Below are 72,089 nucleotides of genomic sequence, written 5' to 3' on the forward strand. Positions count from 1 at the left end.
ACAAGAGGTAGTATTGAATATTTCGTCTATTTTATAGACAACTATTCAAGATACAAATAAATTTACTTAATGTACCGCAAGACTAAGTACTTTGATTAGTTCAAAGAGTACTAGGCTGATGTGGAGAAACGACAAAGTAAAAAAAAAGACACTATGGTGAAATCATAGTGGCAAGTACCTCTTGGGAGAATTTAGGAGTCACTTATCAGAAGTAGGGATTCAATCCAAACTAACTGCACCTGGTACACCTTTACAGAATGGTGTAGTAGAAAGAAGGTATAGGACTCTTATGGAAATAAGTAGATTGATGATGAGTTATTTTACCAAATTCATTTTAAGGATATACTCTGGAAACGGAAGTGAACATAGTACCTTCCAAAGTCAGAACTCTCTACTCATATAAAATTCCTGAATAGGCGTAAGCTTATTTTGAAGCATATTTGGATTCGGGTAGTCCAACACATATGCTGAAGAGAGACAATGATAAGTTGGACAGGAATTCACTTGTTTGTGGGTTATCCTAGAGAAATGAAAGTAGGTTTATAGTCTTAAAAATCAGAAGGTCATTATTAGCATCAATGACCGATTTTTAGAAAAGGACTATGTAATAAACCATGTGCCCAGCACATGAAAATTTGTTCTTAAGGAAATAATAAAAGGCATGTCTAATCTAGTACCAACTGTACAAGATGAGATACCACAAGGAAACTACAACACGTATCACAAATGATACACAATTGCAAAAAGTGCCTTATCATAGTGGGAGGGTTGTTAGGCAACCTAAAAAGATTCATGTTTTGGGAGAGTTTTTGGACTCGATCCCTGGAGGACATGAACCTGATCTCCGGACATATGACGAAACACTCCAAGATAAAGATGCAACATCTTGGCAAAGAGTAATGAATAACAGAATTAGAATATATGTATTCTAATAAAATCTGGAAGCTTGTAGAACCACCAAATGGTGTAAAAGCCTTTGGGTGTAAAAAGGTCTATAATAGGAAAAGAGGGATAGAAAGGAAGGTAGTAACTTTCAAAGCAAGGCTTGATGAAAAAGAAAACATTTCACTGGTAGCCATGCTTAAGTCTATCCGGATTCTTTTATCTATTTGGAAAGTGGATGTCAAGACAACATTCCTTAATGGAAGTCTTGAACAAAAGCATCCATATAAAGCAACCAGAAGGGTTCATTGCAAAGGGCTAAGAGCATCTTATGTGCAAGCTCAATCAGTCTATGGACTGATACAAAGCTTCAAGGTCTTGGAACATCCAGTTTATCAAAGTAATCCAGACCTTTGGATTCATTTAGTAACTGGATAAGTCTTGTGTATACAAAAGGTGTGATGGAAGCGTGGTGGTATTTCTTGTACTATACTTAGATAACATTTTTGGTAGTTGGAAACAATATCAAAATGTTGTCAGAAGTAAGGATATGGTTGTCCAAACAATTCGATATAAAGGACTTGGGAGACTGTATATATTCTTGAGATCAAAGTAATAAGGGATCGCAAGAAAAGAATATTTTACTTATTCCAAGCTTCATACATCGGAAAAATCCTTGCTCGTTTTAAGCATGCAAAACTCCAAGAAAGGTTTCTTATTTTTTTTTAGGATGGAGTAACTTTATCTAAAGATATGTCTCTGTAGACATCAAAGGAGATAAAGGAAATAAAGGCAGTTCTTTATGCTTCGGCTATCGGAAGCCTAATATATGCTATGCACGAGATCAAAAATCTGTTTTGCCAAGGGCATAGTTAGCAGATATCAAAGTAACCCTGGACAAGGACAGTGGACTGCAGTAAAGCATATATTGAAGTACCTTAGAGACACTAGAGATTATATGCTAGCTTACAAGGCAGTTAATTTAGGTCCTAGTGGGTTGCATGGATTTTGGCTTCCAATCGGATAGGGATAATAATAAGTCAACCTCGGGGTTTTGTGTTTACTTTAGGAGGTAAAGTCATAACTATGGAAGAGTGATAAGCATAGGTGTTTTTCTGGACTCCACCATAGAAGCTTAGTATATGGCAAGCCTCTAAGGTAGCCATAAAAGATGAATGACTCAATAACCTCAAGATAGACTTAGATATGATTTCTGGTTTGTCCAAAGATTGTTACAATTTATTGTAATAATGTTGGTGCAGTAGCAAACTCGAAGAAACCATAAGTCTATAAGGCAAGTAAACACAATAGAGCGCAAGTACCACCCAATATGAGAAATTGTATAAACGAGGAGAAGTTGTTGCTGCCTTGATTGCATCAGGTGATGACCTATAGATCCTTTCACTAAGGTCCTTAAGGAAAGAGCTTTTGATGGGCATGTTGAAGGGTTGGGAATCATATGAATGGTAGTAGATATAGCAGCTTAGTCTTTTAGTATAAGTGGGAGATTGTTAGAGTGTATACTAAAAGCCTAGCTTTTGGTATAAACATTTATCTAGAAATAAGAATCACATTGGTCAAATGTCTACATTTATGATAAATGTAGTTGCTTAATTAATTTATATTGTAGATAACATGGTGTGTGGTGTCACATACAGAAGATCATGTTATCGGTTCCTTATAAATTATAAACAGTAGCTCACGACCAAGATGGAAAGGAACAAACCATTGGAAGGTCGTAGTGTAATTAGGTATTAGTTTATCTTAACTATATAATTACACTAGTACACTTAGAGTGTATTGAGTAGGACCATTGGAGGTCGTTCCTTTTATACTGACTTTATAAAGGAACAAAGACCTCAGTTATTATGGAAGTGTGTGCTCTTAATCCTAATATAATAACAAGCACATATATTTGATATTTATTTCTTTAATTTATCAATGGGTGAGATTTAGTTCGATAAATCAATAAGCCCGATAAGTTGGGAAATGATATCACTTATAGTGTGTGTTGTTGATTATAGAAGGAAGCGTGTCCTAGTAATCTAGGTTGAGAATGTCCCCAAGAGGAGCTCATAAGGATTGTCATGTTAAACCCTGCAGGTGGACTTAGTCCGACATGACGATGAAGTTGAGTGGTACTACTCTTGGAGCTAGATATTAATTAAGCGAGTTGTTAGTAACTTACTTAATTAGTGGACATTTGTTATCTTAAACACAGGGAGACTAACACACTCATAATAAGAAGGAGCCCAAAATGTAATTTGGGATTGGTGCGGTAGTTCAATAATAGTCCTTTAGTGGAATGAATTATTATTGATGAAATTAAGTTGTGTGTTCGGGGCGAACACGGGATGCTTAATTTCATCGGGAGACCAAAACCAATTCCTCTTCTCGGTCCCTATCGTAGCCTCTAGTATATAGAGATTTATACCCACCGCATACCCACCTTCTTACCCATCCAATGGGGCCCCAAGCTAGCTTGGAACCCAAGCTAGGGCCGGCCAAGACCAAGTGGATGAGTAGGTGGTCGCCAAAGCTTGGGTCCCAAGCTTGGGTGGTCGACCACTAGAATATTAAAAGGATTTTATTAAAATTATTTCTTATGTGGATATCATGATTTTAAAGAGAGTTTAAAAATTAAAATTTCCTTTTATAGTTTTCTACAAAGATTAAGAGAAGAGATTAATCTCTTTCCTTATTTGTAGTTTAAAAGGATGGTTTTAATTTTGGTAAAACTTTCCTTATTTGTAAATCATCTACATGTTTAAAGAGAGTTTAAAATTTGAAATCTTTCCTTATTTGTTGATTAAAGGAGGATTTTAAATTTTAAGAAAACTTTCCTTTTAACCATGTTCATGATTTAAAGAAAGATTAAAATTAATAATTCTCTTTTATTAGTTTCTACAAAAGATTGAGAAAAGATTTGATATCTTTCCTTATTTGTAGATTAAAAGAGATTTTAATTTTTAGAGATAACTTTCTTTTTATCCACATGTTTAAAAGAAAGATTTTAATTTATTAAATTTCCTTTTTATAAACCAATCATGAAGGGATTAAATTATTGGAGAAATTTTATAAATTTCTGGAGACAAATTAGGAAGTTTTAATTAATTAAAATTCTCCTTGTTTGTAGCTTGGTGTGGCCGGCCATTGCAAAATTGAAAAGAAAAATTATTTTTAATTAAATAAATTTTCCTTTTCAATGGCAAAAGAATTAAGGAAGTTTTTATTAAATTTTCCTTATTTGCCAAGACCAAGGATTATAAAAGAGGGGGTAGAGGAGGCTTCAAGGTGAACAACTCTATTATTTTTCTCCCTCTTTTCTTCCTTGGGTGTTGCCGGCCCTTTCTTTCCTCTCCTCTCCTTTGTGTGGTCGAAACCTTCTCATGGTGGAGATAGCTTTGGTGGCCGAAACTAAGAAGGAGAAGAAGGAGAGAAAAGAAACCTCTTTTCTAGCATCCCTTGGAGCATGGTGGTTGTGGCCGAACCTCTTCATCCTAGGAGAAGTTTTGATGGCCGAAGCTTGTAAGGAAGAAGAAGGTGCTAGGTGGTTCTCATCTCGGAAGATCGTTGCCCACACAACGTCCGAGGTTAGAAGAGGAATACGGTAGAAGATCAAGAGGTTTTTCTAAAAGGTATAACTAGTATTTTTTCTTTCCGCATCATACTAGTTATTTTTGGAAATAATACTAAATACAAGAGGCATACGATTCTAGAGTTTCAAATTTGTTTTCGATATAGTGTTCTTTTGTTTTTCTTTTCCTTGTGATTTGATTTTTCTTATCGGTTAACCTAAAGTTATTTTAGGAAATTAAATATTAGCTTTCCATAAAAAGTTTTGTCTAGTCGGTGGTGGTTGCTCCCATATCCAAGAAGGTCATGTGCCTCGCCACGTCAGTACTGGGAACCAATTATGGAAATTAATATTTAATGGAATTAATAACTTAAGGTGACTTGGGTCGAACGTGTTAAGTTCCGCAGGAGATCCAAGTCAAAACCTAAAAGAACAAATAGATTAAGTTTTGGATCAAACGTGTTAAGTTCCGCAAGCGATCCAAAATTTAATTTAAAAGAACACATGGTAGCTAGGAAAAGGTTCAGACCTTTGTACAAAATTTTTGTACAGTGGAACCTCTAGGTTTTCCGAGTAGCAACCAACAGACATATCGATAGCAACAAATGATTGTCAGTCCAACCCTTCAGAAGAGGAAGATAGTGATGGGCTACTCGGTCAAGACGATTGTGAGGAAGAGGCAATGATCGAAGTGCCTGAAGCATTTCAGTTTACTGTAGGAGCCAACTATCCTGTTTCAGCAAATTGGATCAGATTAGTGGGTAACATAGTTGGAATGGTAGTTGGTACAGAATTTGATACAACATTGGAGTTTCAAGAGAAGGAAGATGTAATTAATGTAGTTAAACAGTATTCCTTGAATTGTAGTCGAGAATATGAAGTTGCTCAGTCAAGTTCATGTGTTTGGTCAGTCGTATGTATGAACACTAAATATGGGTGTAGTTGGCATTTACGTGCAGCAAGGCTAAAGAAACTTGGTGGAGGATGGGGCATAACACGATATAAAGGTCCACACACATGTGTTGCGAGGGCTATATCGCTTGATCATAGACAATTGGACTCAAACTTTATATGCAACTGCATATTGGAAGGGGTGAAGAAAGATCCATCCAAGTCAGTTGGAAGTATTATCGTTGAAATTCACAATTGGTTGCATTTCAAACCCTCCTATAGGAAAGCATGGGAGGCTAAACAGAAGGCTATTGCCAGAATTTGGGGTGATTGGGATGAATCATACCAACTTCTACCACATTTCTTTGCAACTCTGCAACAGACAAATCCTGGAAGTGTTGTATGGTGGGCATTCGATTATCACACTCATGTCAGGCATTGTGCAGTTGAATTCAACAAAAAAATTTTGCGTCGACTATTTTGGTCATTCAAACCAACTATCGACAGTATCTAGTTCACAAAGCCAGTGATCCAAATTGATGGAACTTTCCTTTATAGTAAGTATAAACATTCACTCCTAATTGCAACAGCCATTGATGGAGATAACTCTGTGATTCCACTGGCTTATGCGTTGGTAGAGTCCGAGAATGTGGACAGTTGGGGATGGTCCATGGCGCTCCTTCGAACGCATGTAGTAAGGTGTGATGGTATATGTGTCATTTCTGATAGACATATTGGAATTATACAGATAATGAATAACCAATATCTCGGTTGGGATGAAACTCATGCAAAACATCGCTATTACCTCCGTCATGTGGCCAACAATTTTAACACACGCTTCAAAAATGTTGGACTCAAGAATTTACTCATAAAGGCTGATACGGTTACAAAACTTCGCAATGCTATTAATATTTATGCATACATGTTTTATATACAACATCTAACCGATGTCACATTATAGGGAGGACGTGTCAAGTAAGAAAGTGTGAGCGAGTTTTGAAGCGGGTAAAAGAGAGGAATGATGAGGCATGGAACTGGATTACATCGCTCCCAATAGAAAAATGGTCAATGTCCCATGATGGGGGTCACAGATATGGGCATGCGAATACAAATGTAGCTGAGTGTGTCAATTCAGTTTTGAAAGATGCACGTCGTTTACCTGTTGCTACCCTTATCGAGCATACATTTTATAACATGGTCAAGTACTTTGATAACAGAAGAAATGTGTACTCTGATCAGATGGCCAATGACAAAGTGTACACTTCGCAGTGTCTCAAATTGCTTGATAGACATTTGAAAGTTGCATACACCCATCAGGTAACCTCTTTCAATCGTGAAGATGGAGTTTTTGAAGTGAAGACTGGATACTCACGTGAAATGCGAAAAGGAGGTAATAAGCAAATGGTACATCTTCGCCTTCAACATTGTAGTTGTGGAAAATTTTAGGGGACGAAGATACCTTGTTCGCATGCAATAGTAGCATGTATGGCAATTGGAAGAGATTATTTTATCTATATAGATGCTGTGTATTTATTGTCAACTGTGATCAAATGCTATAGAAGTAGTTTTCATCCCTTAGGTAATGAGGCCTATTGGTCAATTATGGAAGGTGATGATGGTCGATGCCTAATACCTGACCCAGACACGAAGAGAAAAAAGGGTAAGCCAGCGGGAAGAAGGAGAAATGAGATGGACGTTGGACCATCCACAAGCGGAGTGCAACATTGTCGACGGTGTGGGCAATATGGACATAATAGAAAAACTTGTCCACATGTTTAATTCTTTTTATTCGTGTGTAACTTCAAATATTTTATAACTTTGTAAGATATGTGTTTTTTAATTAACTTTGTAAGACATTATTGATATTATGTATGACGTACTTATATTGACAAAGATTATGTGCGTAAGTATGATATAATATTTGATATACATATATTCATTTGTATCTGTGTATAGATATGGACCGCAGGCCTGGACGTGCCGATTACCTTAGACATCTAGGTCCAGTTGATGGCGAGTTATTACATCTACAGACATCGTATAGATCCGAAACAGTATGGGATAATGTGGTACTAAAATAAATTGTGTCGTTAATTTCTTTGTCATTGTATTTGTGCATATATGTTATGGTTATGATAAAATTAATTTGTTGTACAATGTTTCTTCAGCTTAGAGCAAGTCGTGGTGAGTCATATGACGCCAGTTACCTTGAACCTTTGCTTGTGAAGCGAACCAGTCTACATCAAAATGAGTATAATATTCAAAATGATCGTTTTATTTATTGGATTAACGTAGCGGGATTCTTAGGGGTTTTCCAAGTTGGATATCGTTGTATTGATGGAGTACTTATTACTGCTCTTCTTGAGAGATAGAGGCCGGAAACACATTTATTTCGCATGCTCGAAGGAGAGATGACAGTAACTTTGCAAGATGTTGCAGTTCTGTTGGGTCTACCTATTCATGGGTCAACGATATCTGGTAGAGCGAATGTTGACATATATGACTATTGTTTAAGGTTCCTTGATCAAGTTCTACACCCCTCTAATATGAAGCCGAGACGTCTTTCAATTAGGTGGCTGGCTAAAACCTTCGATCAACGAAACTTCCCACCAATGCAACCGACGAAACTATACAATGTTATGTTCGTGCCACTATATTGTGAATAATAGGTGGTGATCTAATGGGCTCTAAAACAGAGGGTTATGTGCACAACATGTTCTTTCAATTTGTTGAGGATTTACATCGCATGCAAGAGTATAGTTGGGGTAGCGCATGCCTTGTATAATTATACCGCAATTTGTGTAATGTCGTTGACCCATATATTAGTCAGATATCGGGTCCCTTATTACTTCTGTAGCTATGGGCATGGAAGTGATTCACTCAATGTTGTCCTATTATTAGGGGTGGGATAGAACACACACCCATGCTTCCGCTCGGGACTAGGTGCAATAGTTATTTGTTAATATTATTTCAGATTAAAGTATTATATGCTCATTCACTTGATAAAATTATGATTTCAGGTGGGCAGGTAAGAAAGAAGCGCGACAATCATCGCGATTCACTTTGCAGGGATGGAGATATGAATTCGACGTTCATACACACCACCAAGTAAGATCTTTGTTATTTTAACTTTTGTCGTTTACAATGTTAGCTATATTAATGTAAAGACTAATTGTTATGACCTTATGTAGATCTCTTGGGAGCCATATGCTCAATTTATTCACCAGTTAGATCCAATTTGTCTATCCGAGCAGGACATTTGGACGGCTCGAGTACCCTTGATATGCTTCAATGTCGTCGAATGGTATTATCCAAATAGGGTACGACGACAATTCGGCTGGCTCCAGTTTATCCCTGTTCCTCCTTTTCGTCATTGTGGTTATCATTCAACCAGTCAAAAGGGAAAGTATGAGGTTGATTGGAGAGTTGAATGGGCAAAAGAGATTAACATCTGGAATAACCGCCAACAATTTATGGTTCACAGTAATACCAGTTTATTGACCCAACACTATCATAGTCAATATGGAGACTGGTACAGGCGAGTAACGCGAAGATTTATGACAATCGAGGGGGCCACTCATGTAGGAAGTGTAAGATATCACCAAATTTTGTAATTGTTTCATAAATTAATATTCAATTGCACTTTAATAACCATTATATTTTTTTTTTCTTCTTCTACTAGATTGATACTCACGAGAGAGCATGGATCTCATCATGCTCAGATAATGCTCCGATCGGACGACAACATAACTGGATGACTGGGGCTATTCTTGGAGCTTTTGGAGAGCAGCGAAGATACACGGACTACCCAAGTGAATATATCATTCAGGATGATATACATATTCCTGATTATGGGTTCACTCCTACCGCTAATGCACCATCAGGTAGAGGTCCGAGAACTTGTCAACCAAGGCAAAGGTATGTCGATCCTTCTCGTATGAGCTGTGATACTATTTCTGAACCGCCAGTCTGGAGAGATCTATCAATGCAAGTTGGCTCATCTTCATTCACACAAGCCCGAACAAGTTTTGGTGGTTATCCCACATCAGGTGGGTTTGGCCACTACTCCGATACCCAATCATCTTCAGAGTCATTTCCGAGTCCATCATCGTTGCCAACCGATAGAGATTTTAGCCACCCGACCACTTTAGATTTTTCTATGTTTGAATCAGGCTCTCATTTTCAGGGTAGTTTGGGACCTGATTATTTTACTCCTTCTACAAATATTTTTGCTCCATTTCAAATGGAACACATGTCCACAATATCTAACCTCCAATCAGTAGATATATCTAGTATGTGTTCCCATTTATCTGAAGCTAATGATGATGATCCACAAGAGGACAATCATGGGGATGACGAAGAGGCGGGAAATGATGTACATAACGACGCTATAGTCCAACAATCACATGAGCGGAATACGGGTGGTAGAATTCCTTTTCTCAGACGATTCCTTCCACACAGAAATCGCCGACGTCCGAGATGTGGTGTCGATTGAATATAATTTGTAGCTTATTTGATAAATGTTTTTATATTTAGACATGGCAATTTTTCTACCAATAATATAAATGTCGATTTTCCTTATATTTAAATGTGATAATCTTAAATATATTTGCTAAATCTCAGAATATCTTTTATTTTCAGTTTATTGAAATTATTTTCTAATATAACTTATAATATATTTAATAAATATAAATATAATTTATTATTATTATTTAAACATATGTTAATAAAACAAATTAGCTTTGTAAAAGAAATTATAAAAAATTATTACGAATTTGAATTATTTTTAAAAAATAAAACTTATGTCATACAGAAAACAATTTGTCATACGCGGATGTTCACTGTCTCATTTGGCAAGAGAATACGTGGAGAAAACAATTTATCATACAGAAAACAATTTGGCAAAAGAAAGCAGTGACCGAGCTTTGTTAAAAAATAAAACTTAAGCAAATAAAAATAAAATAATTGATAAAAAAATTTTAAAAAAAAGTTATCGGGATTTAAATCCCGATTATTAGAAGGTTCCGGGTTTTAAATCCCGGAATATACGAAAATAAATAAAAAATAATAAATACCGGGATTTAAATCCCGGATATGAATTCATCTCACCTAAATTTGTAAAAAGTTTTAATTTTACTTATTTTTGTAATAACTGTACTATTTATACCTATTTTAAAAATTTTCCCTATTCTTTAAACTGGAAAAAGTACACTTTCAGCCTTCTAGGCTTCTATTCTTTAAACTTGTCACTGATCAATACTCAACTTTTTTATTGTCTTCTCTATTATACCTTTGATCGGTGTCTTGAACTCTTAAATTTAGAGAACACGACACACACTAATTCATTCAAAATAAGGTCCAGGAGGAGACCATCATCTTGAAGAGAATGATGATCAATCACCTCTGATGCGCATTATCTCACTGACAACCTTCAAACAAATTATCTACTTTGTCCAGATTGATATGAACAAGTATTACGTGTCAAAGTGCCATTGTATCATCATTTGTGCTGACCTTCTCAACCTGAGTACGCCTTCGACAAATCTGCTAAAATGGCAATGTCTCTAGGCCACTAAGAACACAATGACTGGCATCTTAAAGATTAATACGAGCCAAGAAGACTTCCACCGACAGCCATTATTAACATCAAGCAGGCATACAGTAGTTAATACTGCCAGCATACGAAATATTTTGCCGTGAACATGATAAAAAAAAGTCTCAGAGTAATTACAATGTGTACATCACAATCTTGTACTGAAGGAAAACATACAAGTTTCAACGTGCAAAACATGACTGCAATCACCTCCTATGATGCAAGAATTTGCTAGCTTGGGAGGCACGCATGATGGACTTTGGGCTAGAACTACTCATTAAGTGCTCCCTCTTTGCTCGCCGCTTGTTTTGCCTCGCATATATTGCTTGTTTAGGAACCAACGTCGCACGCCCCTCTAAAAAATCAGCTATAGACAATTCAGATGTCTCATTGGAAACAGTCAGCTTCGGTGCACTACCTCTAGCAGTGCCTGAAACATCCCAGGTTTTGGGATCAATGGCATCAATGATAGAATAGTCCAGAGCTACAAAGTCCAGAGCTTCATTTGGAACTTCTGGGAAGCCAAAGGGTGGGTTTACAATGATTTGGGGGCATTCAGCAGCCATTATTGCCTTTGAAACCTCATCTATGTTTGGCTGATAGCGAAATAAAAAATGAATTGTTAGCAGACAATATTTTGAGTTGTAAATATAACTCTTACACTTTTGTGAGTGAAGAGTTAGACCCAACTTTAACAAAAAAATGTCTTGGTGAGCAGCGGTTAAACAATGATTTGCATCATTGTAGCTTGAGCTAAAATGAAAATAAAAAGATTGTACCACAGCCTTAAAATCAAGACAAGCTTAATGACAAATAATTGATTTTGGGTAGACGTCCTATAAGCTGGTTTCTTTCTTCATCACAAGAAATATCAAGATACAGAAGTCAATTTTTGCCAGAAAGTAGTCCAACATGCATTCGAGATTCCAATGTAGACGGAATGAAACATAAATAAAGCAGAATATAATATTAGTGCATGCCTTACCCATACGAGCCAGCGTAGTGATGGGGCACCACTTCCGATGTCAGCATTTTCAAGCTCCTCCCATGATTCTTCCTCCACATTGTTCAATTTAGGTTTCAAGATACCAACACATCTAAAGGCAGTAGAATCACTGCTGGGAGACCCCCTGCATTAACATGAAAAGTTTAGTTCGAGACCCAATTAACCATGTTGGATATTGAGCAGAAAGCAATGAAGAAGCAAAACAAGGATTCAATGAGCAAATGATTTCTTGCAGAAATTCTTGGCATATCAACTATGGATGAAGAGCTTGATGCACATTCTTGAATGTCAGAATAAGTATTTCTGAATCATTGCCACAGTATGGGGGCACAGAGATAGTTTAGTCAAGAATAGGATGAGCTGATATTTACCCTAACAAGTTAAAAGAAATTCAAGATGAAGTAATAATGACTGTGAGAGTCAAGATAAGATGAACTTCCTTGGTCACTAACATATTGATTCACTGAAGTATTAGCTCTAACTCAACAATCCATAAAATATCTGAAGTGCAAAATAAAAACTTTAATGATCTCATTTGTACATTGCTTTATGCAATAAAGTACAAGTAGTTTAATCATACTAGCTGACCAACTGGACCAAATGTCAATGTGCTGATCTTGATTTTACATCTGCATTTATCTCAGTATTCAAGTATGCTTCAAAATTTAGATGGGCAGAGTAACTGTTATGTCATCTACTCTTGGTTCTACCCCAATAATTGAGTATGCCTCAAAATTTAGATGGGCAGAACTAATCTTTCAGGAAAAAAATGGATATAGAACAGCAAGGTTTTACCTTGTATATAAAAAACTACACATAAACATCATCCAGCTCCATGAAAAATTAACTAACAGACAAGATTAGCTATTTGCAGAGAAAAAAACTGCAAAAATATAGCAAAAAATCATCATACCCCCATCTCAAGATTTCCAAAGATTGGCTGTGACAAATGAGGCCTGACACACCGGTAGCAGTTATCTTGTCGCAATGACTGCAAGGAAAATAGCTCATTAAAAAATAACGCGTACCCATAACCGACACAAACTTTTACAAAAAGCTACGACTCGGTGATTTTTTTTGGTGGGAGTGTTGGTTCACGAGTTGCAAACACAGCCTTCCCACTCGGGCATCTCCAACGATCTGCAGAAGTCCGACGAACTCAGCAGATTCTCTACGAATTACAATGGCTTTCCTTCTCAAGCATGGCATGGATTTTGTTATTTCCTTCAACAGAGGATCTCTCCACTTTAACCTATCTTCCTCTTCTTCATTCGTGAAGGTCTCTACTCTCCCCACTTCTCTCTCCTTGTGCATGAAGAATCTCCGTGTCATGTCTGCCATTGTGGTTTAGTGGTAGGGCAACAAGATTTCTTTTTCCATTCCCTGAGGATTCCCTCTCATATCAGTTACCATTTTGATTTTAGGCAAAGATCTCTGTGGGCTTTCAGTGGCGTATGGAATCTGACAGTCAGACCCATTGAAGTAGGATTCATCCTTTCTGTAGTTAATTCAGAATGGGGTTCGGTTTGGTTAGGGAGAAATCTGATTGTAGGATCCCTTGTCATTGTACAAGCCTACTTTATGTTTTTATAAACGTTGTGTGCTCTTGGGTGAGTGATGTGCGTATATTATATATATACACCTGTTTTGCATGTTTTGACGTGCATTCACATATTTTATGCATGCTTTATCTATGCACTTTCATAGTCTGTCTTACTTTCAGCATAAATATTTTTCTTTGTTCGGAAATCTGCTCTTGTGTATTTTCTGTCAAGTCGAATTTGGAGAAGAAATGATGTTCGTGGTCGATCTAGGCAACAAGCAAAGGAAGACGACACTAGTCATGTGAGTCACACGACCATGCTAAAGGTGTAAAATACCATAACAAAAAAAATAAAAAATAATAAGGTTTAATGGACGAATAATCTTACCAAAATTTTTAGAAATTTTTAGAAATTTTCTGGGATTTAATTGGAGCTCGTATGATATATTTTAAGGGGTAGAGTTATTAGGCTAAGAGAAAGCCTGTTTGGAATACCCATTTAGTTAGGAGTTGATTAACTAGATTAACATATAGTTGGTTAATTAAAACCTAGGTTATAAATACTTAAACCTAAATTTCTCTTCTTATTATCACCGAATCCCTTCTCTTCTCGATTCCTCTCGTCCTCCAACTCGCCGCCGACCCTCCTTCCCCTCTCGCGACCTTGATCTGTCGCCGATCACCGGTCATCGCCACCCGACGCCGAGTGTTAGCCAGCCAGTGTCGAGCTTTTCTTCCTCTCGCGTTACTGCAACGCCCGATTTGCCACCATCGCACCTTCCTTCACTCGATCGTCGCGGAAGCAATTGCTGCCGAGTGTTGCCATCACCGGGAGGGAGGAGTCGACGAAGGGAATTAGCGCAAACTCTCCCTCTCGCTCGCTGATCTGAGCAGGGTAGAGGTGGTTGCCATTAGGGAGCTCCATCACCTTCTCTCCACTGGATTCATTTTCCTATTCCTTAACGGCGTGGATCTGCTGTCGATTCTTCGAGTAGGACAGATTGACCATCCTTCTTCTCCGATTACCATCAAGCCATGCCCTAATGCCGTCGCCATTCTCCTCTGCCCGGTTCACCACCAACAGCAACATTTGAGTTTCCATTAGAGAGAAAGCTACATATCTAGATTAAGGTAAGACATATTAGTCTCATCTTTGTATTGGGAAGTTTCGATTTGTTGCTTGCAGTCATCTTCACATGTTGATCCAGGCTCCTTGTTAATTGACCGCATTGATCGGAAGGTTTGCCGACACTCCAGGAAGCAGAACAAATACCATAGCCACCATTGCAACAGTAGACTTCGGCAACGTGAAGATTTCTATGGTGTTACATTGTCACAGGACATCCCTCCAATCATGAACTATCAGCAAACATCATTGGATTGTGGTTGAGTATGGAGAATTTTTTTTTTGGATCAATAGTGCTGATTTGTAGTTAATGGAAATGGCTTGAGTTAAACCTAGTTGGAGTAATGAATTTGATTAGTTATTAGATCTGGTGGTTAGTAATTGATGATGATGTAAATGTGTATGATAGATCCAATTAGGGTTAGCTAATTGGTTTATGTATAACCTAGCTTGTATATGTTGATACAGGACTTTGGTTAGAGACGGGCATGTTAACGTGAGAGTTACCTAACACGGCCTACATTTAAGGCGAGTACCTTTGACTTATCTCTTTTGATATTGTTATTCTGATATGCATAATAGATTATAGCTAGTAGTAATGGTTATGTTTATATCTGCCTTGGTATGTCACTACTTGATATCCGTAGTATGCCCGTATTGTTATCTGTTATGCATTTATGCTTATGCCTCTTGATTCTTGCCATGCGTACTTATGTTCATAGAAATAGCGACATACAACGCATTACCGGGTACAGGTCTAGCTACTAGATATACTTGGCATGTGTACCTAGATTTATTACCTGACATGCATACCTAAATTTATTACTTGGCATGTGTACCTAGATTTATGATACCTAGCTCTTGGTTATCGACTCGGTTTTCCTTTTAATACATATTATTTGGATGTTGATATTTTCAGGAGTTACATGTTTTAATGCCATGCACCATTTTGCATGATTGCATGCTGAGCGATTGTCGGCTCCTTTGTAGCTGAGCACATCGCCAGTTACATAATCTGCACACACAACCACTCATGGGTAGTGGTGACGTAGCATGGTAGCGGACAGGGATCCCTCCTCTTGACTGACACAGGGAGATGAGAGCTTCAGCTCCCCCATTTAGTTGGGGTAGGAGGATAGGTGGACTCCGACAGCATCCTGTCCACTCGGTCACTCAGAAGTAGTCATGGCAGAGTGTACAGTTGTCATAGCCCTACCCACTCGACCTCACCATCACGTGTGAGGTGGCTGACTGACATCAGGAGTGACCATGTCATTTGCATCATATGCATGGATTGCATTTATTACTTGTGATTGCTGCATTTTAGATGCTGCATTTTGGTGGTTGCATATGATTGATATGCATACAAGAGACATTATGTATTTGGTCAGATGATCCAGCACCTATTGGTATGGTTCACACCCTTATGTTCGGATAGGAGGTCCTGGTGAGTACAGTTTCTTCTGTTGTTCAGTTTTGCATTACCTGTTATTGTTCAGGAGACTGTACTACATGATTATTACTGATAGTTATATCTTACTATGCATGTCTGATCGATACCCACTGAATTCTTATGTATTTGGTCAGAGACGACCCTACACCTGTTGGTATGGTTCACACCCTTATGTTCGGATAGGAGGTCCTCGTGAGTACAGTTTCTTCTGTTGTTCAGTTTTGCATTACCTGTTATTGTTCAGGATACTGTACTGTATGATTATTACTGATAATTATATTTTACTATACATGTCTGATCGATACCCGCTAAGTTCTTGAACTCACCCCGTTGATTTATTCCTATTTTAGGTTGAAGTCGTCAGGAGGTTCCAGTTGCTAGTCCCCATTCTATGTCAAGATGATTTTCTATTTTCGGACTTTGGTTCCTTGTTATGTGATCTACATACTTGTGATGTGTAGTTCTTGCACTCGTGCCTTTTATATCGAGTTTTTGGTACGCTGGCCATGTTTTTCCGTTGCGATGATTTTTCGTTATGGGTTGTGTTTATCTCTTTATTAGTGGAGTAGGTTTTATATTAAACTGCATGGAATGTTTACTTATTTTATCATATATGTTCCGGCCGTGATGGTCGAGTATTGAGAGGCCCTGAGGCTATGTATTTCAGGATTCAGATTGTCACCGGTACAGGGGAGATACTGTCAGATTTTCGTCTGGCAGGGACTCCTCTGGGGCGTGACAAAAGGAGAAGGGAGGAAAATGACCTTGGGCGTGTGGAGCAGGCAGGCTGTGTAGCATTTCCAGAGAAGGAGAATGACACGGTCGGGTAGATCCACACGACCGTGTCACCTCAACAAGCATGACCAGAACAAGGCTGTGTAGATCTACACGGCCCAAGCAACATCTCTATATGGTCGTGCAACATTTCCAGAGAAGAGGCAAGGCCAGGCCGTGTGTGCCACACGATCGTGCAAGGGATCCAGAGGCCAAGATTGGCACGGTCGTGTGAGCCACACGGTTGTGTAAGCAAACCAGAGAAAGAACAGTACACGGTCGTATGAAGGCCACACGATCGTGTGACCTTGGCCGAGAGCAAAACAGTCGGGGCCACGTGTGCCACACGGCCGTGGCACGGGCCGTGTGGTGCTCGTGCCCTGCCCTATATAAAGAGCTTCTTCCTCTTTCAAGGGGGAGGAGGCTCTCCTTTTTGGGGAGATCAAGTTTGGGGTCATTCTTCACCTTCTTCAGCCTTGATCCAGCATTCCTAAGCCATTTCCATCTCCGATCCAACTTCAGAAGCTAGGGATTGGTTCCGAAGATCACTCCTCGTCACTAGATAAGTATTTCTAATCTCTTCTCTTAATTGGGATTGAAATGTTTGTGAATTCTTTGTCTTCGAATCTCTATCTTTATATTATGGAGTAGATTCATTGTTCTAAGACTAAGGGAGTATTTGTGGTGTGATTTGATGTAAGAATCTCATGGATATGCCAATTTCCTATCTGATGTTGTTATGTTTTGTATCTATTTGATCTTGTGTGGATTATTATGTTTGAATTTAATTACCATGCTCGATTGGATGTTTGTGATACTTGTGGATCTTGTAGAGGGATCCCCTAAATCATATGATCGAGGGGCGCTAGTGACAAGCTGCCCCGCTAACGTGCATCTAGGGGATCACCTTGAAAGGTGAAGCTAGTCTCTACCAGGAGGTGGAATAGTTGAGTGCATTTATCCCCTATGCCTTTATGTGGATTGAATGGTGATGTGTTTCTATGTCGTATGACCGAGGGGCGTTGGTGACAAGTTGCCCCGCTAACGGACTTCATAGGGATCATGACTATTAAATTACTAGAGGTATAGATAAAAATTCCTTGCCAATTGACTTCTGCAGGAGAAAACCGACAACTTCCTGCAAATGTATGGCAATTGAGGATAAAAATGGGTAGATCACCTTACATTGATAAATATCACAATGAAACCGAACTCCTAGAACTCTCATAAAACCCAAGTTCTTACATTTGCTTTTCTATTTTTATTTCTAGTTGCTACTTAGTACATTCGCTTCTTTTGTCGATTGTTTAGCTAATTCGTTGTGAGACATCTCTAGTACTTATAACCAGTCCTGTGGGATCGATATCTTTTTATTACTGACGATGAAACCGTGTACTTGCGATTGCGTAACAAGTTTTTGGCGTCGTTGTCGGGGACTGCGTCTATAACGTTAGAGATAATCATTTGAGTTAGACTAGACTTTTCTTTTCTTTTCGATTACATAGCTGTAACTAGTGTTGGAAATTCTATTTTCTCAATCTTATCTTTTATTTCTGATTACTTTTCCTATAATTTGACTTGTAATTCAAATTCTGCATTTCATATTTTCAGCATTTCAGTTTAGTTTGTTTTTCAAATAAAAGAAATTCTAAGAAAAAACTTGAGATGTTATTCTTGTATGCGTAGATCTAACTTTGCAGGAAATTACCTCTTGATCCAGAGATTGATAGAACTTTTCATAGAAGGAAGATTTTGCAAAGAAATCAAGAAGAACAAGAACACTCAAATATGATATTCAGATCATTGAAAGATTATGGAGCTCCAAAGTCTGTCCAAGACTTAGGGCCCATTGTTCAGCCAGAGATTCAAGCAAGAAATTTTATGCTTAGAGCATCTTTTATCTAAAAAATTCAGCAAGATCAGTTTGGGGGGTTAGAGTTGGAGAATCTTTATTCACATTTCATGGAATTTCACAGATATTGTAATACACTGAGATATGAAGGGGTTCCATCTGATGCTATTCGTCTATTGGTTTTCCCTTTTAATCTTAAGAATGCTGCAAAGAAATGGTTTAATGCCTTGCAACCGAGAAATATCAAAACTTGGGCTGAGTTAGAACAGAGATTTTTGAACAAATATTTTTCTCCACAAAAAATCATACATTTGAGAAATCAGATTCTGAATTTTAAGCAACTTGTCGGAGAGGAATTACATCAAGCTTGGGAAAGATATTCATCTCTTCTGTATCCATGTCCACATCATGGAATTGAGAAATGATTGATTGTACATTTATTCTACATTGGACTTTTTTTCCAAAATAAGGGTCAGTTAGATGTGGCATCTGGAGGATCTTTCATGAAGAGAAGTTGGGATGAAGCATATGAAATAATCTGCAGGATAACATTAAATTTTAATGATTGGTCAAGGCAAAATCTAATGACTCTCACATGTAGCGCATTCGAAGATAAAGAAAAAGAAAGCGAGGAGGAAAATAAACAAAAACTTGCAAACGGTAAAATTCAGAAGGAGGTTGAAGAAGGCATCACCGTGAATAAAAAAGATCTTCAAGATTTATTCCCTTGGTGTTGTGAGTCTCTATCAAAAATGTTTGGAGAAGGAATATCTTCAACTAAACCTATTGAAAGGGAGGAATGCCAAATGTTTCTTATGAAGAAGATAACCTTGATTATGAAGAAGATGAAGAGATGATATCGGAAACCGAGGAGAATTTAGAGAAAGGATATCCAAAAGAAGAAATAAAGTTGCTGGAGCAGGATCCAACTTTATCAGAAATTAAGCCACCTCAACTAGAGTTAAAATCATTGCCACCCAACCTCAAATATGCATTCCTTGTACCGAATTCCACTTTCCCGGTGATAATCAATGCAACCTTAACTGAGTTGGAAACACAAAAATTGATTAATGAGTTAAGATTGCATAGAAAAGCAATTGGGTACACTATTGATGATATTAAGGGAATTAGTCCTTCTCTTTGCATGCATAGAATCTTACATGAAGGACACAAAAATTCAATTGAACATCAAAGGAGATTGAACCCAAATTTGAAAGAGGTAGCAAAGAAAGAAGTGCTTAAACTTCTTGATGCTAGGATCATTTATCCTATTTCAAATAGTGAATGGGTGAGTCCAGTGCATGTGGTTCCAAAAAAAAAGAGGAATGACTGTAATCAGAAATGAGAACAATAAGTTGGTTTCAACACGAACGGTCACAGGGTGGCGGATGTGTATTGATTACAGAAAGTTGAATAAAGAAACTAGGAATGATCATTTTCCTTTACCATTTATTGATGAGATGCTTGAAAGATTAGCAAAACACTCATATTTCTGTTATTTGGATGGCTATTCGGGATTCTTCCAAATTCCAATTCATCCACAAGATCAAGAGAAGACTACTTTCACATGTCGCTACAGAACTTTCGCTTATCGTCGTATGCCATTTGGACTTTGTAACGCCCCAGCTATGTTTCAAAGATGCATGATGGTAATTTTTTCAGATCTAATAGAGAAAATCATGGAGGTATTCATGGATGATTTCTCAGTTTATGGAAATGACTTCGACATTTGTTTACTAAATCTTTCTACAGTTCTTCAACGGTACGAAGATGTAAACTAAGTATTAAATTGGAAGAAATGTCACTTCATGGTTAAAGAAGGGGTTGTCTTGGGACATAAGATATCAGAGCAAGGGATCGAGGTGGATCAGGCCAAGGTAGAAGTAATAGAGAAGTTACCCCCGCCAATTAATGTAAAAGGAGTAAGGAGCTTCTTGGGGCATGTTGGGTTCTACAGGCGTTTTATCAAGGATTTTTCAAAAATCTCTAAGCCTTTAACTAACTTGCTGAATAAAGATGTTGAATTCTGTTTTGATGATGATTACATGGAGGCTTTCAAAAAGATTAAAAGTGCCCTTACTTCAGCTCTCGTAATCCAAGCCCCAGATTGGGATTCTCCCTTTGAAGGTATGTGTGATGCAGTGACTTTACAGTAGGAGCAGTTTTAGGGCAAAGGAAGAACAAGATTTTACATGCAATCCACTATGCAAGTTAGACACTAGATGCAACCCAAGTAATTATTCCACTACCGAAAAAGAATTCCTAGCAGTAGTCTTTGCAATTGATAAGTTCAGATCTTATTTAGTGAACTCAAAAGTGATAGTATATACTGATCATGCTACCATCCGATATTCATTGGGCAAGAAAGATGCAAAACCTCGGCTTATCAGGTGGATCTTACTTCTTCAGGAATTTGACTTAGAGATCAGAGACAAGAAAGGGGCAGAGAATGTAGTGGTTGATCATTTATCTCGTGTATGGCAAAATGGAGAAAAGGTGCAAAATATAATGTACCTATTGATGATTTTTTTTTTGATGAACACCTTTTGGCACTAGCATGCGTAAAGACACCTTGGTATGCAGATTTTGTTAATTATCTGGCAAGTGGAGTTCTACCCCAAAATTTCTCTAGACAACAAAATAAAAAATTTCTTTCAGACGTCAAGAACTATATTTGGGATGAACCACTTCTTTACAAGAAATGCAGTGATGTAATATATCGAAGATGTGTACCTGAGGAAGAAGTTAAGGACATTTTGTTCCATTGTCATTCTTCATCATACGATGGCCATTTAGGATGTTTAAAAACAACTGTAAAGATCTTACAAGCAGGATTTTATTGGCCAAATTTATTCAAGGATACATGAGAATTTGTGCAATCTTGTGATCAATGTCAAAGGACCGAAAATATCACCAAGAGAAATGAAATGCCACTAAACTATATTCTTGAAGTAGAATTGTTTGAAATATGGGGGATAGATTTTAGGGGATCATTTCCTTCCTTATGTGGCAATAACTTTATTCTAGTGGCGGTGGATTATGTATCAAAATGGGTGGAGGTCATAACTTCTCCTACAAGTGATGCAAAAACAGTCATGAAATTGTTTAAAAAGATAATCTTTCCACGATTTGACATACCTAAGGCAGTCATTAGTGATGGAGGGTCGCATTTTATAGAAAAACAGTTTGAAAACTTACTAAAGAAATATGGAGTAAGTCACAAAGTGACAACTGTTAGAATGTATACTAAAAGCCTAGTTTTTTTGTAAACATTTATTTTGAAATAAATAATCACATTGGTCAAATGTCTACATTTATATGCTAAGTGTAGTTGTTCAATTAATTTATATTGTAGATAACATGGTGTGTGATGTCATAAGATCATGTTATCAGTTCCTTATAAGTTATAAATAGTAGCTCACTACTAAAATGGATAGGAACAAACCATTGGAATAGTCGTAGTGTAATTTGGTATTAGTTTATCTTGACTATAAAATTACACTAGTACACTCTGAGTGTATTGAGTAGGACCATTTGAGGTAGTTTCTTTTTATACTAACTGAATAAAAGAACAATACCTCTGTTATTATGGAAGTGTGTGCTCTTAATTCTGATATAATAACAAGCACATATATTTAGTATTTATTTCTTTAATTTATCAGTGGGTGAGATTTAGTTCGATAAATCAATAGGCCCGATAAGTTGAGAAATAATATTATTTATAGTGTGTGTTGATAATTATAGAAGGAAACTATGTCCTAAGCAATCTAGGTTGATGATGTCCCCAAAAGGAGCTCATAAGGACTGTCATGTAAATCCTGCAGGTGGACTTAGTCCGACATGACAATAAAGTTGAGTGGTACTACTCTTGGAGTTAGATACTAATTAAGTGAGTTGTCAGTAACTCATTTAATTAGTGGGCATTCGATATCTTAAACACAGGGAGATTAACACACTTATGATAAGAAGGAGCTCATATAGTAATATGGGATTGGTGCGGTAGTTCAATAATAACTCTTTAGTGGAATGAGTTATTATTGATGAACTCAAATTGAGTGTTCGGGACGAACACGGGAAGCTCAAGTTCATCGGGAGATCAAAACCAATTTCTGCTCTCGGTCCGTCATCGCCTCTTATTTATAAAGTCTTATATACACCCAAACCCAACTTCTTACCCACCTTAAGATGGTCGGCCAAGCCAACCTTGGAGCCCAAGCTAGGGCTGGCCAAACCAAGGCTAGATGGGTTCAAGTGGTGGCCGGCCCTAGCTTGGAGCCCAAGCTTAGGTGGCCGACCACAATAAATTAAAAGGGGATTTTAATTTTTTAAAATTTTTCCTTATGTGGAAGTCATGGTTTTAAAAGAGAATTTAAAATTTAAATCTTTCCTCTTATAGCCTTCTATAAAAGATTAAAAGAAAGATTTGATATCTTTCCTTATTTGTAGTTGAAAAGGAAGATTTTAATTTTGGAGAAAATTTTCCTTTTTTGTAACCATCCACATGTTTTAAAAGAGAGATTTTAATTTATAAAAGTTTCCTTTTATAACCAACCATGAAGGGAATTTAAAAGAGAAATTTTTATTTTAAAAATTTTCGGAAACAAATAAGAAAGTTTTAATTTTATGTTTAAAATTTGCATTGTTTAGTGCACATGATGTGGCCGACCATTGAAAGATTAAAAGGAAGTTTTAATTAAATTTTCCTTTTTAGTCATTGACAAGGAAAATAAGGAAGTTTTAAACTTTCCTTATTTGTCATGACCAAGGATTATAAAAGAGAGGGAGGAGTTGCCCCATGGGATAACACATATATTATTCCTCTCCTTTCTTCCTTGGTGGTGGCCGACCCTCTTCTTTCCCTATTCTTCTTCCTTGGTGGCCGGCGGCATCTCATCTCTAGGAGTTGTTGGTGGCTGGATGTTGTTAGAGGAAGAAGGAAAGATAGGAGACATTGTTTCTTAACATCCCTTGGACCTTGTTTGGTGGCCGAAGTTCTTCATCTCTAGGAGATTGTTGGTGGCCGAAACTTGCAAGGAGGAGGCTTGGGTGGATTCTCATCTTGGTAGATTGTCGCTCACACGACGTCCGAGATAAGAAGAGGAATACGACAGAAGATCGTGAGGCCTATAAGCTACAAAAGGTATAACTAGTTTTGTTTCTGCATCATAACTAGTTCATCTTTTGTATGGATTTTGATTCTAGATTTCGGATTTATGATTCGATTTTGTGTTTCTTTTGTTTTTCGATCTTGTGATTCAATTGTTCTTAATGGTTAAACCTAGGGTTACTATAAGGAGATTAAATATTGAATTTCGTTGAAAGGCTTTGTCTAGGAAGTGGTGGATGATCCCATACCCAAGAAGGCCTAGTGTCTCGCCATATTTAACCTAGAAGCCGATCTCTGAAATAAATATTTAATCAAATTTATAACATGGGTGGATTTGGATTAATAATGTTAAGCATCGTTTGCGATCCAAGTCTAAACCTCTAAGAACAGATAAGTTGAATTTGGAATCAATAATGTTAAGTTCTGTTTGCGATTCCAAATTTAATTTCTAAAGAACACAATAGGTTGTTAAGAAAGGTTCGGGACTTGTACAAAATTTTTGTATAAGGGAACCGGTACGATATTTCGAGTAGCAACCAACTGTAACACCATACCATCCACCAACTAATGGACAAGTTGAGATCTCTAATCGTGAAATTAAAGCCATATTAAAGAAAACGGTCTCTACTTCACGCAAAGATTAGTCATTGAAGTTAGATAATGTTTTATGGCCATATCGAATTGCTACAAAAACTCCCATTGGTATGACTCCATTCCGGCTAGTTTATAGGAAGTCATGTCATCTTCCGGTTGAATTGGAGTATAAAGCTTACTGGGCAATTACAAAACTTAATATGGATCTCAAGGCAGCAGGAGAAAAAAGAAAGATCCAGCTAAATGTGTTGGTACAGCGGGCCGACAAGAGGGGAGGGATGAATTGCTTGAAACAAAAAAAATACCCTCCTCGTTCTTTCAACTCTTAAGGTGTAACAATAATAAATAAAAATAAAAGAACAGAATTAAAGAAGAGACTCAGGGATTGACTTGGTTACAACCTAGGTGGTTGTTAATCCAAGGCGATTGAAAAGCCCAGTCAGAATCTCCTTCTCTGAAGGCGGAGAAGCCTTTTACACAATAAAAGCTTAAGTAGTTGCTAAGAAGTTAGTACAAGGGTTAATTATTAATTTCCTAACTCCATGGCCCTTTTTATAGAGCCGGAAACTCTATCTTTGGCTTGAGGGCGCCTCCCATAAACATGGAGGGCGCCTCCAGTGTGACATTTGGATAAAGTTTTATCCAAATGTGAAACAGTCACTTTGACTGGGTTGAGGGCGCCCTCAACGCCATGGAGGGTGAAGGGCACCTTCAACGCCATGGAGGACGCCCTCAATGTGGAGGGCGCCCTCAATGCTGCAGCGTATAAATAGCTCCAGCTTTTTTCACTCCTTTTCTTCTTCCGAAGCTCCGATCACTTGGGTGATTGCGGCCAACCGAAATAGAGCTTACCCGAACTCAATTTCCGACCTTCTCCACGAGCAAGTTTTCGCTTCGGCTTCTCGTCCCTCGAATGTCGCGTACGTTCTTCTCGTCCACCGGTGTACTCTTCCGCAGTTCTTTCGTCCCTCGGATGCACCGAACCTGTCGGCTCCCTTCCCGTGTCGTCCTTCTCAACAGCTGCGTCTTCCGCTCGACTTCCTGTGCTCCTAAGCTCCTGCACACTTAGACACAGGGATCAAAACCAAACAAGACCTAACTTAACTTGGTTGATCACATAAAAACAACCATGGGGTCCAACAATCTCCCCATTTTTGATGTGCATCAACCCAAGTTCAAGTTAGGGTAAATACAAACAAATAGTAAATGCAAAATAAAGTTAAGCACGAATTTGCAATATGAAACATTGCAACAATTAAATTTAAATTGATTTATAAAAAGAAAAAAAATTTAACTCCCCCTAAACTTGTACATATCTCTCCCCCTTTGATCACAACAAAAAAACAGGGTACACATATAAAAAAAACAAGGTACAGATTAAAAAAAAAAAATCGAAAAAGAAAAATTTTCAAGTTGCAAATTTTCAAATTTTCCAAGTTAGACAAAATTTGAAAAAATTTCCAAGTTAGAAATTTCCAAAAAAAACTTGAAACGCTTAAATAGTTGACAAGAATTTAAAAGCATTATCTTAATTGCTTGTCAGTTTGTCAATTAAACATTTAATTCGATAATTGGCTTCCAAGCTGTGGCGAGATACTAGGCCTTCTTGGTTATTGGATCATCAACCACTTCTAGACAAAGCCTTTTAAGGAATTGAAACATTTAATTTCTTCTGAAAGCCTTGATTAACATAAGGTTTTAATCTAGATGAAATTTTGGAACCCAATAGAGGTTCCTTCCTACTGGGTTAGTTAGATATCTAGGGGGTACATATCCTTAAGGTATTCTTCTAAGTTGTCTTTGATGTGTTTTAATGTACCAATTTAATTTTCCATAAATCTTAAGGTTAGACTTTTGAAAAATGTTTGGGTTTTTGATTACATGTATCTGATTTCAAATTTTCAATTTACAATTTTAACTTTTCATTTTTTGAGTTCAAATTATCTAACATTCTATTTAATTCAACAATCTGTTTTTCTGATTTTACTAAGTCTCTTGTAAGAACTTTGATAAAACGAAAAGACCGTTTAGGGGTTAGAGCACGTATCTCACCTACCTCTATTTCTGATGCCCCCCCTTCATCGTAGCTTTCTTCTTCTGATCCTCCCCCTTCATCTATGCTCATCTCTGAGTTAGTTTCTTCTTCCGATTGATGGTTGATCATTAGCGCTAGTCCTGAGAAGAATGTTACCTCGGAATCAGAGGATAACAAATCATCCCAAGTGGCCTTCATGGTCTTATATTTGGAGGAAGTTGATTTTTTGTGCTTGGCCTTTTCCTTCAATTTTGGGCAGTCATCCTTGATGTGCCTTTCTTCGTTGCAGTTGTAGCATCGGACAGTTCTTTTATTTCGATGATGCCTTTTTTAATGCGATTTAAACTTATTAGACTTAATAAATTTATTGAACATTTTTACCAGTAAAGTCGTTTCGCCTTCATCGATGGATGTCTCGGACTCTTGATCTTCCGTCCTTGTCTTTAGGGCTACGTTGAGGTTAGTCTTTTCTATGTTTTTTGAATCTGTAAATCGAGATTCATGAAGTTTGAAGATAGAAAATAGATTTTCTAGCGTACTTACCTCAAAGTCTTTAGAGATGTAGTGTGCATCTACTAAGGACGCCCATTCTGAAGTTCTTGGGAAGGCGTTGAGCACATACCGAATCAAATCTCGGTTTGTTACCGATTCTCCAAGATTGTTTAGTTGAGTTATCAGCTCCTTGATTCATGCTTGGAGTTGCGCTACCTTTTCTCCATTGTTCATCCGGAGATTTGTTAGCTGAGTTCGGAGGATGTCCCGCCTTGCTAACTTCGCTTCTAAAGTACCTTCGTGGAGCTCCAGGAACTTCTCCCAGAGATCTTTGGCGGAGTCGTAGCTGTCGATTCGGTTGACCTCCTGGGGCGGAAGGACGCTGAGCAGATGGAATTCTGCTTTTCCGTTCGCCACGAAATCGGCTTGCTCTTTCTTCGTCCACTAATATTTTTCTTTCTCGGCTCCTTTCTGATTCGTAGATGCTACAAAACCATATTTCATTGTTAATAGAATATCGAAATTCGTTTTAAAAAATATCTCCATTCGATGTTTCCATGTAGCGAAGTCTCCGTCGAATTTTGGGGGGGTGAATACTTGCACCGGCCAATGTCTTGATCTTTGTTGCTTCAGACAGCGGTTAGTCCTTCTGAGGCTGTTGGGCTCTAATACCACTTGTTGGTGCAACGGGCCGGCAAGAGGGGAGGGGTGAATTGTCTAAAAGAAATACCCTCCTCGTTCTTTCAACTCCTAAGGTGCAATAATAATAAATAAAAATAAAAGAACAGAATTAAAGAAGAGACTCAGGGATTGACTTGGTTACAACATAGGTGATTATTAATCCAAAGCGATTGAAAAGCTCAGTCAGAATCTCCTTCTTTGAAGGCGGAGAAGCCTTTTACACAATAAAAGCTTAAGCAGTTGCTATGAAGTTAATACAAGAGTTGATTATTAATTTCCGACCTCCAGAGCCTTTTTATAGGGTCTTTAAACTCTATCTTCGGCTTGAAGGCGCCTCCCATAAGCATGGAGGGCGCCTCCAGCGTGACATTTGGATAAAATTTTATCCAAATGCGAAACGGTCACTTTGACTGGGTAGCCCTCAACGCCATGGAAGGCACCCTCAATGTGGAGGGCACCCTTAACGCTATAAAAGGCACCCTCAATGCTGCAGCGTATAAATAGCTCCAGCTTCTTTTCGTTCCTTTTCTTTTTCCGAAGCTCCGATCGCTTGGGTGATTGCGGCCAACCGAAATAGGGCTCACCCGAACCCAATTTCCAATCTTCTCGAGCAGGCTTTCGCTCCGGCTTCTCGTCCCTCAAATGTCACATACGTTCTTCTCGTCCATCGGTGTACTCTTCCGCGGCTCTTTTGTCCCTCGGACACACCGAACCCGTCGGCTCCTTTCCCGTGTCGTCCTTCTCGCCAGCTGCATCTTCCGCTCGACTTTCTGTGCTCCTAAGGAGCACACTTAGACATAGGGATCAAAACCAAACAGGATCTAACTTAACTTGGTTGATCACATCAAAATAACCACAGGATCCAACAAAATGAACTAGATGAATTAAGGATGGATGCTTACGAACATGTCAGATCTTATAAGGAAAGGACAAAGAAATGACATGATCAACATATACTACGCATGGATTTCAAAGAAGGAGACTTAGTCTTATTGTTTAATTTAAGGTTAAAACTTTTTTCAGGAAAGCTAAAATCACGATGGACAAGTCCGTTCAAAGTTAAAAAGGTTTATCCTTTCGGAGTAGTGGACATTTGAAATGAAGAGCTCGGAATTATTAAAGTGAATGGCCAACGTTTAAAAGGATATGTACATGGTATGCAGTTAAAAGAAAAACAAAAATTATACTTTGCTGAACCTCGTCCCCCAGAATGATCTCCAACCGATCGAGCTAATGACCTTAAACAAGCGTTTCTTGGGAGGCAACCCAAGGGTTCTTTTATTAGATTCAATTTGAGTTTTTCTTTTTTATTAGTTAGTGTTTTAATCCGATGTTATTTTTGTTTTTAGGTTGAACGTAGGTTCCATGAGCTGGTCATGATTATTTCATGGGCGTAGAGGCATTGGAGAAGTCGGAAAGGAGGAAGTGTAACAATTTTTTGGTCCTGATAGAGTCCGGCCATGTACAATACACGACCGTGTCGCACTTACAGGGAGGGAAGAGTAGTAAACCATGTGACTCACACTGCCCGTGTAAGTTCACCCGAGAAGAAGAAGGTCAAGGTCGTGCGATTTCGCACAGCCGTGTGAAAATTCCAAAGGAGAAGAAAGAGTTGGCTGTGTGTGCTACACGAGCGTGCAAGGCTAACAGTGAAAGAAAAAGTCTAGGTCGTGTGACTCACACTACCCGTGTGAGTTCACCCGAGGAAGAAAAGTTTTTGGTCGTGCCAATTGACACAGCCGTGCAGAAAAACCCAAGGATGAGGTAGAACAGGCCGTGTCTTGGACACGACCGTGTGAAGGAAGAAAGGACTTGGCACGGCACGACCCAACCCAGGTTTTAAAGGTTAGGGCATGGGGTGTGAGAGCCACACGGCGGCGTCCGCCACATGCTTCCTATTTCTCTCCTTTTCCTATCCCTTTCTCTTCTCCAAAGACCCTAAATCACCCCCTTCCAATCTCTTCACCCATTTCCCTTAAAGCCAAACCTCTCTAACTCCTACAATGTCAAGGCTAATCAAGGAAATTCCATCAACAAGAAGAGGAAAAGAAAAGATGTTTGCTTCAAAAGGAAGGAATTCATGTTTCAAAGGTATCTCTAACAACTTTGACATCATTTTTTCTAGTGATGAACAAAAACATCGTTATCTTTCCTTATGTAAACATTCCATCTTGAGTACTAAGTTTAGATTATGCAACCTTAGAGGCTTTAAGTTTTAGAGGTGATATTGATTGGCTTTTTGAAAGAATAGGTTGGGAAAAATTGATGAACATGAAATATCCAACTTACTCTAAAATTGTTTTGGAAATTTTAAATTCTATCACGGTTGACAATGTGCAAGGTGGGGAAAAACTCAAATTCCGATTATTGAATGATGATTATGAATGGACATTAAATGATTTTGCTACTTGTTATGATTTTCCTAAGGATGGTGCATGTATGATTCTACCTGAATTTGAAAATTCACACTTTTGGCAATTAATCTCTGGGCAATCTCACTTTAACCCTCACACATCCAAAGCCTCTAATATCATTAATCCCGTCTTTAGATACATTCATTTAGTTATGAAAAACACTATCTTTGGACGGGAGGACAAGGAAGGAATAGTAAAACTTACTGATTTATATTGTCTATGGGCAATGGCTGAAAATGTTTCAATAAACTCTGATTATTTCTTCCTTAAGCATTTAGTGAAATTAGGGAAGGCAGAATCTACCACGCCTATTATCTTAGGTGGGTTGTTAACTCAAATGACGCTAGTGTTAGGATGTGATCTAGATGGTTTAGAGATGGTTGAGGAAACTTATGGATTGGATTTGAATTCATGTTTAGCAATCCAGATGGTAAGACGCGAGGAACATGGATATAGCCTCCTTGTCAAAAATAATTTTCTTTTGCGATTGCCAAATCCTGATTTAACTGTTGTTCGTATTAAGGAGAATTGGTGTTTAACCTTAGCAAATCAACATTCTAGAGCCCTATCAAATAAAGTTACAAGAGATGTTCATCCAATTAATCGTGATATTTTGAAATTCAACTTCCATGAACTTCATTCTGTTTTAAACAACATTCATAATGATTTGGATTTAACTAATAAATTACTTACGAAGGAAGATTGCATGAAGGATGAACAATTTAAGAAAATGCAAAAGTGTTTCAAAAGCGAAAAAGAGTTATGTATCACAATTTCTGAATTAATAAACTTTCATAGAGCTCAAATGCAGTTTAATGAAGATTTTCGAGGCTTTATGAGATATTTGCAAGATGATTCAGTCAAATTGTTTGAATATCATAAATTTTTTAGGGACGAGGTACGATGGTTCATTGATCTTTTCCCTTTCCCCTTCTCGAATTCCCCGAACTCCCTCCCCTACCACCAATATTGATTTCATCGGGACGATAAAAAGTTTAAGTCTGGGTGTATGCAACCTGAAATTTTCTATAAATTTTTTTCTTTGTTTGCATTTAGTTTCTTTTTGCTTATGTTTTGCATTTTTCTTTGCTTTGCTTGCTATATTTGTTTTTTTTATTGTCATTTGACTGTCTTTTGAAGCATTTTGGCATACTGAGAACCAGGGTTTGAAATGTCATTCCGTGCCGTCCGGCACGGACGGTTTTTACCATTCAGACGGGCGGTCAAAACTGGCACGGGAGGCGTCCCCGTCTCGGTGGCGCCGAAGGAGACGCGGGACATCTCCGTCGGCGTCGGAGGGGACGCCTCCGGCGATGCCTTCGACACCTAAGGCGTCGTGCGCGACGCCTTCTATAGCGCCGAAGGCTTCGTGTGCGACGCCTTCTGCGATGCCGAAAGGATCCAGTAGGGTCGCCGGACGCTTCCGGCGACCCTTACGGTGCCGCTAGACGCCCCCCGCGGGATTGCTTGCGATCATCGCGGGAGCGATCTCGTGTACGCAAGTACGTGATTTTTTTTCTTTTTTAATAATTAGTTATTTTATTTAATTAATTTAAACAATTCCCAAGGAGGATGTGTGATATTTCGAAGAGACTTTTATAAACCCTAATTAAATTATCCTAATAAAATATTTAAAAATATATTTAAAATTAAAATAAATTAAATAAATTTTATTAATTAATATTCTGAAAAAAATAATATTTTAAATTTCATTTAAAAATTTTAAAAAATATATAATAATTCTTATTTATATTCTAATATATTTTTTTATTATTTTAAATTTCATTTAAATTTTTAAAAATTTAAAAAAAAATTAAATTTTTTTTTTAAAATCTAATAAATTATATTTATATTCTGATATTTTTTTATTTTTTTTAAATTTTTTACTTGATATTTTTTACTATTTAAAATATATATTATTTAATTAATAATTAATTAAATGAATAAATAGTTAATTTATATAATTATTATTAATATAAAGTAATATCTTTGCATTAATTTATATTATTATTATTATTATTATTATTATAATAGATACTTCCATTTTAATTTGAATTATTGATATATCAATTCTATTTAAATAAAATTATTTTTAATTATTTTTCTAACAATATTAAATTATTCAATAATTGAGAATTTATAATAAATCAATATACAACTTATTTTTATATACACAATAAACATATTTATCTTATAATTACTATAGATAAATAAAAAATACCGAAACTGTATCGGCACAGCACGATACGATACCGAAACCGTATCGTTCCGGTCTAAGACCAAAACCTCGGCACGGGTCAAAATTTTAAACCTTGCTGAGAACATCATTAAACCTTGCTAAGAGCAAAATTGTTTGCAGTTTATATCTTGATTAATGATGTTTTGAATATAATGTGAGTATGTTTAGTGTACCTCTTTTCTCTATCTTAAGTAGCATGATGTGAGCTAAGTATTGTCCCCTCAGATGGGTCTAGTGGCTAGCACATGAGGTGTTGCCACCAATGAGGTCTGGGGTTCGAATCTCGACAAAGCCGAGGTAAATGTCGCCTTTTTTTTTTTGCCACCAATGATGTGAGCTAAGTATTATACAGAGATAAATTTGAGTTTTGGCTTAACCTTAAGGATCTTACTTTCACTTTACTTGAACTTGAATAGTTGATATCATTGACATAGTGATGATTCATTCTATTTGTTTAGTACTTAGTTCCTATGATGATTTCTCAAACTATATTTTGATTAATGGATGATACTCGAATCATGTAAGGTCATTTGGAAAAATCGAAATATCCCAACATCTGTACTTATGTGCATTTGTGTTTAAGTGCTGCACCTTGCAATCACTTAGAAAAAAAATATGATGAATAAGGGATATAAAAAAACAGTTGTCGTGAGTGGAAACTAGCTTTGAGACCTTGGGTGGATTAAGAAATATGAACCAAGTGTGTGGCAGGTAAGTGCCTATCACCCGGAATATTAGGAACTCGATTGGATGACGACTTGACTAGGACAAAGATTAAAACTTAAAGAGTTTGGGTCACTTATTGCACTATGCACAAGAAACTTATGCTTAGGAAATACTTGAGTTGTTTCCACGATCATGCTCATCGATGAAACTTTTAGATAGGGTTAGGAAAGTGCACTAAGGATTATGATGCATTATAGAGCACATAAGTTTAGATTGCGACATTTGCTTGAGGACAAGCAAAAATTTAAGTCGGGGGTGTGATGTGTGTAGATTATATACACCTGTTTAGCATGTTTTGACGCACATTCAGTCATTCACATATTTTATGCACACTTTGTCTATGCACTTTCATACTCTTTGTCTTACTTTCAGCATAAATACTTTTCTTTATTCGGAGATTTGCTCTTGTGCATTTTCTGTCTACAAGAGTCGAATTTGAAGAAAAAATGATGTTCGTGGTCGATCTAGGTAACAAGCAAAGGAAGACGACACTGGCCATGTGAGCCACACGGCCATGCTATAGGAGCAGGGATGACCGTGTGGAGCAGGCAGGCCGTGTAGCATTTCCAGAGAAGGAGAATGATCCACACGGTCGTGTCACCTCAGCAAGCATGACTAGAACAGGGTCGTGTAGATCTACACGACCCAAGCAACATCTCTACACGACCGTGCAACATTTCCAGAGAAGAGGCAAGGCCAGGCCGTGTGTGCCACACGACCATGCAAGGGATCTAGAGGCCAAGATTGGCACGGTTGTGTGAGCCACACGACCGTGTGAGCAAACCAGAGAAAGAACAATACACGGCCGTGTGAAGGCCACACGGCCGTGTGAAGGCTACATGGCCGTGTGACCTTGGCCTAGAGCAAAACAGCTGGGGCCGTGTGTGCCACACGGCCGTGGCACGGGTCGTATGATGCTCGTGCCCTGCCCTATATAAAGAGCTTCTTCCTCTTTCAAGGGGGAGGAGGGCTCTCCCTTTTGGGGAGATCAAGTTTGGGGCCATTCTTCACCTTCTCCAACCTTGATCCAGCATTCCTAAGCTATTTCCATCTCCGATTCAACTCCAGAAGCTAAGGATTGGTTCCGAAGATCACTCCTCGTCACTAGATAAACATTTCTAATCTCTTCTCTTGATTGGGATTGAAATGTTTGTGAATTCTTTGTCTTCGGATCTCTATCTTTATATTATGGAGTAGATTCATTGTTCTAAGACTAAGGGAGTATTTGTGGTGTGATTTGATGTAAGAATCTCATGGATATGTAAATTTCCTATCTCAATGATGTTATGTTTTGTATCTATTTGATCTTGTGTGGATTGTTGTGTTTGGATTTAATTACCATGCTCGATTGGATGTTTGTGATACTTGTGGATCTTATAGAGGGATCCCCTAGATCGTATAACCGAGGGACGCTAGTGACAGGCTGCCCCCGCTAACGGACATATAGGGGATCACCTTGAAAGGTGAAGCTAGTCTCTACAAGGAGGTGGAATAGTTGAGTGCATTTATCCCCTATGCCTTTATGTGGATTGAATGGTGATGTGTTTCTATGTCGTATGACCAAGGGACGTTGGTGACAGGCTGCCCCGCTAACAGATTTCATAAAGATCATGACTATTAAATTACTAGAGGTATAGATAAAAATTCCTTGTCGGTTGACTTCTGCAGGAGAAAACCGGCAACTTCCTACAAATGTATGGCAATTGAGGATAAGAATTGGTAGATCACCTTATATTGATAAATATCACAATGAAACCAAACTCCTAGAACTCTTATAAAACCCAAGTTCTTACATTTTCTTTTCTATTTCTATTTCTAGTTGCTACTTAGTACATTCGCTTCCTTTGTCGATTGTTGTGTTTGGATTTAATTACCATGCTCGATTGGATGTTTGTGATACTTGTGGATCTTATAGAGGGATCCCCTAGATCGTATAACCGAGGGACACTAGTGACAGGCTGCCCCGCTAACGGACATCTAGGGGATCACCTTGAAAGGTGAAGCTAGTCTCTACAAGGAGGTGGAATAGTTGAGTGCATTTATCCCCTATGCCTTTATGTGGATTGAATGGTGATGTGTTTCTATGTCGTATGACCAAGGGGCGTTGGTGACAGGCTGCCCCGCTAACAGATTTCATAAGGATCATGACTATTAAATTACTAGAGGTATAGATAAAAATTCCTTGTCGGTTGACTTCTGCGGGAGAAAACCGGCAACTTCCTACAAATGTATGGCAATTGAGGATAAGAATTGGTAGATCACCTTACATTGATAAATATCACAATGAAACCGAACTCCTAGAACTCTCATAAAACCCAAGTTCTTACATTTGCTTTTCTATTTCTATTTCTAGTTGCTACTTAGTACATTCGCTTCCTTTGTCGATTGTTGTGTTTGGATTTTATTACCATGCTCGATTGGATGTTTGTGATACTTGTGGATCTTATAGAGGGATCCCCTAGATCGTATAACCGAGGGACGCTAGTGACAGGCTGCCCCGCTAACGGACATCTAGGGGATCACCTTGAAAGGTGAAGCTAGTCTCTACAAGGAGGTGGAATAGTTGAGTGCATTTATCCCCTATGCCTTTATGTGGATTGAATGGTGATGTGTTTCTATGTCGTATGACCAAGGGGCGTTGGTGACAGGCTGCCCCGCTAACAGATTTCATAAGGATCATGACTATTAAATTACTAGAGGTATAGATAAAAATTCCTTGTCGGTTGACTTCTGCAGGAGAAAACCGGCAACTTCCTACAAATGTATGGCAATTGAGGATAAGAATTGGTAGATCACCTTACATTGATAAATATCACAATGAAACCGAACTCCTAGAACTCTCATAAAACCCAAGTTCTTACATTTGCTTTTCTATTTCTATTTCTAGTTGCTACTTAGTACATTCGCTTCCTTTGTCGATTGTTTAGCTAATTCGTTGTGAGACATCTCTAGTGCTAATAACCATTCCCTGTGATCGATATCTTTTTATTATTGATGACGAAATCGTGCACTTGCGGTTGCGTAACAGTGAGTGGTAAGGAACCTGATTTGTGGTCTTCAAGGATAATGGTGGTTTGCTACCATTAGGCTGTATGAGCAATAACTTAGGAGAAGAAAGGCCCATAAGGTGTCTTCCCTCGTAAACTTGTTGAATTCAGGTTTATTATTCTCCTTAATGCTTGACTGAAGCCCTTCATCAAACAGAATATAATACAGTCGTTGGATGTGTTGAAAGAGATATGATAAAACACTTTTTTTTTCTTTTTGTGGTGTACACGTTGTAAAGTCAGAAGATAGTGAAATCTCATGATTTCATTCCCTTAACCATTGGTTGTTTGAAGATGTTCTGTTCTCAAACTGTCGTAGGGTTATGGTTGATGGATTTCTCGTACATGGTTGGGTGGCCTACTTTGAGCACTGAATACATGTATTATAATGCATCAAGAATCAAGCATTTGTCTATCAAGGGTACATAATATATTTCTATATTAAAAAACAAGCCGAGGTGATAACCACTGTATCAAGCATGTAGAGAAGTAATTGTGAATCTCATAAAAAAATAAAAAGAAAAAGAAAAAAGACTTATGGCAACAAGAAAAGGGTTCACATCAGCTACTTACCTAATATCGACAGCCTGCAGATTAGTGCAAATCTCTACAACTTTTTTCAGACCATAATCAGTGACATTTGATCCATATATATCTAGAATCTTCCATGAAACTTCAGCTAATGCGACAAGAAGATCATCATTCAGTAACTGTCTCCTCCTTGCAATAGCAACCAAGGCCAACTAAAAGAACTTTAAAAACAGAGTTATGCATAATAATTACACAAGTCAGTCTAATTCCTTTCATATAATTAAATTGAACATCTTCAAAGCAAGCAACGGAAGAGTAAGAACTTAACAAGCCTATTAATCACTATATTTGCCAACATAAATGCCTTATCAATGGTATCATACCTATTTATGTATAGAATAGATTTAAATTTCAGTCGGTACCCTCCAAAATGGGAGGTATGTGTTAGTCCAACTACTGGACCCAACAAAAAAACCATGCGAGTATTAGTCATACCTAACCATCCAGATTCCCACTTCAAAGAACATGAGAGATCCCAAATGTCTTCATTAGTAGATGGGATGTTGGCTAATCCAATCATGCCAATTATACAATAAGAGTCACCTACTGATAAGGTAAGTTGCACACAAATTAAATTTGTTGAGGTTCAGTCTCCTAAACTTGAATTTTACTTAAAATACACTTAACTAATGATTTTTTAACTGTGTGTAAACTAAAGTATGCATTTTGCGAGAACAAAGGCGAGGGTGGAGAGCCAATTCAAGCACGCCATAGGTCTCATCAATATCACTCTTATTTGTTGTCAACTTCCTTACTTGAACTCAACATTCCCCCTACCTATGTATCCAAGTTGACACGATGAGTAATTAATCCAAAGCCAACGAGTAGGATTCATCGCCATAATTAAATTAGACACAAAGAAACAAGAAGTGAAACTGAAAGAAAGAGGAAGAAATGGAGATAGTGAATATTTACAACCAATGCAAGTTAAGTTGATCCCTAATCCCCTAATTAGGGTGCGTTGGAAGTGCAGATGAAGAGGAAGGCGATGGATGTTACACAGAGATTGCATTTGTTGGAGCATGCCTGAGTAGGGAGGGTCGTCATATACGAATAGGTGCACGGACCTTACAAGGGATATTTAGTAAATGGGTATTCATCAATTTTTGGTAGAAAATTATAGACAATATTAATTGAAAATTAATTAAACTTTTAAGTGAAAATGTGGATTAAACTCCTCATACCTTAATGCCTCTACTAGTATTTGTTATAGTAGGTATCCTAAATGATCGCATAAGGTAATGGGTATCCAAATTTTTGGCCTTGGTTGATGAGTAGAAGAGTCCCCTCACCTGTATCCTAATGTGAACCATTATTTGTTAGGTCCCAGTGTCCCTAATTTGGAAAAATAGTGCCCAACATCCAAATTCATACCTATGCCGAATACTCGTTTTTGAGTTCGAGTAGCATTGGTAATGCATTGCTTGATGTAGCAGGACTATAACATGATGTATATATAGGACTCGTGACAAAACCTAAAATATTAATGTTGGACAAAACCCATAACTGTAATACCTTATCCCATAATACCTCGACAACTCATCTTAAAATGGAGCATTGATTATCTATGTCCAACTTGTTACATAAACTAGAAAGTTCTCACATGAGAAAACAAAGCTCACTAGTGAAGAAAAGGTCACCATGATGAAGAAAATACAAAACAAAGCTTTGGAAGGAGCACTTGGGTATCCTTCAACCTAGGTTAACGTGTCAGTAAAAGACAAGGACCCCAAGTATAAGTCCTCGAGTGGCTTCACCTTGTGTTAGTGTATACTATAGCACAAAAAAAAGAAATGGGAAAAGAAAACCACACGACGAGGGTCCTTAGTAAACTACAAGGATGAGATAAAACCCCAAAGAGACAAATCTCGTTAATGAGCTTCTAGTTGCAACACATACAAGTCTACAACAACATACTACAAATAAATAGAAGGAGAAAGAAAAGGCACTTGAAGGAAGTAATGGATTGGATATTTTCCTTGAAGAACATAGTCAGTATAGAAAGAAGACAAAGAGCTACCTAGAGTAAAATGAAAGTAGATGTGAGTCAAGGAAAGACAGGGAGGAAAGAGATTAGAGTTGTTGAAGAAATAATCTCCGAAGAAGAAAGCAAGCACGGGCTGTTCATGACAAACTAGCACATCTTGGATTAGGCAGAGGAGGAGGAGAGGTTTAGAGTATAAGAGAGCCAAAAGATAAAGTTCTTGGTGCTGGTTTGCAGTGCTCCAAGAAGAAGGAAATTCCAAGGAGAAAGAGGGAAGGCAGGTCACAAAGGGACAAGAACCCGGTAATGAGAGTAAGTCCTAGAGAAAGGAACTTGTGAAAAGGATGATCAGAAAGATGAGATCGAAGGAAATAAAAGGCTACAGATCCAAGAAAGGAGGTATCAATGACTATAGATGAGATCAACTCGAGAAGCTGTAATCCACCACGTAGTTGGATCCAAAGCAAGTTCTGATTAAGAAGACGTGCAGAAGCTAGAAGGCTTGGAGAAGCAAGAAAAGAAGACAAGGGAAGAAAATAGAAGATAGATGACTGGAGGGAATAAAGTGGCTGCCGAAAGGGAAAAGTGGTGTTATATGAGCACATACGAGGAGCAACAGAGACTCAAAATACCATCTCTTCTCCCACAAGTAGTGGATCTAGATTCAGATCATTGAGCAAAAGATGATGCGAAGCTTCGGTGGAGAAGCGTGGCTGCAGGGAAATAGAATGACCTAACAAATGCAAAGAGTTGCAGCACGCTATAGGCTACTGCAAAAACATCACTTGAAGATGTTGAAGCTAATCCAGAAGGTGGAGAGAAATATTTAGTGGCTGACATGAGAGAATTTGTTAATGAGGTGTTAGATTTCGAGGAAGCAAACAAGGCCAACGGAGATGATGAGGGCCAAGTAAGGGGGTCATAAAAATGTCTCTAAATGAAAGTACTGGTTCACTCATTGCACACTATAAGATTCAAAGGGAAGAATAGGTAGTCATAATTTGGACTGTTGACGTTAGAGCATCCACATCAACTTTCCTAAACACATAATTTACCTTAAATTTTACATAAGAAAAACTTTTGTATCAGCTATCCATTCCCTAAATTTATATTTCATGAATAGTACTTCTCTAAATTTAGAGAATTAAATTCATTCCCTAAACATTAAAATATCATTTAATTTGGGAGAGAGAAAAAATAAAGGGAATGTAGATATTACATAGGGAGAGAGAACAAATAATTAAAAAAAAAAGTGGAAGAGAGAGAATAAAATAATAAAAAAATTAAGATAATGAAAATTTTAGGATAGCCGATGTAATGTATAGTGAAAAATGATTGTCTAAATTCAATAAAGTAGGTAATTTATCCCAAATTTCAGAGATATTATAGAGAAACTGATGTGGATGCTTTAAGGTAGATGAAAATAGCACTCATAGGAGACAATGGATGCACCAGAAGAGAACACCGTTCAACAGGCTTGTGCCACTGCAAGGAGGACTCTTGTCACATGAGGGAAAGCAACACAGGTTTAGAGAAAGGAAGCAACACATGTTAGAAACACTCACTGTACACCAAGCTGAAGGGAAAGAAATGTTACTGGAAGGGGAGGTCATCATTCATCACCACTTCAAGATCATTGGCCTCCCCCATAAAGGGGAATATTAAGATCTAACCCTATCCCTAGAAGATTGAGTCGCCTTAAGGGAAGGCCACAGATTCATAGAAAGGGAGCAACACAATTCAGAAACACTCTTGTGCACACCAAGTTGAAGGAAAGAGCTGTGACTCGAAGGGAGGTCAGTATTTGTCATCATATAAGATCATTGGCCTCCCCAGTAAGAGACATATTCTAGAAGATCTACCCTAGTCTTTGAAGGTACACTCCAATACCAAGTAAAAAATGGAGGAACAAAATATTCCATTGTGTATATATATAGGACTCTAGAGAAAACCTTAAACCTCAAATTTCAATGTGGGACTCATCATAATAAGGACCCAAAACCTAACAACTCGTAATCCTTCGGACACCTAGTTTGTATTTTGTGAAACTTGGGTAAGTCGGCTTTCTTTTTATTAGTAGGACAATGCAAATGTTTATATATAAAATATGAAACCACCTCAATACTTTATTTCTATGCGATGAAAATATATTGTTGTTACCAAGGTTTAAAATTTCGACCCGTGCCGAGATTTCGGTCTTGGACCGGAACGATACGGTTTCGGTACCGTATCGTATCGTGCCAATATAGTTTCGGTATTTTTTAAATATAAAATATATTAATTAAAAAATAAAATATTTAACATAAATATTTAAAAAATAAATAATATAAAAAATAATATTTTAAAAAAGGAAATTATATGAAAATATATAAATAAATAAATAAATAAATAATTTATTATAATTTTTAAATTAAAATAAATGAAATATAAAATTAATTAGACAATTTTATTAGGGTTTAATAAAGTCTCTTTAGATTATCTCCATCATAGATAGAAGTTGATTAAAATAATTAATCTAAGTTTAATTAAAAAACATCCGAAATCCGACACCAATCGCGAGCTTGCGTGACTTCGACGCTGCCGCGGGGTTGCGCGACCCCTCAGCCATGGCCGCGGGAATCGCGTGACTACTCTGGCGCTACCGCGGTGGTCGTGCGACCCCTCTGCAGCGGCCGCAGGATTGCGCAACGCCTCCACGGCGGCAGCGGAAGGGTTATGCGACCCCTTCGCTGCGGTCACGGAGTCGCATAACACGTTGTAGCTTTTGCGGGTTTGGTGCCAAGGTCGTGCCGGTGCCGGTCGCCGAGCGGAACGAGATGTTACTCCCGTTTCGCCCATCTCGGCACGACACTTTAAACCAACCATGGTTGTTACTGATATAAATAGTCTTTTTTCATAGACTAATACCGATAAAAAAGATTGTATAAAAGTATACTTTCATTAGTTTGCATTACTCCATTGGTTCATTTCTCTCAAACAATTTTATTTTTATTCTCTATTCTGTGTACTATATTTTGCAGCTCCTCCTGCATCTGGACTACAGTTGTCCTAATAGTGAGATTCTTCAGACCTAATAGTTAAATCCTTTAGTACATTTTCTTTTGCGATCATAGGTTCACCCGACTGCCTAATCACAAATGTTGTTCAGCAAACTTAAATAAAGTTGATATTATGGTTGAACAAAAACAGTTTATTCAAAATATCCAGTGGGACTGACTATCTTGAATCTGTTGTGGTTAATTATATTACTGCAACTACTGATCATAAGTTATGAGAAGTATCTTGGTGTCCTTTCATGATGGTTTATTTTTGGTCAAAAAGTATGCCAGCCAAACCTACCAAATAATGTCTAATCATCATGAAACCTTTTTGATTAATATATGCCTAACAAACTGGAAGTTTTTAATTGTATGCCTCTCATATCTGTGTTGTATAGGCAATGTAAAGCAAATACGGAAAGGAATAGAATGAATATTGATTTTCAAATTAAATTTTGGCAATTTGGTATTTTGGGTATCATGTGGTAGGAGTACATTAAAATTCAGAAGCAATTTAATTGGTATCTTTAAAATCACTAGGAGTTTAATGGGTTAATTATATTTTCCAATTCCCATTATTTATTTTCTAGTTTTTTAGAGTCAAGTTTTTGTGTCTATGTATTTTCTTAAGCTTTAATTAATGAAATATTCCACTTTTCAATCTTTGTCTAAGTTTCTTCTCTCTTAGTAAGATAGTTAATTTTTTTGCTTCATAAATTTGATCCAAGTTTTTGTGTGGTTTAATAGTATGCATTTGGTGTTGCATCACAATGGTTTTCATATCATTTGCTTTATATGTACAATACAGTGTGGAGTCTAACAATTAAACAATCATTATTCATAAAGAAGAAGAAAAATCTAGATATATGAAACAACAAATGTTATGTCTCGAAGTTCAAACCCGATTAAGTAATTTAATAGAAGGGGAGAAATGAAAACACGAGCCTAAACAATGATGATGAGACTTCAATATAACTCCAATGACATACCTTGATATCTGATGGAAATACTGCTGCTATCTTTGAAATATCAGCAATGATATCCTCCAAATTTTGACCAAGAATTCCAAGGCACAAGCTGACTAGACTTGGAGGCTTAGTTTTCTTCAATGGTAAAGCTACAGATAATTAAATTGAAATAAGTAAATCTAAGTGGTGGAACATGATAAAGACTAGTAAGAAATACTTGAGATATCGAGATACATAATTATACACAAGAGAGCCTTTCTACGAGGACTGTTCTAAATCAGTATTTGGACCAGACTCATTTTCTAACATGATCTATTATCCCCTTAACCCAATAAGGGAGTGAAGAGAATCGAGAGATGAGGAAGGTGATAGGGAAGGTAATTTCATCTTCTTGAGAGGATGTGTCATTTTGGCCAGAAAGAAGGAGATGGAAGTGTTGTGAAGGGAAAAGAAGAGAAAGAGAAAGAGAAAGAGAGAGGAGAAGAAAGAGAGAAAGAAGGAAAGAAAAGAAGAAGAAATGGGCTGTGGAGAGAGAAAAGAGTAAGGAGAAAATTAACAAAAGAAGAGGAAGAGTAGAGAGTCCGAGAAGTAAACTTGTATGAGGGGTTAGGATAGCTGGAAGAGAATATCTGCTGGAAATGAAAGAAGAGAAAAAAAAATAGATGGATTGTACTAGAGAAGAAGATGAAAGGTGGAGAAAAAAAGCAGGGGAAAAAAGAAAAACCATTCGCGGACTGGAGATAAGTGCAGAAGTCACATAATTATTTATATCCAATTGGTTCAATCAGGTAAGTAAGTGTTCTAAATAAAAATGTTAATCGATTATGTATTACATATGAAATAATTGCTCTAAAAATTTTATATGTTAGCTTTGACACTTATTCTAGTTGCGTAAAAGTTAATTATTGTTGTCATTTTTTACATTGAATATATATGTTTATCTTAAAATGTGATTTTCACAAGTTCTTCATATACATGGTGCAATATATGTCTATTACATGAAATTAGATAAGAATGTGATATGAAAGTTAATGTGAGTATGGATTGGTTGTAGAATATGATATATTAAAATGCTGCATTTTCTGATTTATAAAAGTAAAAAGAGATTCAAAGATACCCTGATATATTAAACTTTTAAATTAATTGGGGTTATGAATAAAAATGTTTGTTTATTTATTGAATTTTGTTTGGTTCAGTATAAGTTCAAAAGTCATACTCTGAATATGAAACACTTTCAAAAGGAAAAATTGATTCTGTGTTATCTAAAATGGGTGTGACACATTGGTCAGGCCAACGTGCACTGTTACTGATTCTTACTGATACTGTTAGCAAAAACTAGTCATGTTCAAGCTATATGCTCTCACAGACCTGAGTCACTAAGGTTAAGTATCATATACTGAATTAAACCACTAGGTTAACAGAACTATCCTATACTGATCTGCAATACTGGATTAATTATAATCATAGCCATTCTGGTAGATATACTGATAACTAAATGAAATTTGGAATTGCATTTTGGAAAGAATTGATTTACACAATTAGTTATCTGATATTTAACATTCTGATTCAGACGAACATAATAGATAAGCACTGATATGTTTTAACCAAAACTGTGATTTCTGTATGGTATTGTTTCATTGGAATCCTGAATTTAAGATATATAAGATAGATGAAAATAACTTCATTGTTTAGCATTTAAATTTCATTTTTTTCAGTTGTGATTAATAGCTGTTGAAGTTTGATAAACTTAATGTTATAAAAGGTCAGTAAGACTAGTAACCATATTGAAGAGTTATGAGGGTTGTCTCATGCTCAACCCATGTTAATAAGTAGCTTATACAGATATGGGTAAAAAAAATATACTCATTATATAGTCTTCAAAACTTTTCAAATGTCAGAGGCCGGCTTATCTTGGTATAGTATGGCTCCACATGATCTGATATTACTATTATCTCTTGATTCATCAGTCACAAATGCAAATTTTGAAAGTATTATGACAATGTGCTACTGATGTCTTGTGTATATATGTGTTCATAGTAGATATACAATATCTACTCATATCCTGGCTTGTGGCATGACACTTTCTTAACAATTTTGTCAGAAAAATGAAACATACCCATGAAACTTTGTATGAAATTTATTTTAAAATTTCTCATCATCCATTCAGGCCAGATCGGCATCAGCAAGTTGAAAATAAAAGTTAAAAGAGCAATAGAAAAAGGAACTAGAAACAAGCAGATTATTAAACAAAGGAGGCAAACAAAGTGAAAACTCTTTTTCCAGCAAGGATACTCTTCTAAGTGTCCTGTAAAAACTTATAGCGATCTCCCACAGATCTGCAATCGGCGACGGCAGAACTTGTTGTCGGAAGAACGATCACAGAATCGGAAAGCTCTCCGCAATTCCACGAACCAAATCCGCAGCCTCGGATGTTCTTCTTCCTCTCGTTCTTCCACACCCCCTTCTTGAACTACCCTTGGACGCACCCTTTATATGGGAATTATCCCAAGGGTAAAAGGGACTTTTTCCCTTAAGAGTAGTGGGCAAGCTGCTTGCCCATGTTCCCCATTTCCTACATCTCCCACTCGTTCAAGGTAAGTCATAAGACTAGTTCATCTAGGTAAGTCATTAAGATCAGTTAGTCACAAAGACTAAATAGGTTACATACATTATATAAGAGTTTAGTCACAAAGACCATATCAGAACATCAAATCCATACTTAGAGAAAATGGTTCGTGCGACAGCAAGCACACTGAGCGATAGATGCTAAGAAAATGATTACACCTTACATAGCCACTCTTTGAGTAATCAATGCTAATAAAGTTGTTACACTTTATTTAGCCACTATTCCAAATGAATCAGAGACATTCTCATAATGGCGCATAGCCTCTCTATCTTGGTGGCACATAGCCTTTATCCGGGATACATCCAATCTCCTAGTGGCACGCAACCATTATCTTGGAGATATTCATATCTTGCTATTATCTAGATTAAATAATATTCATTTACATCAATATGAACATCTCTAATCCCTTATTATGACTTATTATGTCAAGAGCATGTTCTATATTCAATATTCATAATCATTTCTATACATAACAGAAATGGGTCGACCAGTGAATAACATCAAAAGATGTAAATCTATTTAATCTTCCTTTTTAGCTAGAATCTATTTATTTTAATCAGTCGCTTTCCTAGTTATGTTCCATGGACCGAATCATCCATAGTCATAGGATACATGTTAAAGTAGCAAATACTGATTAAAACTTCAAGTAAACAACTAATAGTTACTAAGAGCGAAATTGAGATTAACTTGTAATCTCAAAGGTCTTACATAATAGAGAAACATAGATCTATTCTCCTACTACCTTTATTGTCGCCTTTGCTGTGATATTTGGGATCCTTAGAAAAAGCTATTGCACCTTGACTGTCACAGTAGACAATTACGGGACTCCCACTGCCTCAACAATCTTCAGATGCTTCAGGAATCTTCTCAACCAGACTGCTTCTTGCACAGCGGCTGAACATGCCACATATTCAGCTTCTATAGTTGACAAAGCTACATAAGCTTGTTTCTTGTTGTTCCATGAGATACGCCACCATTCAACAAGAACGCATAGCCTGATGTGGATTTTCTATCATCCAGGTCTCCAACCCAATCTGCATCTGAATAACCTTTCAGACTCATATCTAATCCTTAGAAACAGAGACAATAATCTGTTATCGCCTTAAGATATCTGAATATCCTTTCCACTGTCTTCCAGTGTCTCAGTCTTGGGTTTGATTGGAAGCGACTGACTAAGCCAACAGTATAGCTGATATCGGAACGTGTACTCAATATAGTGTACATCAAACTACCAATAGCACTAGCATATGATTTTTTATTTATTTCAGCTATTTCCTCTAGAGTTTTGGGACACATACTCTTGCTCAAAACAGTACCTTTCACTATAGGTGTATGTTCTATGTTGCAATTAGACATGCTGAAATAATATAATATCTTATTTATATAAGACTCTTGTGATAGAGCCAAAAGTCTTTTAAGAAGATCTTTAATGATCTTCACCCCTAAAATGTACTTAGTTTCAATTACGATGATAGTCACTTCTTGACTTCATTCACATACCTTATGTCATTTCCAGCTATCAGCATATCATCAACATATAATGATAAAATGATATACTTTCCTTTTTCCCTCTTTAGGAAAACACAATGATCTTCATTGATCATTTTGAAACCATAAGATAAAATGATTTCGTTAAATCTTATGTTTTATTGTCTTGACGCTTGCTTTAGTCCATATATAGACTTTTAAGTCTACATACTTTCTCCTCTTGGCCTTCGGCAATGAAACCTTTTGGCTGAACCATATAGATTTTCTTGTCAAGCTCATCGTTAAGGAAAGCAGTTTTTACATCCATTTGATGTAATTCCAAGTCATAATGTGCCACAAAAGACAAATATAACTCGTATTGATATAAATTTTACTACGGGAGAAAATGTCTCTTCAAAATCAATACCCTCCATTTGAGTATATCCTTTTACAACCAGACGAGCTTTATATCTATTAATCGATCCATTAGCTTTCATCTTTATCTTGAGAATCCACTTATTCCCAATAGCCTTTCGGCCTGGGGGAAGATCGACTAAGTTCCAAACATGATTCTGAATCATAGGCTCCATTTCTTCAACCATTGCAGCTTTCCACTTTTCTCTAACTTTACATTTTAATGCTTCCTCAATGGATTGAGGTTCGTCATCGTCAACTGGAAGTGTTATCAATGCCTCATTCTCAATATCAAACCTCTTCTTAGGTTTTATTTTACGAACACTTCTTCGTAAGTTGGGTTATTGAGAAGTCAACTCATGACTTGGCATATCACTCCCACTTGGTTGACTAGACTCAGGCATCCCTTTTGACACCTCTCTTGTTGATAATATCTCATCCTCCTCAAATAAAGGAACATTTTTATCAACATTACCTCTGGTTGGGAACTTTGTTTCGAGAAAAGTCGCATCTCTTGAATCTATTTCGAAGATGGTTCTATCTTGTTGCTCACCTATAAAAACATAACTTTTAGAGGTTTCATGATATCTAATAAAGATACATTTCTTACCCTAGGTCCCAGTTTTCCATACTTGTGAGAACTATCATGAACATAAGCAGCTGACCCAGGATCTCAGATTACTTAAATCTGATTTTCTGTCTGTCCAACGTTCATATGGGATATATGAAACTAATTTTGAAGGCACTTTGTCAAGTATATAGGTCGCAGTTAATAATTAATCTCCCCAATAGGAGATAGGTAAATTAGCCTGTGTCATCATAGACCTAATCATTTCAAGAAAAGTCTTATTTCTTCTTTCAATTACCCCATTTTGTTGTGGAGTTTCAGGGATTGTCAACTGTCTAATAATCCCTCTATTATTACATATTGTCTTGAACATATCAGACAAATATTCCCCTCCATAGTCAGTGCGTAAAGTCTTAACTTTACATTCTGTTTGATTCTCAACTTCGTTCATATAACGAATGAAGTAATCCAATGCTTCAGATTTATGAGAAATCAAATACACATGACCGAAATGAGAGAAATCATCAATAAATGTAATGAAATAGGAAGGTCCATGTCTAGCCTTCACATTCATTGAACCACAAATATTTAAATTAATTAATTGCAATGATGATTCAGCTCTAATAGCCTTACCAAATAATTTCCTAGTTGCTTTTCCAGCAAGACAATGCTCATATATAGACAAGTTAATCTTAGCCTGAGTGCCCAATAGACCCTCTCTAACCAACCGATTCATACGTTCTTGTCGTATGTGTCTTAATCTAGCATGTCAAACCTAATCAGTTATACCTGCATCACTAGTTAGAGCAATGTTTGAAAAACAACCTTCAATAGCAGAATTGACGTTCTACATCAAGAACCATAAAATCATTTGTTAAAAAACCATATCCGATTAACACAGAGTCAATCTTAAGTTTAACACATCAGCTGTAAAAATTAATACAATATCCTAAATCAAGAAGACACGTAACGTAAACAAGATTTCGTCAAATTTCAAGAGCATATAGGGCATCATGTAGAAAAAAAACACTACCACCACGGAGGTTGAGTTTGCAAGTGTCGACTCTTTGACTTCAACTTTTGCATTGTTTCCTACATAGATTTATTTGTTGTCATCTGGTACCCAACGGTACTCTATAAATGTAACTCACTTCCGAGCTACATGTTTGGTTGCTCCCGAATCTATAATCCATAAAGAATAAGAATAAGATAACAACACTGAGCTAGCAACAAAATGCTCAGGAAAAGAAGACACGCCTGGATTTACTTCTTTCGGCTCAATGCACTCCCGAGCAAAGTGACCCTTCTTGCCGCAGTTAAAACAAATCAACTTATTTTTAGGTTTCTTTCTAGTCTTCTTTCTAGTCTTCGTTCCTATCTTCTTGATTGGGCTTGTCCCACAGTAATAGTTTCTTTCTTCTTTCCCTTTCCTTTCTTGAACCATTTCTTTTTCATAGATCCACATGATCCAACAAAACCGACAGCCACATAGGCTAGTCCAGAAATCCTTGCGGATTTAAGTCTCTCCGTCTCTAATTCTACATGGCATGAGACATTAGTGAAAGTCCTGATACTCTCACTGTGAGTTAGGGTCCGCTTCATGGTCTCCCAAGAATCTGGAAGGGAACGAATAACTGCTTAAACCTATTATTCATCTGTCAATTCATGACCAGCAAAGCTCCCAAATCATATTCGACATCTCTCTGAGGTGTTGAACCATTAACACATTCGGACGCTTCTTGTAGTTGTCAAACTTGATCGTCAGCTGTCGAAGCTTGCTCAGACTTACTCCACTTTATTTCTCCTTAAGGGCTACCCAGACTGCATGAGCCGAAAGAAATGACTCATACTCAAAAGCTAGGTCATCTATTATTGAACTAATCAATATGCCCGCAGTGGAGTCCTTTTTCTTCCATGCCTTATAGGCATCAAGATCTCGTCTGTGTTGTGTAGTGGGGCAATCTACAGGTTTTATCATAACTTAATTTACAGTCTCCAAAACTTTTTGTTCCTCAAGTACATACTGTATCCTGAGGTGCCAGATCTTATAGTTATCCCCATTAAATTTTTCACCCTTGTTGAGTTCAGTTATAATGTTTTTGGTTGTCATAATCTATCGTAAATAAACACATTATTAAGTATTCTAATTCATATGTATGCAATTTATAATTGACTAAATATTAATTTGAGTTGGTTTACAAAATCAAATGATAACTATGTTTTTACTCATCATTCGTATGATCAATCAAATCAATATTGATCAATACTATTACACACATTCTAACTAATGAACAAATCATTATTTATTATACTCATAATGAACTAATCAAATAGTATCATACATCATGTAGAGTAATCAGCATAAACAAACATATGAATGAACATATCATTAATATAAATATGCTTCATATTGTTAACATATAACAAACTAACATGAACGAAATGGACTAATATTGTTCATACATAATAACAATAACAGAACTCTAATAAACTAGATAGGCTACAGACACTAGTGCAGTGGCCAACATAATTCCTTTCATCCTGGACTCATTTAGGGTAATCACAGGTGAGACAACTTCAGGATTCTCTATCGGATCTACAATCGAATCCTCTTCTGGATCCTCCACACACTCATCTGGATCCTCCTCTGATTCTTCATGATCTTCTTCTGAATCCTCTTCAGATTCATCTGGATCTTCTTCTGATTCTTCAGGACCCCAAGCTAAATGAAGTAAATGTCTGCACATCTCTGAATATGAGATGTGCCCTTCAGAATCATCCCAAAGTTGGAGTGTTATCTGCCTAATTTGTTCCGACAATGAATAAACCAAAGCTCATCTTTTGTGTGTCTTGGCCTAGAAACTCTTCTCGCTTGAGTTTCCAGAACAACCGATTGAGCCGACCAATAAGCCATCCGACTCCGTAAATCAAGTCATAATCAAGCTCCTTAATCTCCTCCCAAAGCTCATGTTGTCGTATATCGTGACTAGTCATCTGAAAAAATTGAAATTAAGTTAGTACAAAATCGATTAACCAATATAAAACCGGCTTAATTCAATTTATACAGGCATAGAACTAACATAATAAATCAAGAAAAATAAATCTTCTCGATTTTCAGGAGTCTAGGTCTACTGACCCATCGGATCGGTCGGGAATCGAGATCCTAAGCTTGGTTCATTGTCCTCAATTAGAACAAATCTAATTGGACATGGATTTTCTGTACCTATGTTCTGTTACTGTTTGATCTAAGCTCATTTCAGTCAATTTCAGACCTATTGATCAAACTCAGGTACGTTTGATCAAACCAATGCCCATTGGATTAAGTCTGACCTATTAGAATAAATCTAATCATTTGATCAAATCTGACCCATTAGAACAAATCTGGTCATTTGATCATATCTAGTCTAAGTCCAATTAAATCAACCACTGATTTAAAATCAAATCTGGGTCTGATTGGACTTATCTGGTTCAATCCCATTTTGATTTGGACTTAAACGATTAAAAAAAACCTGTTTTTAAAACCTACTTTTTTGCAAATGATTTAATATTTGCATGCATGAATCGTGAGAATCAAATCTCACGCTTTTTTTTAATGCATTAATTAATCAGAGTTTAATGCTAAGAGTAAAAAAACTTAATGGTTCAAAAAAAACTCTACAGAAACTAACTACGTTTTTTCAACTCCACGTTTTTCGCCGCCGCTCATTTCTTTGCCACGAGCCCACGTCGCACACCACCTCACCCGCGACGAACGTGGGTCGTCAGTGCCATGTTACACAAAAACTATGAGAGGCAGCCATGAGCACGCCGCCGGCCATGATCGGAGACAAACTCCGTGGGTGTTCCCTCGAGGTCTTATTACAGCCACTGATCATGGCTGTTTTCGGCGTCGGCGACTGTGGCAGATTGCAACATGAACGCAATCTTGCTTGGTTACGATAAAACAAGACGGAGACAAACTCCGTTGGGGTCTGGCAATAGTAGCTAATCACGACTCAGTCGCGATTTTGCCCAGCATACAAAACGAACAGAACTAAACCATAAAATGGATTCAACGCAGCGGTAAGGATTTAGGGATTTATCTGCATTTAGAACTAACACTGCTCTGATACTAATGTAGCAATTCTATAGCATGATAAAATCTTGTAAAAACTTATAGCGATCTCTCGTAGATCTGCAATTGGCGACGGCAGAATTTGTTGTCAGAAGAACGATCACAAAATCGGAAAGCTCTCCATAATTCCACGAACCAAATCCCGCAGCCTCGGATGTTCTTCTTCCTCTCGTTTTTCCACACCCCTTCTTGAACTACCTTTGGACGCACCCTTTATATGGGAATTATCCCATAAAAGGGACTTTTTTCCTCAAGAGTAGTGGGTAACGTGGGCTTGCCCACGTTCCCCATTTCCTACACTAAGTCCTTAATAGAACAGCTCAATAGTAGAACATGAATGGTTTTCTTTCTCAATAATTCTCACAAATCAGTGCATAAAACCTATTAGTAATAAAGCGGCCTAGAATTCCTCCAACACCATAGTTATCATTCATGCAAAACACACCAAAAAAAAAAATACTGACAATTCGTACAGGTATTACCACTCGAACATATCAGGTCCAACAAAACCCTCATAGCTAGAAACAAAATAATCCAATACAACCAAAGAGAGGCAAATCAAGGATAGGAAGATAATCTTACAGAAAGAATCACGAAAGTATTTTCGTAGGTCGTTTTGTTCACTGACGAGGGATTCCAGAGCAAGACGGAGATTTCTGAGGGACGTAATGAGCTCGGCGACCGTTTTCGTACCCTTTTCCATCAAGCTGAAACGAATTAGGCGAACGAGATGAGATGAGAGAGGGATTGAGATGAGAGAGACAGAGAGATGAATGAATTTTCGTGTTTGAATTACCGACTTAGACCGACTTCCTGAAAATGAGCCGACCTGAGCCGATTTATTATCCTCGATGAATATAAAGAAAATGACCAATACGAGGTTTTCTTAAATTTAATAAATTGCTTCATTTTTTTTTTTTTTTTTTTTTTTTTTTTTTTAATGATGATGCATGCTCAGCTCCTCGGATAGGTATACTGGTTAGCGCATGAGATATTATCATCATGAGGTCTGGAGTTTAAAAAATAAAAGTCGAGGTAAATGTCTCCCTTATGTACTAGTCATTATTCCAAAGACTAATTGCCGTCCGTGAGTGGCCCTGGGACGGATTGACGGAGGCCCTAGGGCGAACATATTCACCTTTTGCCACCATTATCTACTTGTCCAAGGATGTAATTATGATCAAATTTATTATAATTGAATAGAAATCAATTATCCGTCGATAAAAATTCCTCCAACTCTTATACTCTATTTATTTAAAGGAGTGAATGATAAATGAATGAAATTAAATAAATCTAGGAGTATTGGAAGAAAATAAAAACGAAAAGAAATCTCTTTTTTCTAAAGAAATCTCTTTTTTCTAGATGTTTGTTTACAGTGAGGAAAGTGGATATATATATATGATATAATTTTTATAATTGGAAAAAATAGTATTATTTAACAAATAATATATTACAAATGTAATAAGATTAAAAAGATATATATATATATATATATATATATATATATATATATATATATATATATATATATATATATATATATATATATATATATAATTTTGTAAATGAAAAAATGTATTGATCCTGTCCGAAAGTCGAGGAGGTGGATGTTGGGGACGTGACACTCCTGTTGACCTTCGAGGGACTTCACTCCCACCTGTGACACAAGCAGCGTCAGTGTCGAGCCAGGGAAGCGATCCCGACGATCGTCCTCCGACACTCAAGTCAGTCTCCAACAAAGCAGGAAGCAAAGGGGACTGTAGCGCAACTGTAGAAATTGCGAGAAAATCATATCTCCGTCGATGCCTGGACCCCCCCCCCCCTTTATATAGGCTCCTGTAGTGTGTGTGCACGCTTCTTAAAGCGAGCACGCAAGCCCAAACTTTCCCTGAAGAGACATGTCAGTAAAGTATCCCTGACACAGTACCTTAACAGGTCGAGCATATACAATGGAAGCTTCCGCCATACAATCCTCTGTCTGACCATGCCGCCCGTCGGCGGCACTTACTCCCAAAAGGATTTTGAAGGATATCCTACTGTGTCTGTTGCTCAGCCGAACGGAATAGCCGCTCAGCTGAAATCCCCCTATCCATGTGTCGTCTATAGTTGGACCGAGCGGGATGGTCGCTCGCCTAGAGTCTGTTATCTTGTTGGTGAGTCAACTACTTACCGAGCGGGGTAGTCGCTAGGTCGATACTTCCATTGTCTGGTTGCTGCACGTGTATCTTGATCGAACGGGATAGTCGCTCGACTGTAATAGTGTTGTCCGTGTGTGGTTCGCTTGGCCGTGACTCTACTCTGCTGATCTGAGCTTTAATGTAAGGTCGAGCGGAGTAGCCGCTCGGCCTGCTTCTGCAGACACTTGGCGTTCATTCATGTCTTGAGCATCTTAGCTCAGTTGGTGGCCGATCTAGTAGTGATGTCGGATCGGGCCTTTCATATCTTGGTCGGGCAAATCACTCGCCCGCGCCGGCCAGTGATAGTGGGGCGTCGACTGCCTTGACTTTGACCTCCATTGTGGCGAAGACTTTTCCCAAGGTGGACCCCTTCTTATCACCGCATCAGGTACATACATTATTTTTTTCCATTCGCTGCTTTCCACTTGATTTTGAGATGATCCATTTTAGCTCAAAAATTATCCGTTGATGGATTGCGCATCTCTTCACTCTTAAAATTTTAATAAAGTAAACGACGAAAACTTTTTTACTATGAAAACTTTTCCTTAGTTTTATTTACCGTTCTCCCAAGTATACGGAACATTAGTCATTAGATAGTCGATTATAAAATATAAACAAACTTGAATGTATTATCATTGCATTGTACCCCTGGGGTAGGATTTATTATATTTTAGATATCATATATAATGAACCAGGTAGCATCGAACATGGGACGATCGGTCCGGTCTCATCAAGATAAATCGGAAAGTGCTCACGATGAATAACTTAGAATTCTGGCATCTCATGATTGAACGCCCCATTTAGATATCACGAGCCTTAATGCACTTGATTGATAACAATGTTTTATCATATAACCTCTCTTAACTTGAACATTAGGATTAGGTAGCCTCCTCTTGAGCGGGTATATGCTTTAGCTACGTTGGAGTTGTATATCCCGAGTATGAATGTGTATTGAATAATCTTTGTAGCATGATTACAAATTCATATATAAGCATCTTATCATTATTTTCTTTTTACAAACCACTTACAAACAATAATTTTTTTCTATTATTATTATTATTATTATTTAATAATCTAAATATCTAATTCTTCCTATTAACTAATCCTAAAAACGATCATCCAGTCCTATGAAAATTTTTCACCAAACACCTAAATAAATCAAAAAATACTCATAAAAACTCATCCCAATGCCTTACGTTTTTAGACCAATTCCCACACCACATTATTATTATTATTGATATGGTGTATGAATATGGGGTCTGTGAGATGATCTGACGCGGAGTCAAAGCCACAGAAGGGTCAGAAGTCACGCCAGCCTGGAGGTCAGAAGTCTAACCCTCGTGGCTAGTCAAAAGTTATACCAGCCTGGAGGTCAAAAGTCTAGCCTCCGTGACAATGCCATCGTGGAGGTCAAGAATCAGAATTACAAGAAGGTCAAGATTCCGACACACGTGGCTAAAGTCAAAGCTTCAGTTAAGGGACTGGTCAAAGGACAGTATTTACGAGATGGGCCGGATCTGACCTCGAAGGGAATCGAAAATGGACCTGACCCACAGGATCAAAGTCGATTGAGAATCGGATCCACGGATCAGATATAATCAGGGATTGAGTGCGATTAGGGAGCCAGCTTATTGACTGGATGGGTATACTGAATAAAACTTCCGATGAAGCGATACAGGTCGGGAAGCTGACCCAGCGTCCAGGTCGGGACGTTCATACCATGGATAACAGCGGACAGATACAGGTCGGGAAGTTGACCCAGCGTGCAGGTCGAGACGTTCATACCATGGATAACAGCGGACAGATACAGGTCGGGAAGCTGACCCAGCGTACAGGTCGGGACGTTCATACCATGGATAACAGCGGACAGATACAGGTCGGGAAGCTGACCCAGCGTGCAGGTCGGGACGTTCATACCATGGATAACAGCGGACAGATGCAGGTCGGGAATTAGACCCAATGTGCAGGTCGGAACGTACATGCCCTGGATAGCAATGAGCAGATGCGGGTCGGGAATTAGACCCAACGTGTAGATCGGAGCGTACATGCCCTGGATAGCAATAAGTAGATGCGGGTCGGGAATTAGACCCAACGTGCACGTCGGAACGTACATACCCTGGATAGCAATAAGCAGATGCGGGTCAGGAATTAGACCCAACGTGCAGGTCGGAGCGTACATGCCCTGGATAGCAATAAGCAGTTGCGGGTCGGGAATTAGACCCAGCGTGCAGGTCGGAACGTACTTGCCTTGGATAGCAATAAGCAGAGGCGGTAGGGAATCAGACACAGCGTGCAGGTCGGAACGTACTTGCCTGGGATAGCAATAAGCAGAGGCAGTCGGGAATCAGCAGGTCGTCGAGATGTACATACTTTGAATGACACAGACGAAGGTGGGTCAGGAGGTCGGACACTACATGACAAATAAGCATGCAAAGAATCGTAACCACTTGTCAGAGAATAATCATCACATGTCAGGGAATATTCTAACGGTGGGAGGCTCATACTCTTCTTGGTTCCTCCGCCAGCCTATAAGAGAAAGCCACGTGTCGACCACCGCCAGACAGAGCCTGACACCCGACATTCCCTGACATTCGCCAGGTTCCAAAAGTCTCAGTTGCAGTATAAAAAGGGATGCTTTGTCCCTTATATAGGTACGCTCACTCGTCATTTCTTACTAGTCTTTTACTTTTCATGCTTTTTCTGTGATTTCTGGGGAAAAAGTACCTGACTTGAGCGTCAGAGGGCCTGACCAGGAGACTTTTTCCCTGGTTTCTGGTCTCTAACAACCGGTGGACTCGTCTGAGTGTGTGCAGATCAATAGCGTCATCATCCTGATCATTTCTCTCTGTAGAACCGCTCGTGCGAACTTGTCCAGGGGGTACCTCGCTGACTCAGCGTCTCAACGACTCTCCGTCAAATTTTAGCACAGCAAGGTCCGCCTTCATCCGACTCAGCTTCCGGACGGGATCAAATTTGGCGCCGTCTGTGGGAACACAATAACCTGTTCTGGAACGTGACGATGGAGGAGTCTGGCCGCATTCACGTTACTATGACCGCTGGAGAGTACGAGCTCTTCAAGGAGGCCAAAAGGTTGCCAGCCTCTGAGAGACAGGCAACTGTCTCACGACTACGACAAGCCCCTGCTGAAGCTTCCAAGGAGCCCCTCCCTGTTTCAGATCGGGGTTCCAAAAGAAAGCAGCCTGAAGTATTTCCTCAACAACCTTATCGCGAGCCTGATATAGGATATTATCAGCCAGAGCCCCAAGCACAAAGCCTCAAGAAGGAGCAGCCTCAAGCATCTATGGCTGAAAGTTCACAACCGTGGGATTCGAAGAAGGGAAAGGCCCTTGTCATACCTGAGGTGTTTCCCGAAGATCCGGACGAGAAAGTACCTTTCTCGGCCAGTATTCTAAAAGAAAGACTGCCTAAGGGTTATAGAGCCCCGTCGATCGAGGAATATGACAGGAGCAAGGATCTGGAAGAGCACTTGCGAAAATTCGAAAACGCAGTCCTACTGCACCAATATAGCGATGCTGTTAAATGCAGAGTTTTCCTGAATACTCTATCTGGGTCAGCCTTAAAATGGTTCGATGGGTTACCTCAAGGGTCCATCACTTATTTTCTGGACTTTAAAACGGCTTTTCTACGCCGATTTGCTAGCAGTAAGAAATATCAGAAGACAGATCATTGTCTTTTCGCTCTAAAGCAGGGTCCAACTGAGCCCCTGAGAAGTTATATCAACCGCTTTAATCAAGTGGCTCAAGATGTCCCTACTGCCACTTCGGAGATTCTGATGAGCACTTCCTCTCATGGATTGGGAGACGGAGAGTTCTTCAGAGATCTCATCAAAAATCCCGCTCGGAATTTTGATGAGATGGTGGAAAAAGCTGCTTCCTACATCAAGGCGGAAGAAGCACAAGCAGCTCGAAGGAAGGCCGAAAGACCACTTCCTTCCGCCAACAAGCAAGAAAGAAGAGCGTCTCAACCACCCCCTCAACCTCTACGCGAGTCCGGGAAGCCAGACCTGCCTTTTATCCCGGGCCAGAAATTCGACCTGCCCCTCAAGTTGCTGCTGTACATATCCCCCGACCAGGGCCAGGGAGTAATCGGTACTGTACCTATCATAGATCCCGTACACATGATACTAACCGATGTTTTCAGTTTGCTCGAGAATCTAAACGAGCCGCCGAGATGGGTTTGACCCCGCCTGAGCTAGCTCCTCAGTTGATCAAGATGATGGAAGAACAAAGGGTGGCAGGACAGGTCGGACCATCTCGTCCTGACCTTGCAGGACCTAGCACTCATCAGCCTGCCCGGGGAAAAGAGCCAGAAGGATCACGGGAGATCGAAAACAGAAGTAACGCAGCTGTTAGAGAGATCGGCATGATCTCTGGAGGGCCGACTGACGGAGATTCAGGGAGAGCACGTAAGTCTCATGTTCAGCGATTGGAGGTTCATGCTGTCGGATGCAGTCAGGAGCAAGTTGCTGGCCCTGTTCTTAGTTTCGGGTCGGTAGACCTGGAGGGTCTGGAGTTGCCTCATGACGATGCGCTCATCATCAAAGTCATCATTGCCAATAGTCGAGTGGCTCAGGTTTTTGTTGATACCGGGAGCTCGGTCAACATTCTATTCAGGACTACATTTGAAGAGATGCAGATTGATGCTGCTGAACTCCAGCCAGTGGCTACATCTTTATATGGATTTACCGGCAATGAAGTGAAGCCTATGGGTCAGATTAAGCTGGCTATATCTTTGGGCACCGAGCCACTGGTGCGCACAAGGAGGAGCACGTTTATAGTAGTAGACTCCCCTTCTTCTTATAATGTTATCCTAGGGAGGCCCGCCCTGCATGAATTTAGGGCTGATGTCTCAACCTTTCACCAAAAAATCAAGTTTCCTATGGGCGAGCAGGTCGGGGAAGTTAGAGGAGAGCAGAAGGTTTCTCGGAGGTGCTATATTGACATGGTCCGAGTTGAAGCTCGGAAACATCAAAGGATGTAGGACGGAGGTGTCCATGTCGTTCAAGAAGAGCCTCTTCCTATAGCGGAGGAGCTCATCCCTTGGGAAGATGTACAATTACACGCTGATCGACCTGAAAGCCTGACCCGGGTGGCGAGCGACCTTCCTTCTCCCCTCAAAGAAGAATTAATTCAGTGTTTAATCCGCAATCGAGATGTCTTTGCCTGGTCTACTGAGGAACTTCCTAGGGTCAAGCCAGAGGTGGCTGAGCACAAGTTGCATTTGTTACCTGACTCCCGGCCCGTGAAGCAAAAGAAAAGAAATTTTTCAGCTGACCAGAATAAAATAATAAGAGCCGAGGTAGATCAACTCAAAAAAGCAAGACATGTTCAGGAGGTTCAGTTCCCATCCCGGCTCTCCAATGTAGTCTTGGTAAAGAAGCCCAACAATAAGTGGAGAGTATGTATAGACTTTCGGGACCTCAACCGGGCAAGCCCCAAAGACTGCTATCCTCTGCCTCGAATTGATCAAATGGTAGATTTCACAGCCGGATGTGAAAGAATATGTATGTTGGACGCCTACCAGGGGTATCATCAGATACCTCTAGCCCGGGAAGATCAAGAGAAGGTTAGTTTTATTACGGATGATGGTACTTTCTGTTATACTATTATGCCCTTTGGCCTCAGGAACGCCGGAGCCATATACCAGCGAATGATGGATAAAATCTTCCGGGAGCAGATCGGGCGAAATGTGGAGGTCTATGTGGATGACATACTCATCAAATCCCCGCTGGCCGAAAACTTGATCAAAGATGTGGAGGAAACATGTAGAACTCTCCGACAGTATGGGCTGAAACTCAATCCCTTGAAATGCTTATTCGGGGCTAAAAGAGGAAAATTCTTGGGTTACCTGGTGACTGAGCGAGGAATAGAGGTCAATCCTGAAAAAGTTCAAGTACTCAAGGATATGCAGCCTCCTCATAATTTAAAAGAAACCCAGAAGCTGGTCGGCAGAATAACAACCCTGTCAAGATTCATTTCCAGATATGCGGATCGGGCCGCTCCTTTTTTCAAGGTGCTAAGGAAGGCCTCCAAGTTCCAGTGGGATGAAGAATGCACTAAAGCTTTTGAAGAACTGAAGAAGTATCTGGAGACTCTTCCCTCCCTTTTTAAGCTAGTTGTAGGAGAACCCTTATGGGTTTACTTGTCAGCCACCCCTGAGGCTGTAGGGGCAGTGCTCGTTAAAGAACATGACAATGTACAACGACCAGTGTATTTCTTTAGCTATTTATTGAAGGGAGTCGAGTCCCGATACACGACACTCGAGAAGTTGGTTTACGGATTGGTTCTTATGGCTCGACGGTTACAACCTTACTTTTTATCGCATCCAATCACAGTCTTAACCAACAACACCATGGGAAGAGCACTAACCAACGTAGAAGTTACAGGTCGGCTTATTAAATAGACCACAGAGTTAGGAGAATATGACATACAGTATCAGCCTCGCACCGCTATTAAGGCACAAGCCTTGACAGATTTCTTAACAGAGGTACATCAAACCAGCCCTAAAGAAACGTGGAAGATCTATGTAGATGGGTCTGCTAATCATCATGGAAGCGGGGTCGGAGTCTTAGTAATATCTTCTCAAGGAGATATACTCCAGGTGGCTGTGCGATTAAATTTCTGAGCCACGAACAATGAAGCAGAGTACGAGGCTTTGTTGGCTGGACTGCAAGCAGCCCGGCATGTCGGGGCAACTCGGGTAATCATCTATTCAGATTCCCAGTTGGTGACTCAACAGGTTACTGGCAACTTCGTTATAAATTGTGATAAATTGCAAATGTATCGGGAAGCTTATGAGAAGATGAAGGCAGAATTTACAGAGATCACTGTGACAAAGATACCCAGGTCGGAGAATGAGTGGGCAGATGAGTTAGCAAAGATGGCCAGTTCCTTAACTACTTGGGTGCTGGATCGGCCAATGGCACAAACCTTTCTGATAGCCCAGATAGATTTATAGAGCAACGCAGAAGCAACTATTGATTGGCGGGCACCCGTGATCAGTTATCTCCGGCAATGTATCTTACCTCCAGATCCCGAAGAATCTCAATTGGTAAGAAGGCAGGCTCATGCTTATGTCATGATTGGGGACCAGCTCTACAAGAGGTCTTTCTCTCGACCCTTACTTAAATGCTTGAGTATGGAGGAAGCCGACCAGGCCTTGCGAGAAATACATCTGGGATGCTGTGGCAATCATGTAGGCGGTCGAACATTATCTCGCAAGGTGCTCTTGGCTGGGTATTTCTGGCCTACTTTACAGAGGGATGCTCACAAGTTGGTGAACACATGCTTATCCTGCCAGAAACATCAAAACTTGACCCATCGACTACAGCCCTGTTGAGAACGTCCATAGTGTCCTGTCCTTTTGATTAATGGGGCATAGATATCGTGAGACCATTTCCGATGGCACCAGATTAGAGCCGCTTCTTATTAGTGGTCGTGGACTATTTTTCTAAGTGGGTAGAAGCAGAAGCCCTGGCCCGGATTACAGAACATGCTGCCATTCAATTCTTGTGGAAGAACATCCATTGCAGATTTGATATTCCTCATAAGCTGGTGTCTGACAATGGAAGGCAATTTCAAGGACAAAGAATACAGGCCTGGTGCAAGGGATTTGACATAACGCAAGCTTTCACTTCTGTAGCTTATCCTCAAAGCAATGGTCAGACCGAGGTAATTAACAGAGAAATAGTTCGAGGGTTGAAGGTCAAGCTAGATCATGTCGGAGGCAATTGGATGGAGGAGCTGCCAAACATTCTGTGGGCTTATCGTACAACACCTCGGGAAAGCACAGGTCTGACGCCATTTCACTTGGTTTATGGCAATGAGGCAGTGGTACCCATAGAAATTGGAGTACCATCGGTCAGAAGGACACTATACGATGAAGGAAATGCGGAGCGGCGATTAGCTGAGCTGGATCTTATTAGCGAGACCCGCGACCGAACGGTGGCTCGGTTGGAGGCTTATCGACAAAGAATGAGACAAAATTACAACAGAAGAGTAATTTCTCGATTCTTTGGAGAAGGAGATCTGGTCTGGAAGCAAATCAAGCCAATAGGGGACGTGACTAAGCTACCACCACAATGGGATGAACCTTATAAAGTCATTAAAAAGTTAGCTTCCGGAGCCTATTATTTACAAGATGAACGAGGCAAGAAGCTAGATCGGCCCTGGAGCGCTAATTACCTATGACCTTATCGAGTTTGAAGAGACAGGCTTAGAAGTGCAGATCTAGTGATAAGCTGAGCTGTGACTTACCTCATAGATTGGGTTAGCAGACTGAGGAAAAGCATATCGGAAAAAATGAGAAATGTGAAAGCAGATTATATGTAAGACTTTATGACAAAGCTAAGCAATTTAAAGCAAGCATTGGAAGGTAAACAGAGAAACAGCAAAGTAGTTTACAAGCAATTCTCGAATCATTATGTACAAAAAGTCAAAAAATGTCATTCGAAAGGAGCAAATATCTCCTCCGGTATCTCTTTGATGATCCGATCATGGTCTAAGAATTCAGGAGGTGGAAGGGACTTTAAATAGTCCTGCTCGTGAAGTTGTCGCAGAGCCCCGCCTGCCCCGTAGATAGCAGATGTGGAAAAATGATGTCCCACCTGTGCACAAAATTCTGGAAAACGCAGATACATGGCACGGTTTTGCAAGCAGCGATCGTTCTCTCCTTCTCTGTAAAGTGCCAGAGCTATTGACACGCCCTCTGTGGTGGCCCTAGCCTGAACCAGTTCACTTCTGGCAGTGGCTAATTCTGTTGCTTGGGAAGTCAATTGGGTCTCTTGAGATTTCAAAGGGGCCTCCTGCGATTTCAACTTTTGGTCTTGATCCTGCACCAGAGCCTCGGCAGCACGCAACTTTTGAGCTAACTGGTCCATAGCTCTTTGATGCTCTGAAGCCTGCTGATTCATACTTTGTTGGTATACATTATCAACCTGACTTTGCTTTTCCTGGAGATCTTTAAATTCGTGGTTGGTTCGGGCCAAGGATACTTCCAGACTATTCTTCTTTTTGGTTAAATCTCTTATTTCGGCCCTCAGAGCATGACTAGCCTGGGTAGGATCATTAAGTTGCAATTCCAGTTCAGCCACCTGGTCGTGCAGCATCTTATTTTGATAATGCGTAGCATGGAAGGAATGGTTCACTATCAGAGATTCTGCACAGGCCTGGAACATACAGAAAGCATCTGATAAGAGTAGGAAAAGCAATAGTTGGGAAATCTTTAAAGGTTACCTTGATATATGATTCTGCAAATTGGTCCATTTGAGCTGGGGAAGACAAGGAATTCATATTCTACAGGCTTTCTTCCCATAGAGTGGCTAGACGACCTTTTATCTTGAGGGAGCTGGTGGGAACATCCGATTGAGACCATAACTGCTCCTCAGAAGGAAGGGTAGTACAATAATTATGATAAATAAGCGGAGGGGGTCCTGAGGGACCCGCGTCTGAGCCTGGGGGAACTGAAGGCTCGGCGGTTGTACCAAAAGGAGTTGAAGAAGGCCCCTGATGAGGTATGGCAGACTGAATAGTGGAAGGTCGTTCTGGGGGGCCAGCTTCATTGTCCTGTGTGAGGTGGCAGGGTGAGCCAATAGGGGCTCTGCCTGATTATTGGATAAAGTAGGGGATCAGCCACATGGCACGGGATTAGAGGTGGAGTCGCCTGAGGGGATGTAGGAGAGGCAGCTGCATTTGGAGGAGGAGAAGGGATAGATGATGGGTCGGAGTCGGACATCGGGCGAGGGGCTCGGCTTCGACGTCTTTGAGATAACGGCTGATCGTCAGAGTCAGAATCATCGAAGGACGACCGAGCCCTACGTCTAGAGGGAGTTGGGGCGTTTTGGCTCAGGCGTTCATTTGTGGCGCGAGCCCTGCGAGCCGCCTGAGAAGCCTCTCTGAAAGCAGGACTGGCCAGAGAGACATTGCCCGTTCTTCCGCCAAGGCCCATAGGCCTTTCACCAAGGCCCTGACCGGGGATGTAAGGGGATCGAGGAGGACTAACCGATGGTAGTGGTGTTGAGGGAGTAGGTCGAGCCGTACGTGGGGCCCGAGGGCGAGCGGGAGCTCGGGGGCGAACGGGAGTAGTCGGTCATGGTGGACGAGTAGCTCGGGGGCGAGCGGGAGTGGCCGATCGAGGGACACGAGCAGTCCGAGAACGAGTAGGAGGGGCTAGTAAAGAAGGTCGGGCAGCAGAAGACCCTCGCCGAGCGGGTCTGAACGGAGGATTGGTCGATGAAGCCTCACCGATTAAGGTCGAAGACGAGTGGGGAAGTGCTCTTCTCTCTGTTAGGATCCTTCGTACGGCTAGAGAGGGGGGGTGTGAATAGCCGACCCCAAATTCTCGCGTTTCTTCCTACAATTTGTCAGCGCAGCGGAAAAACAAACAAGGAAACGAAAACAAGAAGATCAAACCTCAACGCGTCGATGTAACGAGGTTCGGAGATGATACTCCTACTCCTCGGCGTGTCCGTAAGGTGGACGAAGCCTCTCAATCCGTCGGTGGATGAGTCCTCGAAAAACCGGCTAATACAATATACTCCTTGTGGGTGGAGAAACCTCGCCACAATATTCTTGCAACAGCAAGAAAGGAATACAACAAGAGATACAAGAAGACAAGAACAATGAATGTAAAAACACAGGTTTTCTTGCCTCCTTGCCGACTGGATTCGTTGAAGCAGCAGCTCCAACACCTACAACAGCAGATGATCCTCATGAGAAGCTCACGCGAAGCTTGCGAAGAAGAGCTCAACAAAGCTCAAGCACCAGCAGCAGCTCTTTAGCGAAGAGAAGAGGAAGAAGTTGTCGCGCAGCAGCCCTCACCCTTTATACCGCCAAGAAGACAATGAAGAAACTAGCCGCGTCAGCAACGTTAGAACTCGACGGCCTGCTGCATCGATCAGCTTCAGGCCGATCGGTCCCCGCATCGACCGCTTAGTGCACGTAACCTTCGCAGGCACTCGATCGGTCCGCGGATCGATCAGCAACCGGATCGGTCCACGCACCGATCCGCTCGCGACATCGCTCCTCGATCGGCCCCGCATCGATCAGATGGCCTCGACGGCCCGCGGACCGATCACCGCCTTTCGCTTGTCGATCGGCCACCGATCGATCAAGAACCGATCGTAGAGTTTGCCAGATCCGATCGGTCACCGCACCGATCGAGCAACAGCAGACACCGATCGGTCCGTGACCGATCCGAGCTTGGTTTTTGCCCAAACCAAGTTCCAAGACTTCAAACCAATATCCGGTCAACCTCGACCTATTGGTACTTCATCCCAAGCATCGGTCACCCTTGACCTGCTAGAACTCCTTGCCAAGTGTCCGTCAATCCTTTGACCTACTTGGACTTTCCAACACCGTAAGTCCGATCATCCCCGATCCATCCGGATTTTCCTTGCCTGCTTCACTCACCAGACTTTCACCGGCTTTACTCACCAGGATTTCCACCTGCCTACATCCCACTAGGACTTTCTCACCGCCTAACATCCCGCTTAGGACTTTTCCACCGCTCGCTTCACTCACCGTGACTTTCCAACCGCCTAACATCCCGCTTAGGACTTTCCCACCCGGCTTCACTCACCAGACTTTCCAACCGCCTAACATCCCAGTTAGGACTTTCTCAACCTTCCACCACTGGGACTTTTCCTGCCAAGTCTCCATACTTGGACTTTTCGCGTGCCAAGCTCCTGCTTGGACTTTTCCAGTGCAAGTCTCCATACTTGGACTTTTCCAATGCCAAGCTCCTCGCTTGGACTTTTCGCGTGCCAAGCTCCCTGCTTGGACTTTTCCCGAATCAAGTCAACCTGCTTGGACTTTTCGCGTGCCAAGCTCCCTGCTTGGACTTTTCCCGAATCAGTCAACCAGTCAACCTTGACCTAAGGTTGCACCTACAATCTCCCGAACACCTATTCTTGTCAAACATCAAGAATACAACTCTCTTCTCGTCAAACATCGTCAAACATCAAAACACAACTCGAGTCAGGTCAACTCGAGTCAGGTCAACCAGGTCAACTATGACCTAAGGTTGCACCAACAATCTTCCCATTTTTGATGTTTGACAAAATCCAAAATCAAGTTAGGTTAACCCGATAACCCAACTTAGGTTTTCCAATGTTCTTCCTTCCAATGTTCTTTCTTGAACATTCTTCCAAAACCTACACTCTCCCCCTTGGGACATCTCTCCCCCTTTTTGACACACATCAAAAGTATTCCAATGTTCTTCCTTGACATTCCCATACCTTTCGTTAACCCGATAACCCAACTTGGGTTCTCCAATAATTCTCCAATGAACGCTCTCCCCTTTTTGACACACATCAAAAAGAGAAAGGAGGGTATCAAGGTCAAGAGTTTCTTCCTAATGAAAGTCCCATACCTTTCATTGAAACTCTTAATTTCCCTCGATACTAAACTCAACAACCAACTTAGTGATAATCCCATATCACTAATCCTCAAGGAGTAAAACTCCCTAAAGTCAACTCCCCTCGACCATTGCACCAACAATGTCTTGAGAGTTTCAAACCTTTAGAAATCCACAAACCCAACTTCCAACCTGAAATTTCGCATCAACAACAAAAATCGAAATTCCAAGACGCCGATCGGTTCTCGCATCGATCAAGATCCCCGATCGGTCCCCGACCGATCCACGCTTCACCGATCGCATCGATTGCCACCGATCGGTCACCGGACCGATCAGAACTTCCCGGATCGGTCCGTGACCGATCCACACTGAATCGAGATTTCGATTTCCCTTCCCGGAAATTCAGAAACTCCTAATAAATTCCAGAAAATTCCAAAAATCGTGAAATTTTGAGGATACATTCCTCATAACATATACTATCATGGAAAAATAATTTTCTATGAAAATAGTTTCCATTTTCAAATTTTGATACAAAATTCGAAAACTTTGAAATAGTTCAAAGTTAAGTCATCTTTGTATCATCTTGCTCAATGAAGAATGCTATCACTAGGAAAGCTTCATCAAGGTTTTTCAAATCAATTTTAAAATGTTTTTAAAACCATTTGAATTTAGGACCATAATCTTAGGGCTAGATGTACATGACTTGTACACAAGCTTTCCCTATGATCCTTAATTTCTTGAATTAGGGTCATCTAGGTACAATGACTATGCACCTTGATCCTAACTCATGATCCTAATATCTCACACACATCTAAGGTGCATCAAACCACATTCAAGTCAATTTGATGTGAGATATGGGTTAAGGTCAACTTAGGCTAAGGTCTTATGCATTTTCTAAACACAAATTTGATCTCAATATCAAGATGTGTTCTTCATCCTTAAATCAATTCAATTGATTATTAATGCAAGAGATGATGACATGGCATAAATGATATCATAAATGGAAACATGTGCCAATGTCATGATGTCATGGCATAAAGTTTGAAACTTAAATAAACATGACATAAAAACTAGCCTAAGCATTATCATGACATTTCAAATGATAATAAAACTAAACATGATGTCATGACATGTGAGGGCAAACAATCATGGCAAGTTAGCACAAATAAAATACCTAAATTCCCTATCTAAGTATCCTTAGCCTTAGCTAACTTAAAATCTAACCCTAGATTGCCCATATATCCCTAAGAGAAAACCAAAATCCCAATTATGGTATTTCTCTAGGTTTTCTTAAATTGTGCCAAATAAGATTAAAATCGATATTTTTCAAATATGGCACAATTTACTCTTCAAGGAGTAAATAATAATTCATTTTCATTTTCAAAGGTTATCAAAACCTTGAAAATGCTCCTTGAGTGTCAATTTCCTCAAAGTTGGGTTAACTACCCTTCTAATTGGAGTTGACACTCTCTAACCCATCTATGGGATAGAGAAGATGCTCCTAGGAACCCAATACCTATTTGAGCTCATTGGGTTCACTAAATATTCACTAGGGATAACTTCCCTAGCAACCCTCCTAATGACCCTCTTAGGCTTTAAAGCCTTGGTCATTTGGGTCTCATCAAGGTCAACTATAGGGGTGACTCCCCTTGTGACCTTGGTAATGGTCTTCCTAGCCCTAGATTTTGTTCCATAATCGAATGAAACATTATGATAAGTGGGCTTGACCAATTGGGACTTAGGTTTGTGACCCAAACCTTTCTTGTCCTTGGACTTGGGTTTTTGACCCCTAGACCCTAGAGTCAAATCCTTAAGAGCCTTTTCTAGAGAGTCAAGTCTTGACCTCAAGACTTGATTTTCTTTCTCTAATACCTCAAATTTTGATTTATCATTTTTCTTTGAGGTATTCCTAGGCATGTGTCTAGATGATTTGGGATTTCTATCTAGATTTTCCTTAGCCTTAGATGAGTTAATTCTAGGGTTAGCATTTCTAGAATTGTTCTTATCTAGGCTAACATGCTTGGCTCCTAAGCACATGTATCGATTTTTAGTGTTAACATGCTTATCATTATTGACAATGGCAATAAGACTACTAGCATGCATCCTACTAGAATTGCAAGAATGAGCTTTAAATGTTACCTTAGGGTTTGCCTTAGCTCCCCCTTTACATGTGTTTGGCCTCTTGTCCTTGTGAGGTTGCCTCCCCCTTGGACATTGACTCCTATAGTGTCCCCGTTGCTTGCATTGGAAGCACACCACGTGCTTCTTGCTCTTGCATGTCGGGACTCCGGTTTCCTTGACCTTTGGTGCCGGTGGAGTCTTCCTAACTCTCTTTGGACATTTGCTCTTGTAATGTCCATACTCCCTACACTCAAAGCATAATATATGTAATTTATTTGAAACTAAAATGCTTGAGTTACCTAGGGTTTGGGATGGATGACTCTCTCCTTCATCCCTTCCGGAGGTAGAATCTTCTTCTTGCTCCGATCTTGAACAAGAGGAACTCTCCTCCTCTTCTTCCTTGGATGTTGAGTAGCCCTCAACTCCCAATTCGCTCCCTCCATGATGTGAGCTACTTGGCTCACTAGGCTCCTCTTCATGGCTTGAAGTGGAGCTCTCCTCATGGTACTTGGCCAAGTTATCCCATAATTCCTTGGCATTGTTGTAACCTATCTTACACAAGATGTTAGTAGGCAATGAAAATTCAATTATTCTCATTACCTCTTCGTTGATTTCGGATTTGTGAATTTGTTCTCTTGTCCACTCCTCCTTCTCAAGTGGTTTTCCTTCCTTATCCACCGGAGGAGTAAAACCTTCTTGTACACAAAACCAATTCATTATGTTAGTCATAAGAAAGTACTTCATCCTTACCTTCCAATACGCCAAGTCGCCGCATTCGTAGAAGGGTGGAATGGTGATGTCTTCTCCAGAGATCCATCTCTAGCCCGTGCTCCCCGGTGTTGATCCGTCAAGAGCGGCCTCGCTCGATACCACTTGTTAGGATCCTTCAGACGGCTAGAAGGGGGGGTGTGAATAGCCGACCCCAAATTCTCGTTTCTTCCTACAATTTGTCACGCAGCGGAAAAATAAACAAGGAAACGAAAACAAGAAGATCAAACCTCAACGCGTCGATGTAACGAGGTTCGGAGATGATACTCCTACTCCTCGGCGTGTCCGTAAGGTGGACGAAGCCTCTCAATCCGTCGGTGAGTCCCGGAAAACCGGCTAATACAATATACTCCTTGTGGGTGGAGAAACCTCGCCACAATATTCTTGCAACAGAAGAAAGGAATACAACAAGAGATACAAGAAGACAAGAACAATGAATGTAAAAACACAGGTTTTCTTGCCTCCTTGCCGATTGGATTCGTTGAAGCAGCAGCTCCTCGGAACACCTACAACAGCAGACGAGAAGCTCACGCTAAGCTTGCGAAGAAGAGCTCAACAAAGCTCAAGCACCGTAGCAGCAGCTCTTTAGCAGAAGAGAAGAGGAAGAAGTTGTCGCGCAGCCCTCACCCCTTTATACCGCCAAGAAGACAATGAAGAAACTAGCCGCGTCACAACTAGAACCTCGATCGGCCTACGGACCGATCAGTTCAGGCCGATCGGTCCCCGCATCGACGCTAGTGCACGTAACCTTCAGCGCATCGATCGGTCCGGATCGATCGTGCCACCGATCTCGCCCACGCATCGATCCGCTCGCGACATCGTCCTCGATCGGTCCCCGCACCGATCAGATATGGCCTGATCGGTCCGTGGACCGATCACCGCTTTTTTCGCTCTGTTTGCCGATCGGTCACCGATCGACAAGAACCGATCGTAGAGTTTTGAGATCCGATCGGTCACCGCACCGATCGAGCAACAAGATCACCGATCGGTCCGGTGATCGATCCGGAGCTTGGTTTTTGCCCAAACCAAGTTCCAAGACTTCAAACCAATATCCGTCAACCTTGACCTATTGGTACTTCATCCCAAGCATCTGGTCACTCCTTGACCTGCTAGAACTCCTTGCCAAGTGTCCGGTCAATCCTTTGACCTACTTGGACTTTCCAACACCAAGTCCGATCATCCCGATCCATCCGATTTTTCCTTGCTCGGCTTCACTCACGAGACTTTCACCGGCTTCACTCACCGGATTTCCACACCGCCTAACATCCCAGTTAGGACTTTCTCTCCACTCATCCAGGACTTTTCCACCGCCCGGCTTCACTCACGTGACTTTCCAACCGCCTAACATCCCAGTTAGGACTTTCCCACTGCTGGCTTCACTCACTGGGACTTTCCAACCGCCTAACATCCCGCTTAGGACTTTCTCACCGCCCGGCTTCACTCACGGGACTTTTCCCGCCAAGTCTCCATACTTGGACTTTTCGCGTGCCAAGCTCCTCGCTTGGACTTTGCCAAGTCTCCATACTTGACTTTTCCAATGCCAAGCTCCCTGCTGACTTTTCGCGCCAAGCTCCTGCTTGACTTTTCCAAAGGCAAGTCTCCATACTTGGACTTTTCCAATGCCAAGCTCCCTGCTCGGACTTTTCGCGTGCCAAGCTCCCTGCTTGGACTTTTCCCGAATCAAGTCAACCAGGTCAACCTTGACCTAAGGTTGCACCTACAATCTCCCGAACACCTATTCTTGTCAAACATCAAGAATACAACTCTCTTCTCGTCAAACATCGTCAAACATCAAAACACAACTCGAGTCAGGTCAACTCGAGTCAGGTCAACCAAGTCAACCTTGACCTAAGGTTGCACCAACACTCTCCAGGATAACTCGCCCTCGCCTCATTATCTCCATGTCACTTAGAGGAAGAGGATGAACCTCCGAAGCCTAGGTCAAGACTTCAGCTGCACCGGGTAAAGTGTGAAATTATTTTCCTAGAAGAAATAAAATATTCATACAGTGATGACAGAACAGAAAGAAAAGCTTACCCAGGGAGCGAGGAGTCTCCTGGGTCAGATTGCTCAGGCGAAAGTAAGACAACAATTCCTCAGATAGTATACGCATTAAGTTAATGCGCCAACCGGCCAGGCGAGACGAGGCTTCCAAATAAGAAGTGTCAAGATGAAATTCGCCCATCTCAGGAGAGGAGGGAAGTAGATGTTGCCATCGCAAGGGTCACTCCACGTCGCGGGAAAAGGCAATGAAGAAAAATTGGTCTCTCCATCTTGGGTCAGAAGGCGGTAGGGATGAGAAAAAATTAGTTCGGAGACGGGGCTAAAAACGAAATGTGCCTTCTTCCTGGCGCCGTAGGGTGCAGAAGCAATGAAATAAGTAGGCGGACCAGGATATTGATGTATTCCGGTTGGGATGATCACTTGCACGGCATTTTCGACCCCATAAGTGTAACGTAAGTCATCTCGAGCACATTCATCGAAAGAGGAAGAGCCGGGGTAAAGTATAGACGCCAAAGAAGAGAGAAAAGAAGGGGACGCCATGAGAAGCGGAAACGAAAAGAGGGAGGATTAAGCGAAAAAGGATCGGGTCGAAAGTGGCAAGAGCAGGAAGGATGCAAGTAAAAGGCAGAAGAAAAGGACGTCAAACGTTGCAAATCGAAAGCAAGGAGAATATTTATAGGCGCCTAGCAAAGGGGTATTTTCGTCAGATTATCAGCCGTCGGCGCAAAATCATGGGCGGAAACAACGAGAACCGTAGGATCAGCCTCGGAAATAACGCCTAAGGGCATACTTGGAAAAGTACTGGCACGAAGTACGAAGAGGCGGACCTCGAGAAAAGATTC

The 72,089-nt window shown here is 39.7% G+C and overlaps 1 protein-coding gene across 1 annotated transcript; it reads right to left on the reverse strand.

Moving 5' to 3' along the window:
• Nucleotides 1-11,030: 11,030 nt before the first annotated feature.
• On the reverse strand, nt 11,031-52,635 carry LOC122045472. The gene is made up of 7 exons (XM_042605701.1): nt 52,599-52,635; nt 52,385-52,509; nt 42,635-42,762; nt 36,606-36,775; nt 12,863-12,940; nt 11,929-12,073; nt 11,031-11,539 (listed from the first exon to the last, which is right to left on the reverse strand). The coding sequence occupies exons 2-7, from the start codon at nt 52,503-52,505 to the stop codon at nt 11,150-11,152; spliced, it is 1,032 nt and encodes a 343-aa protein (XP_042461635.1). The 5' UTR covers nt 52,506-52,509; nt 52,599-52,635; the 3' UTR covers nt 11,031-11,149.
• Between the last annotated feature and the right edge of the window lie 19,454 nt (nt 52,636-72,089).

The sequence above is a fragment of the Zingiber officinale genome, chromosome 2B (assembly GCF_018446385.1).
Source record: "Zingiber officinale cultivar Zhangliang chromosome 2B, Zo_v1.1, whole genome shotgun sequence".
NCBI classification, from domain to species: Eukaryota; Viridiplantae; Streptophyta; class Magnoliopsida; order Zingiberales; family Zingiberaceae; genus Zingiber; species Zingiber officinale.

Bases quoted from the DNA above. Each gene is read 5' to 3' on its own strand.
- LOC122045472 (XM_042605701.1), bottom strand. From the start codon at position 52,505: ATGGAAAAGGGTACGAAAACGGTCGCCGAGCTCATTACGTCCCTCAGA. The intron at 12,941-36,605 runs GTAAGTAGCTGA...TTTTCCTTGCAG, and splicing joins CTGCAGGCTGTCGATATTAG to TCATTGCGACAAGATAACTG. The intron at 11,540-11,928 runs GTAAGGCATGCA...TTTCGCTATCAG, and splicing joins CACTACGCTGGCTCGTATGG to CCAAACATAGATGAGGTTTC.